This window comes from Scomber scombrus, chromosome 21 (assembly GCF_963691925.1).
Source record: "Scomber scombrus chromosome 21, fScoSco1.1, whole genome shotgun sequence".
NCBI classification, from domain to species: Eukaryota; Metazoa; Chordata; class Actinopteri; order Scombriformes; family Scombridae; genus Scomber; species Scomber scombrus.
The window spans coordinates 22859969-22932057 of record NC_084990.1 but is presented as its reverse complement, the minus strand read 5'-3'; the positions used below and the strand labels follow the sequence as shown (position 1 = coordinate 22932057).

Genomic DNA, 72089 nt, shown 5'->3' with positions numbered 1-72089 from the left:
GTACAGTCTAGAAGTCACCTGTGGTTGTTACCCACCGCAGGTCCTCCACACACTTACACAGAAAAGGGCATCTGATATGAGATGTATATTTGAGATGTCTCGCATGTATTGACAGTTTTGAAGAACTCGTCAAACGGAGCATCTTCTTATTCTTGGTATTAAAGCTCAGTACTTTAGTTTCCTTTTGTTTTAATTCAACATCCGGTCAGCTTTGTTATCGTGTTTACGTTCTCTTTGATCAAATAGCTCCTGATTTAAATCTATAAAAAAGTGCATTTACATACTAGTTTGTAAATGCAGGTAGGCCGTGAAGATTTTTAGTCGTCCAGGTCAAGATTATTGAAGGAGGGCAACTGGACTGGATGTTTTGAGAGGAAGCATACTTGTTGTATTGCAACGTTTTTGTACCGCAGGCAATCTGCAGAGAGGAGGTCACGAAGAATCAGAGTCAGAATCTGGTTTATTGCCAAGCAGGTTTGAACATAAAGGGGTTTTTACCTTGTTGTTGTGGTGCAAAATGATCCAAATGTGCAAGTTTAGAAAGAGTCCTGAACATAACTGCTGCAAGTCAAGTGTGAATAATATATAAAAAAATATAAAATATATTCCAAACTGAAAAAGGTAGAGTCAGAAAAGGGTTAAAGTAAGTGGAAGATGATGGTTTTGGTAAATGTTAAAAAAGTAAAAACATCCTGTCTTATGCCTCAAGTTGACTTTTTCCAAAACTTAACCAACTAAGTGCCGAAGTACCTAAACCTTAAAATATAATCATGCTTTAGTTGGTATGAGAGGATATTGTATTGCATGAGTTGATAAGGTGCAAAGGTCTTTTGTGTTTGTGTTTTTGTGTTTATACAATGTTTATCTCTAATATTATAATTTCAGTACCGAAACTCAGGTGTCTTATCAGCATAAGACTTAAAAGACACAAATGGAAACTAGAACTGAAACAAATTGGGCAATTAATCAAATGTCAATCAACAGATAGTGTATCAGTAACATGTTTTTTCTTTTTGATTCATCATTTATGATTCATGATAAAAATTATTTGGCTTCAGCTGTTTTTTTTCTCTCTGTTTTATATCATTTCATATGGAATATTTTTGGATGTCAGAAAGTTGAAGACGCCACCTTAGTGCTTGGAAAAGATTGGTGGGCTTTTGTTTCATTTCCTGATAACTTACTAGTTAATCAAAACAGACTTGAAAGACAAACTGATAATGAACCTGAATGGAAATACTTTGTATACTATTTTTGTGGAAGTAGTGGGAAGTGACAAATAAAGGTTGGCAAGATGAGCAATTCAAAAATATGTTAAAAATAGTTTTAAAAGCAGCATCAGGTTTGTTAAAATGTGCATTTAGTATTTTTGTTGGTTTTATATCATTTGAAACGACATTTGCACCATTTTTTACCAAAAGTAAGACTGAATGCTCCTGAAAATGTCAAATGGTGTAACCACAAAAGAATGATAAATATTAAATATTGTATCCACCTACAGTGTATTTAAGTGGACTTATACTAATAATTACTACATTTAAAACATGTAAATGGTTCCTGATCTCCATGGTTACCAGATGAAATGTAATATTTAGAACAATTGTATTCCATTACCTTTATTTAATATAAAAGTTATAATGTAAGATCATGCCAAACTAGTTGATATGGTGTTTTATTGTCAATTTACTGTTTTTAAGCAAGTTGAATTATTTGGTACAAAGTTTTTATGGTTACACCACTTAGACATTTTTGCCATAATCCTCTAATATATTCTCTCAAAATGGATTAAAAGCAGAAATTTGATGCTGGGTCCACAAAAAAAGAATGTGTGCAAGTTATTCATACGTTTATTTTCACATTTTAGTAGTACTAGTATAGATTTATCCTTGTGTTAGTTGACTGTACTGATGCGTAAAAAAGACAAACATAATTGGCTACAATTGTCATTTTGATGGCAATCAACAAGGGAGCCTCTAGCAAAGGTAAAGCATCGTTTTCTCAATAATTTCACCCCGAAATGAGCGTTATGCACGTTGTAATTTGCGCTAACAAGGTCGAATGTCAACTTCTTTCTTTCCCCCCCTCCAATCATCTTCTGCCTACCAGCCACGACTTGCCTGCAAAGTTCTCATCTGGGAGCGCAGGGTCTCACATTATGAGATGAACAACAGCAGCAGCAGTAACAACAACTGGGTGGATCTCCCCCTCCAGAGGAACGAGGGTGGTGGTGGGGGAGGTGGGGGGGGTCTGGCTGGTCCAAGCACACCGGCGACCGACCCTCCCTCTGGCTCTTGTTTGTCATGAGCTGACCCTTCCATTTAATTAATTAAAATTAGCATCTGTCCCCGTGGCATTGACTTGTTACGTCAGATAGAATCAGCTTTTGTATCAGTGGGCCCCCGGGGCTGCCGGCCCTAACGAGGCCCAAGATCCTAATTAGACGATGTTAGAGGGAGGTGAGTAGGGGAAGGAGGAGGAGGGGGGGGTGTGGGGTAAGAGGGAGCTGGACAAGGAGCATAGAAGAGAGAGATAGGGGGGTTCTGAGCAGGGGGGCAGAGAGAGGGTCCTGCTGGGCTGAGTTGACCCTCGGGGGAAGTGGGGTATTTATACACCCAGCACCTAAACATGATGAGAGAGAAGGAGGGAGGGAGGGAGGGAGGGGGAAGGGGTGGGTAAGCCCTGAATCTTTCTCTGCTTCCGTTACATCCTCTCTTTTTTCTCTCTCTTCTGGTCACTCTGTTTGTTTATTCCTATCTGCCGTTCACCTGTTCTCACGCTCGGCTTCTTTTACTACCAAGAGGCATTGGATGAACCTATTCCACAGGTTAAAACATCAAATTTGTTCGAGATATAGCATGGTGTTGGGTCTATAAGGGGAAAAAAAGGAGAATTATGTTATATTTTTTATAATTTAAAGGCGATGTTATGCACATATGTAGATCTGTTTCTTTAATCTGGGGTTCTACTGGAATATCTTTGCATGATACAGTTCAAAAACTTGATGATACAGGCTGTTTTAGCTCCTGTCTCTTTAAGGCCCCTCACCTGATGAGCCCACTCTGTTCAGACTGCTGGATGCCTCCCATCAGAAGACCTACAGTATTACGATTTCACTAATTTTCTGCTTCTCAAATACATCTGTACATGTTCAAGTTGGAATCCGTTATGAAATATACGAGCAGACAATGTAAGCAGCCCCTAAGTCCCGTTTCCATTAACCTGTACATTAACCATTTATACATTTGAGAGCTGTAAAAACCAGTGTTGTGCATGAACGCGTTCATTGAACGAAAGTTCATGAACTCGTTCATAATTTTGGTGAACTTGAACGAACGAACGGTATTTCTGCCTGATGAACGATACTATGAACGCGTTCATTCTGGTGTCCGTGAACGTCACGTTCACTCTTTTTAAATTTCGTTCAATAAGTGTTGCCCAACCGTTGCGTGTACTTCTTTGTCTGTGCCAGATTATGCCTAAAAAGTCCGAGAGCGCCACAGTTGAGTAGAGCTATCTGGCAACCATAGGCAAAGGCAGCCAGTGTCGCACTGCTCCATGCGTCATCAAAACAAAACAAAACAAAAAACAGCATGGAAGCAGCATGGAAGCGACAACAGCATGTGGACATAAGGAGGTCTCATATAATTATCTCAGCGATTTTTATGAGAAAATCGACAAGGAAGGGAACAATCTAACGTTTATGTGCAAACTCTGCCCACCGGCTTTTTCAGTGTTAAACTAATGAAATAATTGCTGGCTGTGGCAACAGTTTTAAAAGAGTATAGTTCGCAACGTATTGAAAAAAAGAACTGAACTAGTTCATTTTTTGGAGCTGTGAACTTAGTTCATAATTTGGAATTATGAACTATGAACTGAACTAGTTCATTTTAAAATGTGTGAACTATGAACTGAACTAGTTCATGTAGAAAGTGAACTTTCCCAACACTGGTAAAAACACCCTATACACATTTTTTCTAGCTGGACTTTTCCTAATGTGACCCACAGTATACATAAATGGAAATAAAATGCATCTTTTTTTTCTTGTTACATTTTAATGAATGCAAATGTAAATGTTTGACCTATTAAAAAAAAGTCTTTAATCAATTGTTGTATTCATCATATTCTATAAAATCTTCTGTTCCTGCTATGGAGACACATGCCAATGGTCATGGCCCTGTAAATATACCCCAAAGTTCCTGCAGTGGAAATGCCTCTTTAGTAACAAAGGCTACAGAACAGGCGTGCATGACAGTCTGATGTCAGCTGGTCTGCAAACATCACAAACTAAGTGTTCAGAGCAGACTGAGGCCCTGACTTTTGACTTGCAGGTTTATATGTTTAGCATAGATTATAACAAGATATAAAGTGAATCAGTGAATCACAATAAGCATAACTTTCCCCTTATAAACAAACTACCTCAGGAGAAATTATTAAGAAGTGAAAGGAAAATTCATTATGCAATTGTTCTTGTTATTATTCCTACTCGTAGCCACGTGGCTGTTCAGCAGATGTTGAATCTCTACACTGCTGGTTGATGGTTTTCACACATTGATTTCCGATTAGGTTCACGTTACTGTACTGAAATTACACCAAATCTCAACGGTGGAATAATTACAATACTTTATCACCTCGCCATCTCTAATACTCTTCCTATGCTCCTCCCCATTGCATCGGCACTATATGATATATGATACAATACCAAAACCTACATTTCCCCGCTGATATCTTACTTTAAGTTGTTTCTACAGATTTTTTTTTTTTTAAATTTAACAAAAGAGGCGAAAAGTTGAAGTGTTTTAAATGTTGTTTAAATACAAGCATTAAAAAAGGATGTTAAATGTATGTTTTAAATCAGTACATATCAAAATTAAAGATAAAAAACAAGTAAACAACATTATGAATTTGCAGACATTCAACTTTTGACCCCTGATAGTTTTACTTTGGCTGTTAAGATAAACACAGCCCACTAAATGGAATAATAAGCTTCCCCCATGTTGTATATACCTACACACATAAACCTTTGACTCATTGTCTGTAGGTGCTGCCGATCGCGTGGTCTAGTGCCCATCTCTGTCTTTGCAAAAAAAAAAAAAAAACCCACAAGTGAATCACAGTTACACTTCAGTCTCTGAGGCGTCTGTCAGGGCTGGTGGCTCGTTCTGGGTCCCAGGCTGGTGTCATATCCTGATCCCCCTCACTTGCCGGGGTCGGTGGAGACAGATGCTCGTGTTCGGTGCGTCTAGCTGGTGACGAGGGACCAGCCAACGTGAACAGACAGGATGTGGGCAGCGACTCGTCCCAGACAGACGTGTGTCAGTAAAAACAATGGGTGACATGGAGAGACGCCCATGTGGTGAAAGATGTTAAAGCTTTTTGAAGGTCTTAGAGGGAGAGGGTATGTGTGAGGCAGAGAGAAAGTGAGAGCAAGGCAAGTGGGCGACACTGAAATGTATTTTTTAATCCGAGGCAACTCTACAAGCACGCGAGAGAGACAGCGAGTCTGTTTCTCTTGTAGGTTGATGGATGGTCCATGCATGCAAACCCACACACATACATGTAATCTACATATTCATATACATACATTTGGGTTCCCTCAGTTCACCAGGATGATGATCTGACTCTTATGAAACTCTCCATCTTCCTTTTCCTCCCCTAGTCTGCAACATCACGCTGTAAATAGACATCAGTATTCGTTTAGTTTCACTTGGAGCATGAGAAGTGGGATGTACTGTAGTAAAAAAAAATTACACCATCTTTAACCTGTAAAATTCTGTCATATTAAAGCTGGCAGGTGCCGTGGTATGTGTGATTTGGTTCATATGTGATCTGCATCGTGATGTATTTCACATTATTTTGTCCATTCAAAAGTAATGATGATGACAGGATGGATGAAAACACCTGGAGAATAAAGCATGGTATATCCTACTGGAGAAAAGTGCTGATTTAAGTTTAATGGACTATAATTGAGTTTATAAAAGCAATGGACAATGCAAACACATGGGAAAACCTTAACAACCAAAGTCACGGCTATTTATTGGGAAAATGTTGCAACCGAAGTATTGAGGGCACATTAAAGTTCTGGTTTTTGACTTGCATCTGGAGCATTTCTACACATGTTCACCTCAAGTTTTGGAGCTTTGACCATGTTTAGTGTCGACATCTGACATTTTAACGATATATAAATAACTGACATCACAAAAAGCACGAGTGGTAAATCATTTTTGGCAGGATCTTCTCAGGTAAAGAGCAGATATCCTTTATATGGATGGTGCTTTTTTTAAATGAACTTTGCCTGATGAAGGTTGTTGTGTTACTAAAGTGATGGAGGAAGTGTGACGGAGGATCTTATATGCACCTATCACTAAAACCGTATAGTGTGCAGGAACCTTTTTACAAATGTTTACTCTCTATAATCTCCGAAATGCTGCTTTTTTCCTTTTTTTTAACCATGAAGACTTTAATTTTACATCCAATCAGAAAGCTTAAACTGTCATGAGGTAAAATGATGCATATGTTTGATTCTGCAAGTGTGCAAATTCTACACATGCCTGCACATGTTTACTGTCTGTGTGTGTACAGTAGGTGTATGTGACCTTGTATGTATGTATGTGTGTGTGTGTGTGTGTGTGAGTTGAAGTGATGATGGGGGGGTCAGTCAGTCATCACCCAGTTTGTGAGTGAGAGGACTGGGACCACATGGCCCTGTTTTAACTGTGTCAGATCGAGGCGGCCTCTCCAGATCACGTCCCTGTCACACACCAGCAGCACTTTTTAGGGGGACATCATGCACTTTTAAACAGAACCTTGATTTATTCATATTGTAGTAAAAGAAAAATCTGCTGTTTTTCTTCTTTAATTAATTAATGTATTAGTTTATTATTCCTGACAACCTGAAATAAGGTTAATATTATTAATTCTTCTCTTAGCTTCTCCAAAGAAAATGAATCAACAGAGCATTTTCTAGTTTATATTTGATTTTGTATAACTTTAGGATAATAGATTATTACACAAATATTACAGTATACATGATTTTAGAGTTTTCTTTGTTGTCTTAGAAGATAAATTCAATGATGAAGTGTTTATTATATGACAGATTGTTAATTTAAATCAGTGGAGATAAAACTAAACTGTCAGAGGAAAAGCAGGAGCGCAGAAAAGTGTTGATTGCTGTCAGTTATTCGACGATGAATGCATGTATGTTTGTGTGTGTGTGTGTGTGTGTGTGTGTGGCCCTTTAAGACTTTGTGTGTGTGTGTGTGTGTGTGTGTGTGTGTCCAACGTAGCTGTGAGGAACTCCTTCAGCCAGTCCCCGTGTTTGTCAGCTGGCGAGCATTCTCAATATAAGCACTCTAATTGCTCAGAAAATTACAGCTAACAATGATTGCACTTGACACGGGCTGACATTACGGTGACACCACAACGCCTCGTGCACCCAAGCCCCCACCCCCCCACCCCCCTCGCTCTCCCCACCCACTATCCTCACCTCCCCTCTCCTCCCCTCCCTCTCCCTGCCCGACACCCTCCTCGGGATGTTGTGCCAGCCCCCATTGACCGGAGCCTTGCCCCCGGTGACCGCCGCGTGCCCTCTGTTTGTTGAAGCTGTCCAAAGCAGAGATGTCCCAAAGTTCAATCTGCTTTGGCATCGCTTTCTGCCAACACGCATCTGTCAGCCAAACCATTTGTAAACCCGTAATGTGTTCCTCTGTGCTTCGAGTGTGATCCGTGCTTCATGGGCACTCCCGTGAGAGCGTGACATTTAAAAGAACGTGTGCTTGTAAACATGGCTGTTTCTCTGTTGCGGTGATCTCTGCATATATTGTAAGTATGCTCTGCCTTTAAACGTGTGTTCAGAAACACTACTCTCAGGACCAGTGACCATGTGAAGCACGGTGACGGCAGCAATTCTCTTAGAAGGAACAAAAAGATAAAAGAGGGGAAGCTACCTCGCAATGTGTCTGTGTGTAAAAGCAAAGGTTGCAAACAGTGTCCAGAGTTTTCATGCTCCTGCCGCTGCACCCTGACATATACTGTAAATGAATGTGTGCGCATGTGAATGTGAATAAAAGCCTGCACGTGCATGTGCATGAACGTGTCCATATACACGGGCCCCTGCAGGCCGGGATGTGTCACCTCTTTGTCTTGTCAGTGTTAATGTGAGCATGGCCAGCCAGCCGTGGAGCTGCGACAGATCAGCAGATGAACCCCTGCTACCCAACCTTCCCTCACCCTTATTTCCTCCCATAGTTCACCCCTCGCTTCCCAGCTTCAAGCACAGGGATTAAATATCCTTTACTGTCCAGGCATCACCTCTGGCATATGGAATTTTTATTTAATTTTAGGTCAGAACCTGCCCGTCACTGGTACTGGGGCTATGATGCATCACAGCGCCACATTATGCCTGGTGGGCACCGCTGGGGTGGCATAGAGGATCAGCGGTGATAGCTGTGCACAACAGGCACCTCTCAGGCTTAGCGCTCATTGCTCAGAGCAATAGTGTCACAGCCGCTCTGCAGCTTTAACCTGTGGCATGAACTCTTAAAACAGCGCGTATATGACGGGTATAGATGCTGTCGGTACGTATGGTTGTGACAAGCAGGTAAATTGTGCTGGTTCTGTCACACTATGTAGCCAGCTTCTCAATTAGGCTGACCTTTTCATTACACGTCTGTGTGCAAAGCACCATGTACACAGTAGACCCCGTGGCTTTGTGGCTGAGACTGTGCAGTGCTATTTGTGACGCTGAAATGTGAATGTTTGAAAGCAAGAGCAGATACAAACCTCAGATTTCACCAAGATAACAGATTTTGTAGGTAGAGTTTGCACCGGTCTAAATATATATGCACCATGAATGTCAGCAATCTTGTAGTGTGCAGCATTAAAGGGTTCATAACTCTCACCTCTTGCTCGGGCTGTCACATCATATTTAACATGTTTGATTTTTGTGACTTGAACCTGGAAAAGAAGCTGAATCTGAGCCTGTATTCTGAGTGGATCAATGGGGGGAAATGTGTCTGCTTGTGCTAGTCTACAAGTAAACTCTGCAAGTAAACCGATGTTGTGTCTTTTAAAACAAAACAAAAAAATAAGTATCTTCAAGTGTTTTCTCATCTATTACAAACTCTCTGCATGTGGCATCAAAATGATATATCTGTGTCTATAGGAAGTAATGACGTATATTGGAATATGCTTTTAAAGACATAGTATGAAATAGTAGCTCCAGTTATATTACAGCTTCAACTGAAAAAAAAAAAAAGGATTATAAGCTAAGCGCCAGCATTCAAAATTTAATACGTGCTCACTTCCTCTTACTGTAAATTATCTACTCAAACATTGTGGGTGGACACACACACACACACGCACACACACACTCATATGTTGACTCACAGGGTCGACAGTATCTTTGCCAACTGAGAGGCAAAGACCACTCATCATAAGATTCAGATCGAGGCAGCACAGTCATCCACTCTGCCGCTGTCTTCTGTAATGAATATAAAATGGAAACTATTACTTGTGCATATCATTAATATCTTATGTTTCCTTTTCGCTGGTAGCTAATGTTTCACCCTCTAAATACACAATTTTTTCCACCGTCCCACAAACAAGTCTACCCTGGTGTGACCAGGCATTTCTGTTTAGCTACTAATAAAGTTCAATTAGATGAGAATATATGATAAAAAAATAAAGACTCATGATGGCAGTTGCATGAATCTTACTGTTGTGAAGTGGGAGTCGACCACATTAGTGCTAGTCATGCTAGACACACAGTTTCTATGTGACTATTAACAGATCTGAACATAAACTTCCACCAAACTACTACCTCAGCTTCTCCTCACAATAGAGATAAAGATGCATCAGGAGAGATCAATGGGTAATAAATGAAGGGTAGAGCCACACAGTGATAACAAAACATGATATTAATTGTCTTCCTTCTTGAAGTTGCCCTAAAAGCTGCATTACAAGAACTTTGCCTAAATGAAATTGTCAAAAAAAAATTTGATAAAAGTCATATTTTAATCTGGAAATGAATCTAATCAAACTAAACTTGATTTGAATCCAATCAGGCATTAAACCCCAACTTCGGATACTTGGCTGTGTTCAACACTCGACCTGGTTTTAGACAGACTGACTAGAGAAATCTGTCCAAAGCCTTTAAAGGATATAGTCTATGTGCAGTCAAACCAACAATAAACTGATCCCACTTATACTACTTTAGTATTATGTGTGTATTCAAAACCATATATATCTTACTCCTCTGTGCTGTACTATTAAAAACACATCAATGATTCACGCTGTAGCATCGGGGAAGAGTTTAATCATGTTAGCTTGTTTAGAAACAGCTCGAAAGACCGATAACAGTAATGATGTTTTTAGTCTCTAAAGAGTAGTTCTATGTAAGGTGGACATCACTGAGCATGCACAGAAACTCACAAGCTTGTCATGCTGCATATTACAACCTCTTGACTTCATATTTAAGAACTCTGATGAATCTACAATGTAGGATAAAGTCGAGAGGACAACGGAAATCAACGGCACAGAGCAATAAGATATATCAGGCTTTGAATACACACATTATACTTGTAGTATGATCAGTTCATATAGAAAACTAACATGCATCTTGTACATAAACTGACCTATTCAGCTATACAGTATATGTACTTTAACTGAATCAGATCAAATCTACACCCAAATGTCTCTCTAGTTTGTCTTTAACCTCTTATTTCGTAATGTCTTGCCTACTCTGTGCAGCACAACACAGTCCAACCAGACTTCAGCTTACATCAAAAACCCCAGACATGCTGCTGCTGTCGTCTCTAACGCACATTTGTCTTGCATTAGACGAATTGCGGCATAAAAATAGACATGCTCCAATATCAATAATCTCTGTCTCTCTCCCGCTCTCTCTCATTTCCTGCCAATACAAACAACTGTCTTGGAGCCTATGGGGGTATGGGCTTCCCCTATAATCTTCCATCTTTACCAGACTACAAATGTGAGCCTTAAATTTCCACCAAAAAAAAAAAAATCCTCTTCAGTCTAAGAATAACTGCTGGATACATGCACTGTAACGTATCGTGACAGTCTCTAATCTAAGTTATATTTAAGCAGCGCTCTATCGAATCAAAAACATTCTTAGTAATTAAAAAAATTAGTCGTCACCTTAAAAGTTTTTTGTGTTTAGTGCACCCACAGGACCCCTGGCTCTGGCTGTTTGGCGCTCCTGTCACTCATCAGGCCTCAGTGATGGAGGTGTGGTGGAAGAGGAGGTGGTGGCGGTGGTTGTTGGGGATGTGTGATGTGTTGTGACAGCGGGAGCCAGGGCTGGCGGGCGGTCACCATGCGGCACCATATTGCCGGGCTCCCCGGGGATGAGAGATCAGCATGCCAGCCTTGCCAAGAAGTGCTAATAGGCGCAACACGTCTTGCTTTCACACATTAAGGCAAGCGAAGGGTGACAGATCAGAGCTGTGATACTGCCGCCTGTAAGGAAAGAAAAAAAAAAGGGGCCACACCACCACCACCCGTTTGCCATGCAGCGCCGGCTAATGATGAAACCTCCCCGAGTCGAGCAATATGCCAACCAATCACTTGAGTTGATATGTTTGCAGACAGACATATCTCCAATCTCAGTCTGGCATCACAGAGTACAGACCAGTGCGGCCTCACTCTCCTCCCGAAGTGATGCTCAACTCCATATTGTAACTGACAATAAAGCTGCAAGTGTTGAAACGGGATCAACACTTTTTTTCCAGGAAAGACGTCTCCCCCAGTTCTCACCCAAAGCGGGCAAGGTCAAGTGGGTTGCTCTGGGCTACAACACCTTTGTCACATCTGTTAGCAGAACCCACAGCTTGCAATGCACTCTGTCTGAGCTTGCATGTTTGACTGCAGAGAGGAAACGAGAGCTTCTGTTCACTCACTCTTGTTACTTCCACCTTAGGGGGCCATATGGTTGATTTGGCAGATTCTCAAGCACCTGCCTCCGTTTATTTGCCTCAAAGATTATTTTGAACGGTTTGTATCGAGGATGTCGGAAGAGCAGAATGAGAGATCTGAGTCCAGTGTACTGCTACAGCTATACAGTGAGCAATTTCTGTACTTAATAATCATTAACGGCTGCACAATGTGGAGCAGACTTGAATTGCATGGTCAAAACATACAGTGGTTTAAAAAACACCAAACTTCAGGTCACCTATTTTTGGAGGCTTGGCACATTTAGCTGATGCTGGATGCAAAAACAGTGAAAAGCCTTCATATTGTGTTAATTCAGGCCTTTATTATAACTTTATAAAGCTACGCCAGGTGATTATAATACTGTAAACTATATGACTTAAAGTATGTGGACAAGGGGTCAACTAAGGTTTATTTTGTTTTGCTTTTACTTTTACTTCTGGTCTGTGGCTGGTTTTCATGTTTGAGCTAGACCCCTTTACTTCAAATGAAGGGAAATCTTAAAGGGGACATATGATGCTTTTCTGAGATGTTAAACATAGTAAAAGTTCCGAAAAAGAAATGCTGCATGCTAATGAAAAAAACCCAGGCTGCTCTGATCGGGTTGTTTAAAATATTACCTCCACTTCCTCCTCATGATGACATCAGACTGTTTAAATATGCCCACAAACGGCCGTCTGTTTGTTGTTTTTGTTGCTATGATTGTTGCTTGGGTTGGATTCAGACTCAAACATGTACAGATGTATTCGAGAAGTTTCCATTTCAAGTAAAGAACAAGAAGTATAAGAGAAATCCTGCTTTTGTTTGTTGATGTGGCCAAAAGTGAAGGAGACCTTAAAGAGACAAGAGTGGAAAAGGCCTCAGAGTGGCTTCATAAAGCAGTTTGTTGAGCTGTAAATCATGCAAAGATATTCTAGCAGAGCCCCAGAGTATAAACATAAAGCTGGAAATGTGCATGATACCTCTTTAATGCTGCAGCATGCAATTATATCTGAGACAATGATGCTTTTCAAACTTTGCAGCAACAATTTGGGGGAAGACTTCCTGTTTCTATGTGACAATTCAACACATGCACAAATCCAGCTTCACAAAGACTTACACAGAACTACTGAAACATTGAACAAGGGGCATTGCAGCGGTGTGGCTCACTGACATATTTTTAACTTTTACATACTGTTCAGGGTCAAATTTGACCCATTTTTTAATTTCCGAGAGCTGTAAAAATACGTTTTTTCCTTCCCCTAATGTGACCCAGAACATGCAAAAAAACGGAAATGTAGCGTGTTTGACCCATATTTATCAAAAATGTTCATTCTTCACATTTAATATAATATGAAATTGTTTTGTTTTCCTGTTTTATTTAACATTGGATCATAATATTGTGTTTTTTATATAGCTTTGTCTCAAAAAATAAACTCTCCTGCTCTCTGAAAGCTTCATTAAGGATTAATCATGTTGATCTGTGACTAATTATGTGAGGAAATACTGTAATTGGATAGAATAAGAGCAGTATGTGAGGGTTAAGTAGATCAATTAAATGTTGGTTTGGCTCTACACACAAAAATATATTTAGTGCTGTCCACATCTAGAAACCTTTTTCCAACCTTTAGAATAATTCTCAAATCTCTAAATATGATCTTTTTGGAGCCGGAGTGATCTCAGGTATGATGCAAACCCATCGTCCCCTTTTAAAAGGTCATTTTTTCCATGTCAGTGGGACAGAGCTGAACTCACTGGTACTGTGTCAGGCATCTGAAAGCTGTTTTTTCCCCTCAGTAGATACCCTGGTGAAGACCCCTGCGATACGTCAGCGACTGCTTGTTCTTGATGAATTATTAAAGCAGAAGGCAGTGCTGACAGTAAAAAAGTGGCACCTCTTAAAAGAGCTCCATCCTAATACAGACTGTGGTTACCTTCTAACATTCATAATGGATTATATGTTGTGGATAACAGCTTGCTAACATGAATGACTCCACTGTATGGAGGCAGTGTATGAAGCTTAATGTTTCATACAGGATTGTGGAGGATGTCTGGCTGCACGGTGCGATGCTAATGCAAAAAATTAGACAATTATACATGAAAATGAAATAAATGATTTATGGATATGGTGGCTCACCTCTGTGTCACCCCTAATGCTTGGCAGAGGAACCAATCGGTGAGGTCCTGCAGATGTCACATGACTCGGTTAAAAATAATCAGTCACATTTCTACAACTGGGGACACACATCTAAACATATAGAAACAAAATAGCTTTACTCATGTATGTATTTTACTTGCAAACAGAAACATAAACAAAAGCATGTTTTTTTTTATGCCAGTGCTTTATTATAATACATTACATTATATAGCCTGAAGTATACGTGCAACCCTATATTCATAGTTTGGGCTCAGCTGCTTACACTTAAATAGTTGAAAATGTGAATTATTGTTAATATTATAGCAAACAGTCATATTTTAGATACATGGCTCCTATTTTATTTAATTTGTTTTGGTGTTGTGAGCTTTAAAAATTAAGCAATAGCTGCAAATTGTCATCACAGGTCATAGCAGTAGTGTGAGTCTTCCTTCCCAGATTGCTTTTTAGCCATAATAACCATTCCAATATTAAAAATAACATTTATTTTTAGGCTTATTTGTCCCCATGCAGTATACAGTACATCATTCCCCTTGTCCTCATTTCCCCTTAAATCAATATAATGGAACTGATGAGTGTAAAGTTAGCATGACAGATAAGGCCGCAATGCAAGGTTGAAAAAAACAAACAGATATCTCCTTTAAAATATTCAGTATTTGACAAAGAAAGAGCAAAAATTAAAGAAAAATCAGAGAATATAAACAGACTTTTGTTTAAAGTTCAAGTTCAAGTTTATTTATTTGTCATTGTAACTGCATCTATTTAATATATACAGTGGGAAACATAGCTTAGGAACACATAATAACAATTAAAAGGACAATAAAGCAGCAGTAGCAGTGCTATACTAAAATAAAATCTTAATAAAAAACACCCTTTCGTTTTTAAAGTTTGCACTATATAGTAAACAATGTCACATGATTCCTTAACATGAAGCCCCTCAGGACTAAACACGACATATATTGACACATTTCAGACCTGCTGCATCTGTGTGCATCAACGTTACACCTACTCTCTCCCAAAATATAGTCTTTCATCATCATTTTGTGACCTTAACCCTCCTGTTGTCCTCGAGTCAAGGAAGGAAGGGAGGAAGAAGGAAGGAAGGGAGGGAGGAAGGAAGGATGGAAGAAAGGAGGAAGGAAAGAAGGAAGGGAGGAATAAGGAAGGGAAAGAGGGAGGAAGGAAGGAACGGAGGAAGAAGGAAGGAAAAGAGGGAGGAAGGAAGGGAGGAAGAAGGAAGGAAAGGAGGGAGGAAGGAAAGAAGGAAGGGAGGAAGAAGGAAGGAGAGAGGGAGGAAAGAAAGAGAGAAGGAGGGAGGGAGGGAGAAAGGAAAAGAGGAATGGAGGAAGGAAGGAAGGAAGCTAGGGGGGAGGAAAGAAAGAGAGAAGGAGGGAGGGAGGAAAGAAGGAAGAGAGGAATGGAGGAAGGAAGGAAGGAAGCTAGGGGGGAGGAAAGAAAGAGAGAAGGAGGGAGGGAGGAAAGAAGGAAGAGAGGAAGGAAAGGAAGGAAGGAAGGAAGGAAAGAAGGAGGGAGGGAGGAAGGAAGGACAGAAGGAAGGGAGGGAAGAGAGTGGAAGCAAAGAAAGAGAGAAGGAGGGAGGGAAGAAGGACAGACGGAAGGAAGGGAGGAAAGAGAGAGGAAGGAAAGAAAGAGAGAAGGAGGGAGGGAAGAAGGACAGAGGAAGGGAGGAAGGAAGGAAGCTCGGGGGAGGAAAGAAAGAGAGAAGGAGGGAGGGAGGGAGGAAGGAAAGAAGGAAGGGAGGAAGAAGGAAGGAGAGAGGGAGGAAAGAAAGAGAGAAGGAGGGAGGGAGGGAGAAAGGAAAAGAGGAATGGAGGAGGGAAGGAAGGAAGCTAGGGGGGAGGAAAGAAAGAGAGAAGGAGGGAGGGAGGAAAGAAGGAAGAGAGGAAGGAAAAGAAGGAAGGAAGGAAGGAAAGAAGGAGGGAGGGAGGAAGGAAGGACAAGGAAGGGAGGGAAGAGAGTGGAAGCAAAGAAAGAGAGAAGGAGGGAGGGAAGAAGGACAGACAGAAGGAAAGAAGGAAATAAGGGAGGAAAGAAGGAACAGTCAAAACAGACAGGGTCAATTTGACCCGGGAGGACGACACGAAGGTTAAGAATTATCCTTGGGACTTATTTGTGGTGTTTCTTATCAAAGCAGCATCTACCGCAGTCTACCACCTTAAACCACACCAACGCCAACTGGATGCCGGCTACGAAAAGTCCCTGGCTCCAATCTACTCTTAAGTCCAAACAATATTACTATAACTTCTATATGACATCTATAACCTTTTTTTCAGTGAGTCATTACGGTCTCACTCGCTAAATTCGAGCCCTCTTTATTAGTGGTGGTGGTCACTTTGGTATTAAGCTGTGAAGACTCATAGCAGCTGTGATGTTTGCTGCGTGGGTGCTGACTGACATTCACACTGAGTCACATTATATTGTTGTAATATTACGGGAAGTTAAATGTTACTTGACTATGATACCTGCATGTTTTTTTGCACGATTTAACTAAAGTTCACTTCAGTCTGAGGTAGCCGGCACCTTCCTCTTTATTTAGGAGGTGCTGGCTCCGAATTGGAAAAAATGGCGCTGACCATAAGTAGCAACTCTGGGCTTCAATCTGGCTCCAATGCAAACTGATAGATGAAGACGTCCATCTTTATGTACAGTCTAAGAGCTCTCCTATGTAAAATAAAAAGGGCATATACTTGGTTTTAAATATTTTACGTGCTTTCACAATCAGGTCACATACAATGCTGAATATCTCATGACTGTACAATATTTTATTTAGCTATATGACTGGTTGTTTTCATGCTACTCTTATCCCCCCTAAGTAACACCAGGGGTTACAATCAATCAATGCAAACACAAAACTCGGTGAAAAGAAAGCGTTTTATTGTTGTTTCGCTTCTAATATCAATAAATATTCAACCCTCTGAGTTTAATTGAGTTCCTAAAGTTAGATTTTGGACTTCGTATTATTCGCCTAACCTTCCTAAACTGGATCTTGTGAACATCTGGGCAAAATATTATGATACTGATATTCTTTTTTTTATCTGAAAGTTGACAAAAAAATTCTAATTGGAGCTTTTTAAAGGTCCATTTCATCACTGTTATAGATTGTTATACAGTAGATCCCTCATAGCAAACAGTGAGGCTTTATCAGTGTTGAGTAAACAGCTTAATGAGATTCTCCCAGGTTGGATATTTTAACTGTGACTCATTGAATCTTACACAACTAATTAATAGCTCAACTCGTCCATTATGGATCAGAATTCATCATTGAAATCTCACACTGAAAACTTTGTCTCCAACTTGAAACTTAAATTTAGTTTATTTTTTAGGAATAAATCTAGTTTCTCCCTCCAGGCCAAAAAAAACGACTTGATTTCTTCAACTTCTTTTTTACCTTGGTGATTATTATATTGGTGATTTTCTCTTTATGGATAAACCTGACCACCTCCCAAAGAAGCTGGATAGTGTCCATCACTGTACTTTATGTTTTATTACTGACTGACCTTGCACAACACTGCTGCAGACTTTTGCATTGGTTGGCTTTTATATTTATATATATATAAATCTCTGTGGTTCCTCCTTATCTATATATATATTGACATTTGTAAAAACCCAAAATCAACTTGGCTGCACTCTCATGATACTCTACAGATGTTGGTCTCCAAGAATTATGCCTAAAAGCTTTTAACCCTCCTGTTGTCCTCGAGTCAAGGAAGGAAGGAAGGAAGGAAGGAAGGGGGGAAGGGAGGAAGAAGGGAAGAAGAAGGAAGGGAAGAAAAAAGGAAGGGAGAAGAAGGAAGGAAGGAAAGAAGGAAGGAAAGGAGGGAAGGAGAGAGGGAGAGAGAAAGGAAAAGAGTTAGGGAGGAAGGAAGGAAAGAAGGACAGAGGAAAGAAAGGAGGAAGGAAGGAAGGAGGGAAGGAGGGTTAGGACAGATGGAAGGAAGGAAGGGAGGAGGGAGGGAGGATAGGAAGGAAGGAAGGACGGAGGAAAGAAGGAAGGAGGGAGGGAGAAAGGAAAAGAGGAAGGGGGGAAGGAAGAACAGAAGAAAAAAGGAAGGGAGTAAGGTAAGAAGGAAGGAAGGAAGGAAGGAGGGAAGGAACAAAGAAAGATGAGGAGGAAGGAAGGAAGGACAAATGGAAGGGAGGAAAGAAGGAACAGTCAAAACAGACGGGGTCAATTTGACCCGGGAGGACGACACAAAGGTTAAATTCGTTGCCTCCTCTTCCTGAGTTAAAGTACAGAAGCACTTGAAATTGTCGGAGCTGATTAAGAAAATAGTCCTCTTACTTAATGTGCTTGTTGCTCTTAAATATTGACAGAAATCATTTTTTAGAGAACTTTACCTTGTTAATTCATCATAATTGGATTTTTGTCATTGCATTGCATATTAATTGGATATTGTGTTGACTTGTTTGTAGTGTTTGACTGTTTTATTGTTTGTGTTTATTGCTGCTCTGTTGGCCAAATAAACTCTCCTCCTCCTCCTCTTCCTCATCTTCCTCCTCTCAGATGATGAAGTGTTTATTTCCTCTGCAGCTGCATTTACTAAACTTGTCCACTCTGCAGTTTTTCACCCTCTTCTGTTCTGTCTCTCTGTTATTCCAACGTAATACCTTCACAAATAAACTTCTCTGGTAATATTTTTCACTCATGTGTCAACCCCACTCCATCCCTCCATCTACCCCTCCTCCTCTCCTCCCCCCCCCTCCCCCTCCTCCACCCCCATTGATGCCCTCCTGCCCCCGGGGCTGCTTGCTGAAGCGCTGTGCTGTGAGCGAGTGCCATCAATATGGGTGAGTTACAGAGGTCACAGGTTCAAACGCAGTTCACCGCCTCACGCCGACACTAGTTGTTGTGCCTCTCTCTCTCTCTCTCTCTCTCTCTCTCTCTACCCGAGCAGATTACGTGTGTTGTGAGTGTCGGAGCGTGAACGTGTGTGTTTGCATATGTGTGTGTTTGCATGCATGTGTGTGTGTTGGGATGGATTACATGTGTGGCTTGGTGGCATGTTGTTACGTCTTTGTCTTTGCAGGAGTTGTACTGTGTGTGTTATTATGTGTGTCATCATACTGACTGTGTGTGTGTTTTATTTTGCATGTTTACTCACTCAGCCACACACACCACTGGGGGCTTCGATCTCTGTCCTGGGCCTTCTGCCAGCCGACATAATGAACACGTTGTCGGCTGGGATGTGAGGGACATGAGCTCTGATTCCTGGTGGAGCTGCAGGTGGTGAATCTGTGTCTGATCAGCTGTATCGCTCGGTGTAGTTCAGTCAAGCTGAATGTCATGGAACAATCAATACTATGGTAGTAATGTTAGAAAAAGTCTCATCCTGCAGTTAGTATGTTTATCTAGGAAGCAGCCGGATCCACTTCTGAGTCTCAGCTGGTTAACCCTCCTGTTGTCGAAAGGAAAGAAGGAAGGGAGGAAGAAGGAAGGAAGGGAGGAAGGAAGGGAAGAAGAAGGAACAGAAAGGAGGGAGGGAGGAAGGAAAGGAGGAAGAAGGAAGGAAAGGAGGGAGGGATGGAGGAAGGAAGGAAGGAATGAAGAAGGAAGGAAAGGTGGGGAGGAAGGAAGGAAGGAAAGGAGGGGGGAAGGAAGGGACGAAAGGAAAGAAGGAAGGAAGGGAGGAAGGAAAGGAAAGGAAGGAAAGAAGGACGGAGGAAATAAGGAAGGAAGGTAGGAGGGGGGAGGAAAGAAGGAAGGAGGTAGGGAGAGAGGGAGGGAGGGAGGGTGGGAGGGAGGGATGGAGAAAGGAAAAGAGGAGGGGGGAAGGAAGGAAAGAAGGAAGGAGGGAGGAAGGAGGGAGGAAGTAAAGAAGGAAGGGAGGAAAGAGAGAGAGGAAGGAAAGAAAGAAAGAAGGAGGGATGGAGAAAGGAAAAGAGGAAGGGGGAAGGAAGGAAAGAAGGAAGGGAGGAAGGAAGGAGGGAGGAAGGAGAGAAGGAAGGGAGGAAAGAGAGAGAGGAAGGAAAGAAAGAGAGAAGGAGGGATGAGAAAGGAAAATAGGAAGGGGGAAGGAAGGAAAGAAGGAAGGGAGGAAGGAAGGAAGGAGGGAGGAAGGAAAGAAGGAGGGATGGAGGAAGGACAGACGGAAGGAAGGGAGGAAGGGAGGAAGGAAGGAAGGAAGGAAGGAAGGAACAGTCAAAAAAAACGGGGTCAATTTGACCCAGGAGGACGACAGGAAGGTTAAACTTTTTACTATCACCTATATTGTGTTAAGATACAGTTGATTAAATTCCCAGTTAATTTGTTCTTATTCACATATTTTCTCACGTCTGTTTTCAGGCAGCTTCATAATGACTGACAGTGAATAAGAAAGTGATTTTATCGCACCTCCAACAAAGTGAAAATGCATTTTTTTAAATTGAGAAAGTTGAGTCTCAGAGAAGGTGAAGAACTCAGCTGTTGTTTACATTATAGTTAAGTGGGGACTTTTTTTTTCCAAAGTGAGGACATTTATGGGAAATGAGCATCTTTCTGGGACAGTGAGGACACCTTCAATTATAAGAACACTTAGAGATTGATAACATCTGAGCACATTTAGGATATTATTGCCAATATTTGCTTTGGTGGTTAGAAGGTTAGGACACTTTTTTTTCGAAAGTGATGACATCATTTGGACAAAGACATTGAGTGAAGACATTTTAAACAGTGAGAACATCTAACATATAAGTTCACTTAGATGTTGACAACATTTTTGGACTTTGAGGACATTATTGCCAGGTGTTTGGAGATCAGGTCATTTTGTGATCTTTTGAAAACCGAGGACTTTTTTGGACACTAGAGACATTTTTAGGACAGCGAGAACAAACCTGAGAAAGTGAGAACAATGTTGGACGTCGAGGTCATTATTGGTGAGGAACATCATTTCAAGAATAGAGACATGTTTTCAAGAGTAAGGACACTTTTGGAATATGAGAACATTTTTTAGACAGTGAGGACAAAGACACTGAATGAGGATATTTTGGACTTTCAGGACATCTTTCAAATCTAGGAACACTTGGAAAATAAGGGCATATTTGACATTAAGGACATTATGTTGATGATTGCTAAGTTTTTTAAAGTGAGAACTTTTCTCTGACCATATTGGACATTATTGCTTATTAAGGACATTTTTGGACATTAGGGAACTTTTGGAAAACTGTGATGATTTCAGAACAGTGAGAAAACTTGTGGACAATGTGGGTATTATGACCAATTCAGGACATTTTGGTAATCAGGGCACTTTTTTGTTACTTAGGACATCTTCTCAGAGGTGAGGACACTTTAGGAAAATGAGGACATTGTTGGACATTGAGGACATATTTGGGAAGTGGGAGTATGTTTTGGAAAAGGACATTGAGTGAGTCCATTTTGATCAGAATGATGAATTTCTGAATTGAGAAAGAAATCTTTGTCAGTGAGGACTTCTTTTAGAAAGTGAGGACATGTTTGGACATAGAGAAAATCTCTTTTGGACATTATTTCTTATTAACAACCTTTTTAGGAGGTCAGGGTACTTTTTGAAAGTGAAAGCACTTGGACAATGATGTCTTCATTGCCTATTAAAGAAATGTTTTTTAGGCAGCAAGGACTTTTTCTTGTTGCCGAAACTGAGAACATTTCACCAGAAGTATAGAAACTGCTATAAAATGAGGTCATCTTTAGACAATGAGGACTTTTGTGTAGGTCAGGTCACTTTTAGAAAGTAAGGGGTATATACTTGACGTTCATATTGGAGTCAAATGAAATCACATATAAGTAATTAAAGTTAATTTTCTTGCATTTCATCAAAACAACAAAGCAGCAGTTCACTTCCACATGGCCTCTGCTTTTCTTCCCTTCTGTTAAATCAATTGATATTTGCTTGTTTTCTGTCTTTTGACACCGAAAAAAAAGAGCTTTAATATAAAGTTAATGGGGGTAGACCCTGCTCTTTACTTTGTTTTTCATTAAAATGTCAAGACTACCAGCATGCAGCGATGACTCGACCACTCTGCTGTGGGCGTAAGCTGGTGTGTTGACTGTGTTCTGTGGTTTTGTGGTTTATGTGGCCATCTAGTGGGCTGACGATACACATGGAAACAAAAACAACTGAGTGGAAAATGTTCTTTACCTGAAAAAGGAAAAAATTCAAATGCTTTCTTACACGGCGTTTGTACTGCTGATATATTGTCACTTCATTTATAAGAAGAGATATTTTCTCTCATAAAAAGCTGCAGAGGCTCAAAAAAAGATTGTTTTTCAGTTTCTGTCCAAATTAAAACATTTAAAATATATCTCTCCCTATACACACACATATATATATAGATATACACAGTTTTACAAGCCACCACAGTATGTATGCTCTATATAACTAAAATAAACATAGGCAGTTGTAGTTCGACTGTGCATGTATTTCCTGGAAGGCTATGGACTTATGAATAAAGCCTCTTGTGTGCAATATGCAAAAAAAAGAGGCAGAGGGAAACTTCCTCAATAGCTGTCATTTGAGTCCTACATGAGTCACGAAATTACACGAAGTTTTGCTTTGTAATGTAACTGAGAAACACTAACCCCCCCACAACCCCAAAATGAGCATACCTAGTTCCTTTAAACTCTCTAATAATTATCAGTCAAAGGAGCTTTCTCGAAATTTCTTTATAAAGTCAAACTTAAACGCGTTTTCGATGCTAAAAATTCCACCTAATTCATTTAATCGATAACTTTTTCCTTAAATTTGGTTATTTTTCTATTATTTGTGTTGCTGATATGTGAAAATGCTTCATTCATATGTGGCTGATCGGTTCTGCAGCTGTTAGTGTTGCTTGCTGAGGCTCGAAACGACACCTTCATGTTCACTTTTTTGATTTTTCGCCATTTCTCTGGACTATGTGAACCCAGCACCTTCACCACCATCATCATCTTTATTATTATCATTATCCATAACTGTCTCTAAAACATGGTTTGTGTTAATAAAAAACTGTCTCTGTAAAAGAAAAAATGGTCGATATATAGTGACTGCTGTCAACGTGGCACACGCCGAGTTCAAAGAAAAAACTATCAAAGAGCCACGAGAAGCATCCTGTAGCTTATTATCAGTGTCAACAGTAATACTGAATGACCACAATTCACCAGCGTTCACTTCCTGTGTCTTTTTTGACCCACATAGACAAACAAAGTGTTGCATTTTGCCTCATTTTTAACTTCACGTATGTTGGGTTCTTTAAATAAAAAATGATCATTTCATTGTATGTTGGTATATTGATGAGTAGCTGCAACAGAAACAAGCCTTAACCTCAATAACAAGGAAGCTATATTGATATATCACAGTAATAATCATTTATTTTTAATGGATACATGTGTTAAAAGTGCTGTTTAAAGGGATTAATATCAGTCTTTTAAACTGTGCCCTCACAGGCAAAAGCAAACAGCTAAGAAGTGACGTGCTGATGATTATTGGAAATGTAGAAATGAAAAGAAAAAAAAGCTCTAACCTGTAACTTCTAAGAATTTAGTGGATGTACATATAGTACGTCTTTGCGTGTATGCATGTGTGCGCTGGTGTGTATTTACAGTATCAGAGTGTGTATGTGTATGTGTGTGTTTGTGTAAGTACAGACGAGTTGTTTTTGATCAATAGCAGAAACTGCAGCTTTTTCATTGCTTATTGACTGAGTTCCTGTGGTTTTTCTCTGTTAGTTTTCACTGCAAACTGCCTGTAGCTTTCTCATCATACGCACATAAGAACTACCAGGGTTTGTGGTTTATGTGGCCCCGGATGGGCGGGTGCATTTTTCTTTTTCCTGAGGTAGGCTATGTATTGAGGTTAGCGGCACAGAGCTAAAGATGTAGGAAACAAGCTTATAGTGAGAAAGCCTGGTAGCTGAAGGAAGGAGGCCATGATTTGAGGTAAACAAGCCTTGACCTCACATAAAACGGGTCAGGGGATTTATTTTACGTTGGTGTACGTTGTGCATCAATGCTTCACATCCAAAAAAATGTAAAAATGTTCTACGTATTCAAGTCTGAAGCACTTTGCCTCTTGTGATTCTTGTGCAGATCAAACAAAAAACTGTCACAAATGTAGAAATGCAGGATGATGACTGACAGAAAAAAGAAAAAAGTGGCACAACTGTACTAAAAGATCCACTTCCACAGATTAAAAAAAGGCATATTAAAACAATTAATACATATTTATTAATGTTTTAGACATCACTGATATGTTACACAGCCTAATAAAACCAATTCTTTTGTTTTTTTATGATTTAAAAACACATTTCAGTTTCATTTATCAGAGTTAAGTTTGACTCATTAGTGACAGTAAGTCAAAAAATAGTCACGGGGCTTTCAGCGTGACAGATAGTCATCACGCCTGCTATTAGAAATGTGATCATTCATTAATATAAGCTCTGAAACAGCTCATTAGATGACGGCTTTCATTATTCAAATTGTAATTTGGTACTAATTTAAAAAAGTGGTGTGTGTAATGTATTAAAAACCTGAATGAATCCAAACTATTATACACATTTTATCAACTAAACAAACTTAAACCTGTCATCTTTGCTTTGCACACACACACACACACACACACACACACACACACACACACGCACGCACGCACACACACACACACACACACACACACACATAAACAGGTACACACACACACCCACTCACACACACACACACACACACACACACACACACACACGCACGCACGCACGCACACACACACACACACACACACACACATAAACAGGTACACACACACACCCACTCACACACACACACGTAAACAGGTACACACGCACACACACACACACACATAAACAGGTACACACACACACACACACTCACACACACATACACACACGTAAACAGGTACACACACACACACACACTCACACACACACACACACATAAACAGGTACACACACACACCCACTCACACACACACACACACACACACACACACACACGCACGCACGCACGCACGCACACACACACACACACACACACACATAAACAGGTACACACACACACCCACTCACACACACACACGTAAACAGGTACACACGCACACACACACACACACACATAAACAGGTACACACACACACACCCACTCACACACACATACACACACGTAAACAGGTACACACACACACCCACCCACGCACACACACACACACACACACTCACACACACACACACACACGCACGCACGCACACACACACACACACACACACATAAACAGGTACACACACACACACATACACACACACACACACACACACATACACACACACACACACACACACACACACACACACACACACACACACTCATCACAGCCCGTATGTATTGAATCTTACTGTCGTTGAACGTCTTCCTCCATCACACATATCAACATTGTGATATTTACTTTATTACATAATATCACAACATCATTAACTATTAATGTCAACATAACTTATTTTTATATGATGTCACTGTTTCTACTTCTTGAATCTTGAATCTTAAAACACTGAATTATCTAAAGCTGGTTGAACATATTGTGCTGCAAAGAAAGTCAACGTTTTAATATGAAGTCTCCCAAATGTTGCATGTTCTATTCACGAGTTTAAAAGCATGTTAAGACGTGCAATAATCAATTAAAATATGTAACAATATTAAAGATATAGTTGTGTGTGTACTTGTGTGAAATCAGTTCTTTATTGAGTTTGAAGTGCAGCGTCTCTGAGCTCGTATCGTAGCGACACTACACTTCCTTTACCCTCAGTTGTTTACACTGATTTCTGCAGAACTGCGAGGATGCACGCTGGCACATTGTTATTGACGTGTTGTTGATTATTCGATTGTAGTTATATTTTCTAAGCCTAAAAAAGCAGCACTAAAATTCAACAACACTGCTCTAGTAGTTGAAAATACCTCCACATTTTCACCCAAACCACAGTTTCATGCAAAACTATATGACTCAAAATGTAAGTATTTCAAGTTACATGTGCTCTAAAGCTGTGGTTCTCTAACTCTTTCATGTCAAAGACCCCTAAACTGACCCAAATTACACCACAGAGCCCCATTTGATAACTTTTTTTTTACTCACACATTTTATTAACGTATTAAAGGATAAAAATCAGATGGCAAAAAGAAGAAGTCATTCCCCCTTTTTTTTGTCGGTGGCCCCACTTTGAGAACCACCACTGCTCTAAAGAAAAGGGAAGTGCCATCATCACCACTTGTTGTGCGTAAAGAAGCCAGTCCATGCGTTGTTGTTTCAGTGCAAGTTCCAGTTTTTATTTATTAGAATATTTACAGAGACAGAGAGAGAGAGAAAAAAAGAAAAAAGTGACTCTTTATATACCTCTGTTGTAGTTTAGTTTATCACATCGTAAAGTCCCTTGAATTGCCAGCAGTGTTATTTTAACCACCACAAACGCTGCAGACGTTACTTCTCATAAGTGTTGTGGAGAGTTTATTAGTGCTGAGGTCTCTGTGTGCGCTTAATGTTACCCAGGAGAGCAACCTGACTCACTCTTACTGTACTTATAGGAAGAGAGGAAAAAATTCAATTCAAATTTTGGACCTATAGCCGTTTGTCTCCTGAGTAAATCTGAGGGAAATTTTTTTGTCTTCACCAGGTGGAGAAAAAAAAAAAAAAAAGGAAGATGGAATCGGAGTGAAATTTTCATTCATGGTAAAGAAATATTACATTTTAATCTGACAAATTTTTCACTGCTGGATTGTGGAAATCTCCTGAGTAAAAAAAAAAACTAAAGGAGTGACACAAACACACACACACACACACACACACACACACACACACACACACACACACACACACACACACACACACACACACACACACAAAGAAAAACAGATGATTTCAGATTTTAAACAACAACAAAAAACCAAAAACATGATAAACCTGAACTATAGAGTCTAATCTGTATGTGATGGACCTCAGCACAGCGTTTGTATGTGGATGTGTTGCAGTAGAAACATGTGTGTGCGTCACATTGTGTGCTCGTATGGGGGTGGGGAGGTGTGATCACTCTGCATTGCTGCTGCTGGACCAACAGGTTGTGGTTTGTGTTTTTTTTTTTTACATCCCAGCACCGGTAACCACAACGCAGCGCCCTCCAAAAACTCACTGACACAAACAAGCATCAACCAGAAGTCCTTTTTGTTTGGTTTGGCTTTTTTTTTTGTATCAAAATACAGGAAATAATTTGTTGTCTTTGGTTATGAATTGACACAGATCCTCTGACCTGGAACGGGGGGGGGGGGGGGGGGGCACTTTTAAACAAATAAAAGTAACATCAGTAGCATCAGTCGGACTTTGAATCTAATCAAATTATCAAGTTAAAACGTTATAATTTGTGTAAAAATACAGTTTAACTTCTTTCTTTTGTTAACCCTTAAACAGGCAGGGGTGGAGAATGTTACTAGTTATCTCATTTGCACCTAAAGTAGAACATTTTAATATATTTTGGATTTTATGAGTTGACCCTATTAAGGTATAAAAATGGTCCTAATGGTAAAAAAAACTATTGTATGTTTGATTTAATAAAGACAAGTGATACATTCTTGCTTTCTTGTGTCATTAATATCACACATACTAGTTTCTAAACTGATTTTTACCATTTCTATAAAAGTATAGACCCATCCCAAAGCTTCATTTCTACCAATTCAACCACCTTAACCAATCATGCTCCTAACACAATGTTAAAGAGTCTGTATCTCCTGGTGCACGCTGCCTGTTTAAGGGTTTGATTGACAGGTTGATGATGCAACATTACATCATTAACCTGCTGTGCTTCTTTTCTTTTTCTTTTGCTTTGCTGCATCATAAATCCCAACAGGAGGAAGATGCATCAGATACATATATTTCCTTATGATGACCGAAACCTTCCACACACACACACACACACACAAAACACTTAACGGCCTATTTTAGATCTTTAAACCCAGTGCACTTGTGGTTGTAGAGTACAGTGCAGTATCAAATCATGACATGGCCTAAAGAGTGCTGCTCAGACTGCTCTTAATCTGTCTTGAATGATGTCACACACCCGGCAGCTTGAAACAGACTTGATTTTTATCCGCAGGCTGTGACTTGTAATTGGATATTAGTTGACTTGAAGGACGTACCACTATATATAGTGAGTAAGAGAGGAAACGTGTAGGGTAGTACTTGTATATAACTCGTGTATAATTCATATTTAGTGTGGTGGTGGCAAGGATTATATACTGATTTACAGACACTCCAATTTGAAGTTGTTGAGTAATAGAGTACATGTTGCATTAGCCTTACACACTTGCAAAATATCTGTCTGTACACAGCTTTAAATATTTTTTTTTTTTTTTACACAGAGTGATATAGGAACATACATACAGTATAGAATAAGTGGGAGTCATTAAAGCCCTCTTTGATTCACTGGTAAAGTATCTCCGTCCGTACCGCCTTAAAGTTCTTATTGTACATTTCAGGATGTTAAAGGACTATTTTGGGTTTATTTTCATAGGTTGTGTCCGTCGGTTTTTATCACCTCTAACATTGTGCTCACCAAGTGGATTACTGAAGATGTGAAAGACAAGTCAGAAAGGGCAAGAAGATAGAAGATGACACACAGGTCAAACCCAGGTCCCCACAAGGGGTCGCGAGATGTATCGACCGGGTTGCAAAATGATTATAAAGATAATAAAAATATATTTTTTATATATGTGTGTTTTTCAGACTTGTTTCATGTTTGCTTTTTTTTCTTGTGAAGTACTGATTCGTCCTCAGGGTTTCCCCCAGGAAATTGGTTAGCAGAGGTGGTAAGAGGTGCTTACCCACCCAAAGAAAGAAAAGGAAAAAAAAAAATACAGAAAAAGAAAAAGCTACGTGCATATCAACAGGTTTCAGCCGAGGCTTACATCTAAAATAAAACCGACTTCATCCTGCTGCTGACTTTTTTTGGGGTAAAACATGTGTCGAGCTGTTGATTGAAGTAACTTGAGCCTGGTGTCTGACTGGCTGAGCGGTGGGTGGATTCTTCTTCACTGTGTCTGACTAAGATAAAAAAAAAAAAGGTTTCTTTATCTCCAACATTTCTATATCCTGTTTGTTGCTGCAAAGGAAATGCACAATGTGTTCCTGATGCATCTTGTTATTATTCAGCTCCCTTAAATAATTTGGCCCTTGAAACACAACATATTTCATAAAAATGCTGCAATTTCTTCTGATTTTTACCGTGGGCGCTTTTTATTTCAGGCAAAACGCCTTCACTGTAATTTACTGCGAAAAAAATCTGGTTTCACTTTGTTTTTTTCTTAAAGGCTTAAAGTATTATTTAAATGAAACCATGCAATGAAGAAAAAAATCCCTCTTCAGTTTAACTGCTCACATCTCAAAGATATACCAACTCTATTATGAGGTCACAAATAACGGTCGAAAAAACACTTTATTAGGATGAAAAAGTCAGTAATAATCTTTTACTGCACAAGAAATACTGTGGATTTTCTCTTATAAAATAAATTTGGATAACCTGGATGGTTTGTTTCTATTTCTTGCCCAATCTGACTTATTTTTAAAAGCGCAATTGTTTCTTGAGTACAATGTTATTACTAATATCAACAAAAGCTAAACCTATGAAAAAGCTCCAAGTGCCAATAAACCAGAATGATCCTTTAAACTTTCCTTGACCCCTATTGGAAAACTCTCTTTTCTTTAAACCTTCACAGTAAAGTCAGAGCATGGAGTAAAGTCTCCAGAGCTTGTAGGGATTCAGCATGTTGATGTGAGCCAACACAAGGAATATAATTAATACATGTCCTACATCATCATCGTCCTGCAGCCCAGTGTGCTCTAATCTACCATATTTCATCTCTTCAGTAACTAAAAACCAGTTGAAATGTGTATGGGTGGCTATGCAGGGACATCCCCTACATTAGAAACTGCACATGTAACTGAAAGCCTCAGATTAGCTGACATCAGTGTAACTTTGTTGTTTTTTCTTCTTTTTTTTTTTCCAAAAAAAAAAAAAAAAAAAAAAGTTCCACAAGCTTATATCAAGTTAAGATTCCACTTGTGATAAAAATTAAACCCATGTATCAAAAAAAAAAGAAAAAAGAAGAGTATCGTCTTTTGCTTAAACCCTGCAGAGATAACTTTGCTGATTGGAGATGATGTTTCTGCTTTCAGATCTCCGAGATAGAAATACAGTACACTAAAAAAGCAGGTCAGAAGTCTTGATCTCATGCAGCCAGCAGTGTGTGTGTGTGTGTGTGTGTGTGTGTGTGTGTGTGTGTGTGTGTGTGTGTGTGTATGTGTGTGTGTGTGCGCATGTGTCATTTTTGTCGTTGTTGTTTTTTGTTGGGTGGTCTGGGCAGTCGTGACATCAAACTGTTTTGTAGGTCAGATCTTTAGGAAGACCGAGGAGAATCCCAGTTGATAATTGTAAAGTCTTTGTACAGAAAAGTGTATATCCCATGCAGCGGGACCCTTCGACTCCTCTACGGTATTTACAGCAGGTGTGCGGCGAGCACAGAAGAGAAACACCAGCATGATGAGACATGTTGGTGCGGTAACATCTGCAAAAATATATCTTCATATTTTTTTGCCTTACAGATTGACAATATAAATAGTAAATTAAACATGGAAAATATATATGGGGACTGAAAACAGATACATTGTATAGGCTATGCTAACTTAAAGTGCTAAGATACTTAGATTTTTTCCTTTTTTGAACAGGCCGCAAGCATAAAAGTATATTCTGACTAAAAATCCACTTGTAGAGAAGATGCATCAACATCCGTGCCCCGCCCTGCAGGGCACCATCAACGCTCTGTTAGGGTAAAACCACCTTCAGGCTAATCCAAACACACTTTCACATTCATATTCTCCGATTGATTTATCAGTAAATGAAATGTTAAACTGGAATGTTTTATACTTTCTTAACTGCAGTGGAAAACATTGTTCCTTGATTAAGAAGAAGTGAAAAGTGAACTGGCATCCTTCACACTGACATTCTCTCTCCTCACCACAACCGTAAAAAAAAAAATCTTTACTCATATGACTAATCACGCTCCCGTATGCCTTTGTTTTTCTGCCCAGTTGGATCATTTCCATGAGCCGGCTTCTACCAGATCACTGTCCTTGGCATTTACTGCACAGGCTCTTCTGCAAAATATACTGTAGTACATGTGTGAGATAGAAAAATTTCAAAGCAGGTGTGTGTACAGTGTTTAAAGCTAAGTGGTGAGAATAGTCTGTCAAAATAGAGCTATTCAACGATGCCTCAGGGCTCCCCAATCGTTTACCCATCAACACTGAAACTAACCCTTTTGACATGCAGAGCCCCTGAACCTCCCGGCTTCTTCTCTCGCTCTCTCTCACACACATCATCTTCGGCATTCTTTGCTAAATCAAAGTGAACTACACTGTGAAGCGTAAAACAACACGATACCTGAAACTGTCTGAAACCACACAACAAGACTCATAACAAAACAGCAGCAACCAGAGCCAGAGTGATTATACAGGCAGAGCTGTCTCAAGGGAGATCAATAAAGGACTCTGCATGTATAGACTCACAAATCCAAGACGGACCCGTGTATTAATACTTTTGTTCAAGCAGGCTCCAAAATAAAGCAGGCCCCCTGCGCCATTTTGCATCCCCGATCTATACCGTATAGAGATGATAGTGAACACTGTAAATGGATCGCCTGTGTGAGTCTACGTTTCTGACTTTCCATTTGGCCAGGTCCGCCAATCTCTTACGTAATCTATAAGAGGAGAGGGCGCTTTATATGTGTGCAGGCCGGTTGCCATGGCGATCAGATCTTGCTGTTCTCCAGGTGGGAGTCAATGTGCTTGATGAGGGCATCGTCAGGGTAACCGACGGGGAATATCAGCTGGCAGAGAGGGCAGCTCCGCATGTCGCTCTCCTCGGTCTCCATCCAGAGCTGCAGATCGACCACGCACACACACACACGCACACACACACACACACACACACACACACACACGATTACATGACAACAGGATAAATCGCATGTGGTCCTAAACTTACCCACTATACTGGGTTGTATTAGTCATTGTGTGGGAGGCAATGGAATTACATCAATTGGCGAGTGATCACTTCATGCTTACACAACAGGGACCACTTAGTCTTGCCATGAAATAGACTGACTAGTAGTAAATCCAGGTGGAAACTCTCATCCAATTACTGAACCGTTGTTTTATGCAGTTCAGTTTAAAGAGAAGAAGACCAATTAGAGAAGAGGACTAGTTCAGCAACTTGGGAAATGTATTTATTCACTTTTTTTCCAAGAGTGAGATAAGATGAGAGAAGCTCTGTTTTAACATTTGTGCATTAAAGAATAGGCAAGTCTGTCAGGAGCCCAAATCAACATTAGAATTTAGCTCGCTGTAATCGTTCCTCCTGTTCATACCGAGCATTAGAAGATCTGCTATAAATGTGCTCTCAGTGTAAGTGAGGACAAAATTCAAAATCCTCATTTTTGAGAAAAAACTTTCTGAAGTTTAAATGATACTTCAGATGTTTGAGTTAGTCAGTCTAAGTGGATATCTTCCACAGTTACTGCCTTTATAGTAAAGAATGTCCTCTTTATGGCTCGACTGACAGTGTGTTTCTGTTCAGCTGCAGTGGAAGAATAGTATCAAAAAGAAGAAATTTGGCACTAAAAAGATTGTAATTTTAAAAGATATTGACTTGATTTGACTAATTTGGATGGCTGAAGCTTCATACAGATTTTATTTAACTTCAACTCACATTGATTGAAGGCCAGGACTGCGCATGCTCCGCTGACATGTACCCTGGCTGCGGGTGGCAGCTGAGGGTGTTAGGCCGCTGAGGGATGGGGAAGGCTGAGCAGGACGCCGGGCCTCTCATGACACTACTGGGCACGGCATTAGAGAGCACGCCCAGCGTCCGTGGCGGGCTGATGGGATGTGGGCAGGTCCACTCCTCCTCATCTTCAGAGGACTGTGGGGGCTGGGGGGCCGGTGTGGGAGGTGGAGGCGGCTCAAAGCGAAGGTGGGCCACCTCAGACAGCGGGAATGGCATCTCTCTTGAGTGGCGCATGGAGCTCTCCCCGTGACCCCCGTCTCCTCCGCCACCTTGATGAGGAGAGGGCGATCCCCTGTGTTGCAGTCCACCATGAGGAGAGCCCCCATGTTGCGGCTGCTGTTTTACATAGCCCTCGACGTAGGGCCGTGGTTTAGGCAGGGTGGCGACAGGGTCCAGGGAGAAGCGGGGCGGGCACTGGTAAGCCGAGGGGTCTGCAACCTCGGAGTAACTGCGGCGGCCCTGGAAGCTGGCCCGCAGGTGCTGGGTGGGCGGCCGGCAGGAGTAAGAAGCCGGTCCGTTATTAATGTCCAGCAGGGGTGAGCGGCGGTGCATGTCAGGGGAGAGGCGCTGCAGCACCACCGGGGAGCGTCTCTGTTGGATCGGGGAGTGGTGCGACGGAGGCGGGACCGGAGAATGGCGCTGTGAGATGGGTGAATGGCGCTGAGGTACTGGAGAGTGGCGCTGGTGGTGGATGGGAGAGTGACGCTGGACTGAGAGAGAGAACACAGGAAAAACTAACATGTAAAAACACATTTGAAAAAGCAACAAAAAAGAAAATACAGACCCTTTTACAACCTGGTACTGCATCATATGACTATAAGCACACAGACCACATACCTTTGGTCTGGGCTCTGCCTCCATTTACAGGAAATCTTTACGCTACAACATACAATGCGATTTGTGGAAAAACTGTGCTTTGGGGAAGGCCCTTTCCTGTTTCAAGTACAGTTTCATGACAGTGCACAAAGCTAAGCACATATAGAAAGGGGGTTGCCAATTTACTGTGAAAGAATCTGACTGGCGTGCACAGAGCCGTGATCTCAACCTTGAAGTTTTAATAAACTTGAATGTGAGCCGGACCTTCCTCACTAATGCTGTTGTAGCCGAATGGGAGCAAATCCCTGCAGCCGGGCTCCAAGAGTGGAGGCTGTTATAGCAGCAGATTAATGCCCATGGTTTTGGAATGAGTTCGGTCATATATATAATGTGTTTTGGCATGCACACATTTTTTGGTCATGAGATATCTGCAACATTTTTGTGCCAAAATAATCTGTTGCATGACTTTTGTGGACATTTCAAACAAGCAGCAACTTTTATTATTCTTTAATTCAATTTAAATTTAAATTATTTATTTATTATTCTTGGTTTGCCCCTAAAATAGCACAGAAACAGCCTTGATTAAGACCATCAATGACCTCCTCTGTGCAGATTCTAGTCTATTCTCTGTTCTCATCCTCCTTGACCTCACTGCCACCTTTGATACTATATCCCATTAACTCCTCATGCATCGTCTCTGTAACACTGTGTATCAGTGGTTTGCCTTCTACCTTTCAGACAGGACACACTTTGTACAGATTCAGAATTACCAATCAAAAAGCTCTATAGTCTATTTCCACTGCTATGCAGATGATACGCAGCTTTATTTTTCTACTAAGCCCACTTTCACTCTAACCTCAAGAAGGCCTCACTGATTGTCTCCATGGTGATCTACAGATATGGATGACATACTACCTGCAACCTAAAATCCAACAGTAGTAAAACCAAGCTACTCTTCATTTCCACTGGATATACTTTACATTTGCTATAACTCATATTTGTTTACTCTGCATTGCTGAAGCCGTCATACTGGCCTGCACAGAGGTTAAAAGCCTTGCTGTTATTTTGGATGGTTCCCCTTTTCTTTTTCCATTCAATCATAACTTTTTTTTCATCTGTGAAACATTTCCAGACTAAACCCTTCATTAATAAAACACTTCACAGATATCTTCATCAATGCCTTGGTCATGCATCGACTACTGCAATACTCTCCTAGCAGGCATCTCCAACAACCGCACTCACCGACTTCAACTCATGCAGAACAACAACAATATCACCCCCCCCCCTCCCCCCTGCTGATTCAATTACACTGGGTCCCCGTGTCATGATGGATTAACTTTAAAATCGTATTATTAATATTTAAAGCTCTTCATAATCTATCCCCTGCTTATCTCGCACATAGACCTCCTTTATACTTGCACTCCCTCTCCCTCCCTGTGGTCTTCATCAGCAGATCTACAAGCACTACCACTCATTAACCGCAGCGCAATAGGTGTCAGGGCTTTCCCCTTTACTGCACACAAAGTTTAAAACTCCCTTCCCTTACAGCCGAGTGCCGGACTGCATTACAGAATACAAAACTGCTCTTAAGCTCTTCTAAACCCCCCCCCCCTGTTGTCTTCCTGCTGAAACTATCAACTTATTCTGTGTTGGACCTTTTTAGTCAACTTCATTCTAGCTTATTACCACAGGTTTTACATATATTGTTTTTATAAATCATGGTCAATACGCTTCATTTAAATGAAATTATGCCTCATTATTTAGTTAATGCATGTCAAAATTGACCTGAGGACAACAGGAGGGTTAAACCAGCTTATTGTCTTTAACTGCATCAAATACCTCTTATTTTTAATGCCAATCTTAGCTCATTATTTAGGCTATGATCTGTTGTTTATTAAATGTTTTATTGATTGTTCTAACGTTTATTATTACTGCTTGTTGATGAATATATTATTGATTTTAAATAATGTACTGTAAGGTGGCATTCAGATCAGATCTCTGCTGCAGCCCTTGTTTCATCAGTTGTTCAACTGGTATTTAAAATGTTAATATGCTTGCTGTCAGGAGACATTAGTAGCAGTTTTTGCAAAAATAAACCCTCCTACAGACACTGCAGCAGCATATTCAGTCAATAGAAGAGCACATTATGTTCCTCTATGTTTTCATAAAAAGATTTATATCTGCACAAGTACAGTTGTAGTGTTTCCTGTAAATTGCAGGATATGTTGATGAGTCAGTCACCTCTGTAGTCACCACTTCAGCGCTACTTCCCATATCAAAGAGGAAACATCATTTATGGCCGGTGGGTTGAGGTGTTAAAAGGGAGGAGGTGTTGATGCTATGAAGTGCTCTCTGAGCCTTCAAATAAGGACGAAATGGGACTACTCAGTTCACACTTACTTTTATAGTAAAACACCCAGAATAATTTTTGTATGGTTGCGCACAAATTCACATGAAACTATTTCAAAAAGTGTTGGTTTTAGTTGTTAATAAAAGCAAAGAGTCCTGTGTTTAATTAAACATTAAAGTGCAAAGTTCAAGTCACGTTTTCTTGATTAACGTGACGAAACATGACATTAGGGAAAAGTCAAGTGCAGTTCGGGGTTTCCAGTGTTTTCTCCTGTGCAGAAACGCAGTTATTTGTTCATTTAAACAACATTATTTTCCGGTTTGCACTCCTCACTGCTCAGTGAAGGCCCTGCATGCGCTGCTTCTTGGTTTGTGGTAGATGGATGATGCACAGTTGATAGACATTAGCTATGTGTGTGAATTTGCGAGCAGGAAGAGAAAGGTGTTGGTACTTTTAAGCAGTTGTAAGTTGTACTATACAACGTGTTAGCATAGTTTCTGTCTGTAGTGTCGGTAGGTTTCAGCGAGAAGACGTGTGACAACGCTGTCATCGAAACAGCGAGGGTAGAAATGCTGGAACGTTAAAACAAGTACCAGTATCTAACAAAAATAAATAAATAAAATGTTTTATCTTGAATTTAGAAAATGCCACATGCAAATTTAGATTTAGTTAACAGGGGTTATCCTCAAGCACTGTGGTTAAGTACATATTTGAGGTACATATAAATGAATTGGGTATTTCCTCTCCATGCTGCCTACTCAACAACATTTTATTCCTCCTCTGCATTTATTTGAAAGCTATAGCTACTTTACAAATTAGAATTTTTAAACACAAAACATATGATGAGCTTTTAAAATAGGATGCAATGTTATAATGACACATACTCACAGGTTAAAAGTGCGCTAACGCGACTAACTTCAAAAGCAAAACTGTACGTCAGCAACCTAATACTGATCCAATGATATGACTGTACACTTACAGGTGTCATTTACTTTTACTTTTCATATTTCACATACTTTTTTTTTTTTAATGTTCCTTACTTACTTGTACTGAGGTATGCATTTTGAACCCCAGACATTTTTACACACTACTTTTACTCCTTTACAAGAGCTGAATACTTCCCCTTTACCACTGCAGCACTGAGAGCATAGTGACCCAGGTTTTTTTCCACAGTGTTTCACATGGCTGGATGCTAACCTGGACTAGCCTGCTCCTGCGAGGCTTTCCTCAGGATCTCCGTCTGCTTGGAGCTCAGCGCTTGGAGGCGACCCAGCTCCTCAGTTAACTCTGTGTAAGCCAGAGCCAAATTCACCCTGGAGGAATGAAGAGGAGAGGCAATTATGTAATTACCATAATCATCGTCATTACAGAATATTATAATGTTAGTGAAATGTTTAATGCATTTAAAAGCATATTGCGCAAACACTTCAATCTGTTTAATCAGTAAAACGTACACTGTAGACAAATATGTAAGATGTGGGGAACTACAGCTGATCTTCCCCTCTTTAAAGTGAATGACTCTTGACTCTACTGACACAGCCTCACGTATCAGGCTGGCTAATTGAGAGGCTTAGAAGCTCATATTTTTAGAGCGAAAGTCACAGCGCGTGATTGAAGTGCATAAAATCACACCATTGCATGCAAGATGTGTCATGACTCTCTCAGGGGCCGCACTGACAGAGCAACTCTATTTCAAGCACCGTAAACAAGGACGGTTGGCTTACAGGCTTCTGTGTCTTTTAACCATGGCAACAAGCTGACTTTGTCTCAACTCATTAGCTCACGGATTGAAACCGATTTGAATCTTGCAAATATAAATTACTGCGAGGCAAGCATTACCCGAGTAGCCTCGATATGAGTAATAATCAGTCGGCACGTTGCTCATCTCGAAGCATTTATTCCATAAAGACGGCATGAAATGTGCGGTATGTGTTTAAAAGCAGAGAGACAGAGGCAAGGCTGCATTATGGTGGAGGATCACGTTCAGATAGAGAGTAGAAACTTCAGTAGTTAGTCACTGCCTGTGCCCCCAAATCTGATATCGATCAGCTTATCTCACCAATTTTTATAAACTCCCCAGTTTTGACCTGAAACAGACTCATTCCAGCAAAGATTAGTGGTAGATTACAGGGTTTAGGTGAGGCAAACACACTTAAAATCAGTAAAGATAATCAGTTTATCCTGCTACTTTGAGTAATTTCTTGTATCAAGAGCAGCTTTATAAAAAAAAAACCTTTTGATTAGTTTCATAAATGTCGTAGCACATGTGAAGCAAAGTGGCACCTTTTTTTTTTTAAATGATCACCTACACGCAAATCTGACCTCATGTTTGAAAGTTCAAAGACAAAATAAAAAAGCTCTTTAGCGTTAGAACAGAGATCTGCGAGCATCTGTCACCGATGATGAACGGAAAGATGCACATCACCGCAGTGAGTTCTCAGTCGCATATCTGATGAAGCACCTCGGATAACCAATTTAACCTCTTTGTTGATGAGAATTTGACTCAGTTCATAACTCCATGGAGATTGTGGTGGATAATAAAATTAAAAAACAGTGCTTATGAAAAATAATGGGGATTTCTACTGCGAGAGAAATAGGAATACATATGAACTTCCACTGCATCACGAGCGAAAAGAAGAAGAAAAAAAACAACACATGTATTCGGCCTACGTAGAAAATAAAACACGCTGTCAAATTAAAAATATCTTCTCCGGCAAAGTAGCGCTCTAACCTAATTGAGTCCTCCCACTAGTGTTTGTAAGCCTGATACTTGGGTACATATCAGAGGAACTTCTATATCTATCTATCTTTTTCTTTTTTTGTACAAATAACAGTTTTTTTTTTTTGTTTTTTTTTTACCTCTGCACTATTTTACATTTTCAGATATCTGCAAAAAACATACACTGTGAGGTATGTTTGTCATTCCAGTGTGTGTGTGTGTGTGTGTGTGTGTGTGTGTGTGTGTATGTGTGTGTGTGTGTTATTAGCAGTAATTGGACATTTTTTTTCATAACTTCTTAAACACCAACACTTCAAATTAAATAAAAAACAAATTCTGAGACGTTGTTTCAGGGAAGCTCACAATAAGTCATAACTTCCAGTGGTTAGTTGGCTTTTTCTGCCAGGCCCACCTAGTTTTCCACCAACCTGCTATGACTCAGACAGAGTGGGGTATGGAACCCCCTTTCATCCCCCACCCTACAACAAACAACATCTACACAACGTCTCTGTGGAGTCAGTCCGAGCTAAAAAAGCCTTCTCTCCCTGCACTGGGCTATACATAGCTTTGGATAGAAACCTCCTGCAAACATTAAAACACATTCGATGCATCGGTAGGAAACTTACAATCATTCAAATTACTTACTGGCATGGTGGGTGGAGCATAGAGTATAATATTGACATCACAAGAGCACCCAAAAGAAAAAAAAAAGGTCTAAAATATGTATAATTTGTCCTTTTCCTTCACTCACTATCCTCAAGTGCTTCTCAGCCACAGCTCAGCTTTACAAAGTGTTCTTTCTTTTCTAAATGTGCTTAGATTCATGCCCCTTCTCTTCCTTTTTCACACTTCACCTGTCTCACTTTTGAATATTGCAGCTTTGCTCTGATAATATGTGTGAAAGAACCCGGTCACAAAGCAACACCTCTCAGTCATGGTAGCTTCACCGTGTAGTAAAAAAGTCAACGTGTGAACACCTGCACGATCTCACATGCACCGAACAAGACTTCTCAATCGTTGCTTGGTTTCAGTAATTCTGTGAAATAAGGGGCCCTAAAAATTTGTTTGCATCTCTGTGCATCTAAAAATAGTTACGCACACGGTTTGCATCTATTCTTTTGCACTTTTTTTTAATTTTAGTTTGCTTCCTTTATGCTTTGCTGGTAAGTGTGCGCAGATACTGTAGAACGTACAGTGCAAGTGCGTAGGAGGGGTGTGATGATGTTGTTGATGCAGCATCGATGAAAGACTTGTGCCAGTGAATCGATCAGGCTCAACAGCGTGAGTGTGTATGTGTGTGTATGTGTGTGTGTGTGTGTGTGTGTGTGGGTGAAGTAGAGTGAAGTGAACGTGGGCTGAAATCTGACCTTTGACCCGATCAGACGTTTCAAAGAAGGGGCCAGTCACCGAAGCTGCCTGTGTGAGATCTGAGCTTCTCTTTTGTTGGCTAACACTCAGAGAGATAATCAATGTTCTTTTTCAAATCTGCTGGAGTTCATTCAGTCATACTCGGGACATGGCCTTGGGGAGGCGGGCGGGGGGGCGGGGGAGATGGGGGGGCACTTAAATACATGGCGGTCAGCATGACGTGGCGGTGATAAATATTTGGTTTAGCTGTGCGGTTGATGCGTGGTTGTAGTTTCTGGAAAAAGCAATAAATGTATGTCACTTATAAGAAATGCAGAAACTAACATTTAGTCCCCCACTGCTACTGCCTCTGGCCTCATGATTGGGGGGGCAGGTGTTAAACGGCCATGAGATCACGATGGGGGCTTTTTTCACACTCTGCAGTCCGTATTCTGTCACACTCTACTTCTGCAATCTGTATGAGGCACTTTCAGCTAAACACCAAAAAAAGGTGTCAAACAGTACTCAAGAAAAGCCACACTGCACCAAAGATTCACTCATGAGCTTTTTTGCACTTGTACTTTGTACTCGTAGGAAATGAAAGTGTCTCTTACAATGTTAAGGGATGTTTTTGGGTGCAAATCATCAAGTTAAATATACGAAAAAAAAAGTGGATTTCCAAAATGATGCTCTTTGTGGTTCGATTGTTTGAATTTTACAAGCATCTCATTTTTTTCAGTGGTAAATATCTTGAATTTCCAACAAGAAAAAGGGAATTCCACTTCGACTAAAAATCATCATGTCGTGATTTATTGGAAACAGGTCTTGCTTTCTGAAAGCCGAGGAGGAGTTAGTCAGTCGGTTTGTATACTGATGTATAGAGAGGGGGGGGGGGGGTGGGGGGGGGGCATGGGGGTGCTCTGCCAGGTGGCTGCCAGCGTCAACAGTAGTGTGGCTTGTGGTTGATGAGGGAAGCTCATTCAGGCAGATTATGATTAGTTATGAGTTATAGGCAGACGAAAGGTGAGCAAATGTCGTCACGAAAAATATGAGTGGTTGTAGTATTTGCCACAAACTTAAAAAACAAGTAGAGAAGTAGTAATAAAGGGAAAACTGAACAGAAATACGAGTGTTTTCTGACTAATTTGAAACAGAATGAAATTAGTCGTGTTATTAGAAATTAAAATGGTAAATGTTAACATTCACGTACTGGTTTCAACTATTTTAAAGGACGATTTTCTGTATTTTTGTTATTGCAAAGCCAAACCAACAATGTATTGATCTACTTGCAAGTATTGTGTGTGTATCCATATATATATATATATATATATCTTATTCCTTTGTACTGTAGACTTTCATTATTGTCCAAAAATGATTAAAAACCTGTCATTGAGTCACATCGCTGCACTGGGTGACATGATCCTTCATCATCGTCATGTTAGTTTACTTAGAAACAGATGATTTTATACTTAAGTTGTTTATAATGTACAGTATAGTACAAAGTCAAGAGTCAAGCCAGCTTTTTTGACGACAACGGATGTCTATATGACAGAGAAATAAGATATATCAGGCTTTGGATGAACACACAATACCTAGAGAATTAGATTTGTGAAAGATATAGAACATTTCCAGCCATATCTTTATAGAGATAGTAATATATACATCATAGAGAAGCTTTAAAAACATCAAAGTAAGACTCATTTATTGAGAAACCCCAGCAAAAGTGCTAAAGGTTATTAGGGCAAAGGTAGTTTATGAATATAATCCACAACACACGTATAAATACTCAATCTGTGCAGTTTACACTAAATGAACCCAATTACAAGAAAAAGCACCAGGAAATAAAGTGTAGGCATTGTGGGGTTTCAGTGGGAGAGATATTGTTGAGTAAAACCAAAAGGTGACCAAGGTCTGGAAAAAAGGAGTAGGCTTCCACCACACACATTCACTCAAACTCTGCCTCTCTCTGCTGCATGCACTCCCCATCGAAACACTTCTGGGGTTTCAATGTGTGGGAGTCTGAGCTGCCCAAACCTGCTGTGGTTTCTACTCCGTTTTCTTGATACCTGTGACACCTTGTAAACAGTCATGCAATACTTGGGGCAATTTGACAAGGTTGTGAAAGTAAGCTACTTTCATTCTTCTCAATACAAAGTAGAAGCCATTTCTCTCACTGACTGTAGATGATTAAGACATGAGAAGACAAAGACAACAGCTTGAATACTCACTGTTGCTCTTATTCTATGAGGTACTGGTATGAAGGAATGAGTGAAATCCCGTATAGATAGAAGTGCCCTGGACATCATGGCTCATAAAGATGGCAAATAAGTACACACATGAGGAAATAGACAGGAAGGAGTCTTACTCTGTGCTCACACTGCCCCCTACTGTTTATCTCAATCTCTTACCAAACCTCCTCACACAACAGAAAGTGTGGTGTTGCAGCTCCGTGCACATAGAGTAGAGTATATAGTACAAACTGCTTTTGTGCCACTGCCCAAACAAAAATACTCATTTATTAACGCTGTGTTTGAACCCAGTTAGCCTGCGTTGGGAAGAGCTTGTCTAGTTTCTAATGAGGCCCCTGGAGGTCGGCCTGAGCACATCACAGCAGGAAAGTAAAGATACAGATCAGCAGGGGCAGCTGGAGAAGCTTTTCTCCTTTAGCTCTCATCCCCTTCGGTCTTTCTGTTCTCCGCTGTTGCCTCATTGATGCTCCTCAACCAGCATCTCTACACACCTTCTTCCATATTTACCCCTTCCATGTGTTTATTCCTGCATGTCTCATTGTTTTATTCCTCTCCCCCCCTCCTCCTCCTCCTCTGCCGTGGTCACTTACTGCTCATCTCCCACCTTCTTTATCCACTCCACATCACACTGCTTGCACGGAGAAGTCATTTCCTGCCGAAGTAGAGCGTGAAATTAGATTAGTATGCAGGTGCTGTAAGAATATTGGACAAAATCTGACAGCGAGAGACTATCGAGGCAACATGTTAGAAGGAAACATCATGGAGAAAATAAAAATCTGTTATGGATAAAAACAGGTCTGCAATTGATTATTATTATTCAAGGCCTGTCTGTTTATGTGTGTACACCTGTGGAGCTGTTATGGCTTTATGTGTGTAAGTGTGGTCAGCAACAAATAGAGGAGTTGCTCTATTTTGGAAAGTTTTTAAGTGATGAATACGATGCTGTGATGTGGCACTGACAGGCAGCCAATCAGCTCTGAGAAGAACTTAAGTGGACTATTCAGAGCAGCACTAATGGAAAATACTGTAGCCGCAGATTAGACGCAGTCCAGTGTAACTTCCTGGGTAGAGTCTCACTCTGACACTGCTGTGTTGGGAGTTTTTTTTTTTTTTTTTGTCCCTGTGAAGCTCATTGCCTAAAGCTTGACACTAAACTGGCAAGGTCAGGGATTTGTTTCCCACTCGAGACACCCATGCCAGAAATATATGTTGCACCTGAGGCTGTAAAGCTGTCTGAATAACACTGTCTATCATCTGGATATGGTGTGTTAAGGGATGACCTATTGGGGAGGGGTTGGATGGGCAAAATGGTATCATGATGTTTCTCTAATCTTAAGTGTTTTATATGCCTACTGCTCATAAGAAGACTTTGACTTGTAGCATTCAAGCCGACATCCAAGTCGCAATCATGACTTGAAAACTATGTGATATATATTCGATTTGGCTGGAAACCAAACAAACATGTTGTCCCAAGTTTTATTTAAGGTCATTCAAACCCAAATTTAAAAGATATAGTGAATCAGTGTCAATGTGCATAATATTTGCAGCCTTCACATGACCAACTTCCCTCTCTCTGCCATCCATCTTATGAGACGTTAATGTGAACTTGACCATATTTGAGCCACTGTTAAGTTGAAAGTCATCTGGAGTTTTTTGCAGATTTGTCCGATATCAACTTTCAGGCCACTGGGTTTGACATTGAATACTTACTACCCAAATCAATCACACAATTTAGGGAGTGCATCATGAGGAAGTATTGGGGTGAGCTGTTTCTCTTGACATCGTCCTTGACATATTTTAAATAGTCCCAATGCGGCCAACTCCTCCCATCTGACAGCTCAAGCAGACTAAAACAAACTAACACTGACCCTCTCCCTCTGGCTGTTCTGCAGCTGTCTCATCTCCTCCTTCAGTCTCTCGCACTCGGCCTTCAGCTCCTCTTCCCGCTGACACGCCCCCTGGGCCTCGTGCCGCGCCCCTTCTAGCTCCGCCTCCAACTGCTGCAGCTTTAAATCCGACAGGGCGTCCAGGCTGCGGGAGCTCTGAAGGGTCAGGCCTGGACAGTCCAGCCCTGTAGGGGGAAGACAATGAGAGAGAAAGAGGGAAAGAGAGAGAAAATGTAGAGATGAAACATTTTCATTGCTTTTTCCCTTGACTGTTGCAGCCTTCTTCCATCCACGGCTGCTGTTGTACAATAGATGAGTATGAAAGAGCAGAAAAGAGCTGACTTCTTCCAAGGGCAGATGTCTTTCAGTGTGCACCTGGGTGATGTGATGAGCGTGGGCATGTTAGTGATTCAGCTCCGCTCACACAGACTCAGTCCTTGAGCCAGAAGACACAGTAACAGCACATAACTCTCATCTCATATTGCAGGATCCTGTACGCTGCCTCCTCGTATGCAGTCACAGGTGCACACATACTGTACTGTACACAATCTGCACTGCAAGGCTTTTTTCCCTCACATCACACTCACCCTCGTTCATACCTAAACAGTCATTAATCAACACTTTTTTACATCTCTAACTTGGAAACTCTCGACTCTGCACACAAATTAAGGAGCCAAAAAAAAAAAAAAAAAAGCTTATGCATGAGTTTTTTAAATGAGATGGTTTTTATGCAAAATTATACATCCTCTTCATCAAAGTGTGGTCTAAGTAGAGGCATCCGTTGAGGTGGCAGTGACACATTTCTGCCTCTTTTTTTTCTTTCTTTTTTTCCATCAGCCACCCACATCGTTTAAGAGGGCAGAGTTGAGCAACTACAGCTAAAGTTGAACTCGTGAGCTTCGTATTTTATCTTAAATTAAGGCTTAAAGAGTCAAAATGAGGGAATCTGCTGATTTGGCTTCACAGTTGGGAATTTATTCACTTATAAATGTTGTGAAATAAGTGGAGTGACGAGCCTTGTTTTAAGCTTTGAAACATTTCATTTGTGATGCAGGAGGTAATTTGCATTTTGACAAGTTAAATTATACCACAGGTTTTTATAACATTTGGTAATACAGACTACTCACAATACAGATCACTCAGCAGGACAGATGGAAGCAACAGGCTGAATAATACAGAGAAATTCTCAAATTTACAATCTCAGCCGCTCCACTCGAAACTGTTTTTTCGATTGAATTTCAATCACAAGGACCCGCATACTGTAGATAGCAGGTTTTTCTTTTTCTGCAAATGTGACTGAAGAGTTGGAACAAAATGTCCACGCTGAGTCTTTCCAACAGGAACCTGACCTCCGTTAAAATGCTTTCCAGGTCCAGATTTTTGGATTTGATTAAAGACTGAGGATGAGTAGTGATTAACAGAGATAACTGGGGTCCCGGCTTTTTTAGCAATGCATCTGTGGCTAATGCAGATCAGTTTTTTTTATACCAAATGTTGGACTGGCTCGTTATACAGTAATTATCGTTATTATACAATTGACAAATTACTTAAAATACAGTATTTAGGCTGGTGATTTTTCTATATTTTTATCATGTGCAGAGCCAAACCAAGAATAAATGAATCTACTTACAGGTATTTTGCGTGCACATTCTTATTGACGATAAGAAAAATAAAGAAAATTGCCAGTTTTATCCTTTTAAAGTGAGATTATATAAGAGTTTCAGGTGCCAGCTAAAGGAAGTTGTTGTGAGATCTGACAGTCACTCACTGTGGGTGTCTGGGCCGGCGTGGAGTTGCAGGTACTGCATGTCTTTGCTGTGCAGCTGCATGTTGATTTTCTGCAGAGAGCTGTCCCTCTGCCTCAGAGCGGACTCCAGGCCCAGGATACGCTCCACGTGCTTCTCCACCAGACTGGTCTGAAATCACACACACACACACACACACACACACACACACACACACACACACACACACACACACACACACACACACACACACACACACACACACATTTTCAGTGTTTTATTTGAAGTCTTACGCAATCAAAGCAAAGGATGCTAAATATCAAACATATAATCTATATTCACATCCTTGCATACCTTTTTCCGTACACAAATCTAAACACAGGCTTCATCTACTTGATCTTCATCTACTAAAAACAACAGTTGGGGACATTACAGAGTAGATGGTGAGAGATATAAACCCATCCTGACATCAGATAGGAATGTTTTTTAACTAAACATTTTTCTCGGTAACGCTCACGCAAACACATTGTTGTTTGCACGCTGGTTTAAGAAAGACAGAGATGATTCATTTTACTGTTGTTGTTCGTCTACTGCGCTGATGCTTATTGATTAAGACAGATCAATATTGGTGTTCTTGCATTTTGTATTGATTTCAGCAGGTTGATGAAGGGAGAGAAGGGTGGAGAAGTGTTTTTAGTTTTATATTGCTTTAAAAAAAGTCTTTAAGTCGTTGGATATGAATCCATAAAAGAGAGCAGAAAGAGACACACACACACACACACACACACACACACACACACACACACACACACACACACACACACACACACACACACACACACACACACACACACACACACACACACACACACACACACACACACAATTATATTTACATTCTATAAAAACATTTAGCTGATTAATGAGTGAGTGCAATGCCGGAAGGGTAAAGGTCAATGAGGCACAGTAGGCAGATGGAGCCGTATTAATGATGGCAGCCACAACTTCAGGTGACATTGATACTGTGTCAGTCCTTGGCAGGTGGCAGTTCTTACATCTTTGGCGCACCTCGTCACTTAATCACTCCGACCGCATTAAAACTGCTGAGGCTGCTCGGCATAAGCTGCTCAATGGACTTCACTCTCATATGAGATGGTTTATTATCACAGAGGGGATCTGGGAAAGACCAGCCAGCCAATCTGTTCAGTTGGAAGCCTCTACGTGGTCTGGATTGGCTTTGATTTGTAAGTAGTTACAGAAACTTGTCCAAAAATGTGATTCTAAGTGTTGGAAAAATGCAAAGATATCTGCCAAAGATTTTTGTTACAGGATGAAGTTACAGTAAGAGCTAGTTTTAGTATGTAAGTAGTATCAAAATAATAGAAATTTGCAGAATAATGAACAAAAACAATCCAAAAAAAATAGCAAATTGAAATCTTTAACCATTTTTGGCAATAATCTCTGTATTTTTCCTGTGTAACACTATAAAAAAACCTCAATCTAGTGTGTATTTTTGTCAGAGGAGAGAATTCACTCCATGACTCTGAAAGGACTCTTATCTACGAAGGGCTGTTCAGTCAGGATAAGAAGTAATGAAACAAGTTTTTCTCAGAATGAAATTACTCTGCAATGAGCAGCCTAGTCTTAAGTGCACAATCAAAGTTATCCAAAGCATTATGTGATGCATTGTGAGGAGAAACAAACACAGTCAAATATGGACTTGTCTTTAAAGAGGAACTCCAGTGATTTAGTATTCACTGCTATAAAAAGTTAAGGGACTTTGATGTAAAAAGAAAAAATTGAAGCAGTCGGTTAGAAGAGACTTTCTTAGCTATCACTGACTAACTGAAGAAATGAAACAAAGTGGATTTCATGCTGGGACACAGGTCTGAATCCCTTTATTTTTTAATTAAAGCGCCTTGGAGTCGACCAGCAACAGGATGATGTCATCACTCAAACTGCTAATTTAATAGAAATTATCCACGGGATTAACATGGGATGGTTTTTGTAGAAAAAATGGCTAACAGCATACAATTTTATTTTATTTTACATTACATTACATTTTATTTACTATTTTGCTATTTTATTATGTATAGTTTGTTTTTTTATATTCGTATTCTTTATATCCTTATACTATATGTTGTTATCGTCACTGTATCGTCACTATGTGTCTGTGTAATGCTGCTGCTACACTGTCATTTCCCAGCTTGGGATCAAAGTATATCTATCTATCTAAAGGACGAGTTATAAAGATTTGAGACATCTTTCTGAGAGGATTGACAAAAACATGAGCACAGCAGGAGTCATCTGGAAAATGATGCTTACTTTGAGGGGTAAACATCTCCGCCCCAAACTGTGTCAAAAGTGTGAAAAAGCACTGCAGGGTTCAATCATAATCATAGCAACTCCTATGATGTCATCTGAGTGAGACAGTAACTTTTTCACCTTACAGTAACATGCTGTGACTCAACTTATCTGCCCTACTGTCTATGTGGAAAGCCGGCTGATTCAGCAGCTGCATGATCAACGTTTGCCCACAGGGAAAAAAAAAACACTGTGCCACCTTTTTTCTTCTAATGAGTCGTAAGTGAAAGCATATTTTATCACCCTGCCATTGTGGTGCTTTGTGTTGCTTGGGTCGTATTGTTTTGCTGGATCCATTTGACATAGATGGTGATGAGTATCTGTGTGTTCATGCTTATCTATTAAGGTTGTTGTCACAGGTTGGATTGCCGCTGGCTTACGGCCCTGAGGGCTGATGAAGAGGGAATATTGCTTTGTTAATTTAATTTAGGCTTGTGACAATGGTAATGTGACTTGTGCAAATAGCTCTCCTCTTTCTCTTTCTCACACACACACACACACACACACACACACACACACACACACACACACACACACACACACACACACACACACACACACACACACACACACACACACACACACACACAATCACATACACACGTTTCTCTTCCTGTGTATCAGACCTGCTAGCAGAAAGCCACTGTGTCATTAAAGTGTTGTTAAAGTGGAGCAATTAATTGATACATGATGTTTTTAAAGTAAACATATGAGTAGCAAGAGAGAGTACTGTAGGTTTCTTGGTATGAAGCCTACCTACCAGTGTTTTACATTAAAAAACAGCACTGTTACACAGCGAGCACGCCAAATCCCTAGTTTAAAAGTGATAGAGTGTTTCTGGGATTAGTAACTGAAATGCAATTACTGAATTTTCGATCACTTGTCACTGATAAATGTAATTAAAGAACATATTGCAAAGTAATCCAATACTGCAAAACATTGTTTCATTCTTGGTTTGCTGCACAGATTTGTTGACAATACGTAAATTGCCAGACTTATCCTTTAACCTTTGTGTCGTCTTCCCGGGTCAAATTGACCCCGTCTGTTTTGACAGTTCCTTCCTTCCTTCCTCCTTCTCTCTTTCCTTCCTTCCTTCCTTCCTTCCTCCTTCTCTCTTTCCTTCCTTTCTTCCTTTCCTCCCTCCCTCCTTCTCTCTTTCTTTCCTTCCTCTCTTTCCTCCCTTCCTTCTTTCCTTCCTCCCTCCTTCCCTCTTTCCTTCCTTCCTTCCTTTCCTCCCTCCCTCTCTCTTTCTTTCCTTCCTCCATCCCCCTTTCTTCCTCCCTTCTATTCTTCCTTCCTCCCTCCCTCCTTCCCTCCTTCCTTCCTTTCCTTCCTCCCTCCCTCCCTCCTTATTTCCTTCCTTCATTCATTCTTCCTCCCTTCCTTCCTTGACTCGAGGACAACAGGAGGGTTAAATAGTAAAAACTGCAGTCCAGCCTGTTTGTGACACGACGTTTTCCTTTTTTTTTTTGGTCCTGCATCCTCACCGTCTGTCTGGTTTCTGACCCTGACATTTGACCTCCTTGGGGAGCGGAGGCTCATTAGAAGTATTACTCATTCAGAGGACAAATACAATGTCAGAAAAACAGGCAACAGATGCAATTAACATTCTCCCCCCATCACACCGGCCCCCCCAGCGTGTAGTGTGGTGTGTGAGAAGCATACTGTATTTAACCCTCCTGTTGTCCTCGAGTCAAGGAAGGAAGGAAGGGAGGAAGAAGGAAGGAAGGAGGAAAAGAGGAAGGAAAGGAGGAAGAAGAGAAGGAAGGGAGGAAGTAAAGGAGGAAGGAAGGAAGGAAGGAAGGAAGGAAGGAAAGGAGTAAGGAGGGAGGGAGGGATGAAGGAGAGGAAGGAAGGAAGGAAGGAAGGAAGGAAGGAAGGAAAGGAGTAAGGAGGGAGGGAGGGAGGGAGGAAGGGAGGGAGGAAGGAAGGAAGGAAGGAAGGAAAGGAGTAAGGAGGGAGGGAGGGAGGGAGGAAGGAAGGAAAGAAGGAAGGAAGGAAGGAAGAAAGGAAGGAACGAAAGGAGTAAGGAGGGAGGGAGGGAGGAAGGAAAGGAAAAAGGAAAGAAGGAAGGCAGGAAAGAAGTATGGAAGGAGGAGGGAGCAAAGAAAGAGGGAAGGAGGGGAAGAACGAAGGAAAAATTAAAGAAAGAGGAAGGAAGGGAGGAAAGAAGGAACAGTCAAAACAGACGGGGTCCATTTGACCCGGGAGGACGACAGGAAGGTTAACATGAAAGCAGGTTATAAACACGTTGAATAGAGAGTCATGTAGAAATATTAGAGTTGATGAGTGTTTGAAAAGATGCTACATGGCCAAAAGTATGTGGACACAGATTCACTCATGACACACACAGAAAATATAGATTCATATACTGTATCTTTGGCCATATAGTGTATTTGGTTTCATATTCAACCGTTTGAAACTGGCCTTATGGCTCACGTGTAAAGCTGTAAAATAGCGAACACACAGTGCATCGACTGACTGAATAACATCTCTAACCATCTTGTCGAGATCCCTCTGGAGGTTGCTCTTCTCCATGTGAATCTTCTCGTAGGCCTGGATCACATCCTCCAGCTGCTCCTCTCTCTCCTTCCTCTTCTGGAGCTAAAAGCGAAAGGGGGTACACAGAGAAAAAGAGAGAAGCTGAGACAGAGAAGAAAGGGGCGGAGGAAAAAAAAAAGGCTTGACATACATTTCTCTCAATTTTTTATTTATTTTTTGTCAGTTTTCAAACTTCCTCACAAAGAGAGAGAGGCGGACGGGAGGGAGAGAAAAACACACACACACACGAAAAACTTCCATTGTGAGAGTCATCAAATGTGTCTCTTCAGAAAGTGTTGTGTAACCAAGCAAATTTAGGACACTTAAAATCTGACATCTCAGCACGTACATAGAAACGCCTCCCTCATCTCCACAAAGGGATAAAATCATAATGTTCAACACAAAATTAAAAAAAAGAATTTCTTGATGTCTTGCTGAGCTATTCTCCTCCTCACAGAGTGGCAATAATGAGAGGGTGAATGTCACTGGATGCCACTCCCTTCCTTCTATCCTTCCTCCATCCCCCTTTCTTCCTTCCTTCTGTCCTTCCTTCCTACCTCCCTCCTTCTTTCCTTCCCTCTTTCCTCCCTTCCTTCCTTTCCTCCCTCTCTCCTTCTCTCTTTCTTTCCTTCCTCTCTCTTTCCTCCCTTCCTTCTTTCCTTCCTCCCTCCCTCCTTCTTTCCTTCCCTCTTTCCTTCCTTCCTTCCTTTCCTCCCTCCCTCCTTCTTTCTTTCTTTCCTTCCTCTCTCTCTCTTTCCTCCCTTCCTTCTATCCTCCCTTCCTCCCTCCCTCCTTCTTTCCTTCCCTCCTTCCTTCCTTCTTTCCTTCCCTCCTTCCTTCCTTCCTTCCTTCCTTCCTCCCTTCCTTCTTTCCTTCCTCCCTCCCTCCTTCTTTCCTTCCTTCATTCATTCTTACTCCCTTCTTTCCTTGACTCGAGGACAACAGGAGGGCACAAAGGGATAAAATCATAATGTTCAACACAAAATTAAAAAAAATAATTTCTTGAAGTCTTGCTGAGCTATTCTCCTCCTCACAGAGTGGCAATAATGAGAGGGTGAATGTCACTGGATGCCATAATCATACAGTGTTTGACAGATCTGAGGAACGTGACATGCAGGAAGTTGAGTGCATGACTGAGAAATAAAGCAATGTTTCCCAAAAAGAGAACGTGGATGCAGAAAATACAGAAGAGTATGCTCACTGTGGACAACAACAGCATAGAGGAATAAGAGCGATGTACTGTACTATGCACAGCGAGGTCTATTCAGCCGCAGCGTGTCTATGGTAACATATGCTGGAGAACACTGGCTCTAAAGGTGGAGACGACTTGTCAGCAGCATCGTGACTGTGGAGAGCGTGATTACTCCTGCGCTGCGTTTGTTGTGTAAACCGATGCACACACAAGTAGATTTAAAAGAAAAACCCACATCGAAAATTATAAAGATTTTTCTCATTATCACCTTTTAAATTTCCACTCCAGTCTATATTCAGTAGGATTGGTTTATTGGCCTCTAAGGTTCAAAGCTGTCTGGGTTTTGTTCTAGTTTGTTAGAGAGTCATTTTTAATCCAATTAGTCGTTTTTTTTGTTCTTTTTCAGAAACAGAAACAGATGATTTCATTGCAGTGAATTCGAGGCATGACTTTTGTGATGATTGCATCATTTTAAATACATTAAAGAAAAGGGAAAGAGAAGGAGAAGATCGCTAAACCTTCGTATCGTCCTCCCGGGTCAAATTGACCCCGTCTGTTTTGACTGTTCCTTCTTTCCTTCCTTCCTTCCTTCCTTCCATCTGTCCTTCCTCCCTCTGTCCTCCCTTCCTTCTTTCCTTCTTCCATCCCCCTTTCTTCCTTCCTTCCTTCCTTTCCGTCCTCCCTCCCTCCTTCTCTCTTTCTTTCCTCCCCCCTACCTTCCTCCCTTCCTCTTTTCCTTTCTCCATCCCTCCTACCTTCCTTCCTTCCTTCTTTCCTTCGTCCTTCCTTCCTTCCTCCCTTCCTTCTTTCCTTTCCTCCCTTCCTTCTTTCCTTTCCTCCCTTCCTTATTTCCTTCCTTCCTTCCTCCCTCCCTCCCTCCCTCCCTACTCCCTTCCTTCCTTCTCCTCCATTCCTTCCTACTTTCCTTCCTTCTTCACTCCTTTCCTCCCTTCCTTCTTTCCTTTCCTCCCTTCCTTATTTCTTTCCTTCCTTCCTTCCTTCTTCCTCCCTTCCTTCCTCCTTTCCTTCCTTCCTTCTTTCCTTCCTTCCTTCCTTCTTTCCTTCCTTCTTCCTCCCTTCCTTCCTTGACTTGACTCCTTAAAGGATAATTGCACAAAAATGTAACTGCTGAGCTGTTGGAACAGAAAAATCACATGAGTGAAATGTGAAGGGGCAAACAGTCTGTCACTTTAGTCAAATTAGGTTTATCTAAACTGTATCATTTGTATTTGAAGATCAAATCAGAAAAATAATACCACAACTCGACAATATATATATGAGTCAAAGTTGTGTTTATTTACCGCAGATACAGATACAATCATTATTCCTGCAAATAACTCTGACTAATCCCTGGGGGTTGTTTAAATTGAGATTATGTAAATTTGAAAAGAGGAAATGATGCACTCTTCCTGTGAGAAATGAAAAGTTGAATTTAATACACACATTCAAATGATTTACTGCTACAGGCTTATATATTCGGTCTGATATGACCTGTAACTGATGCTGACTAATGATGCAAAGTTCAGATAGATATTTGCTGTAAACGTGACTTTTCGGTGTCAGTTTTGATGACATTATAATTTATAAGATAAGATAAAATAATATATTCCTTTATTAGTCCCATAATGGGGAAATTTGCATGATTACAGCAGCAAGTGGACAGTAAAATATGATATAAGAGCAACAATAAAAAAAGAATTAGTAATATAAATAAGTATGTAAAAACAATAACAATAATAGTAGAAATATATAATAAAAAAAGGATGGAAAGGAGGAAGAAGGAAGGAAAGGAGGAAGGAAGGAAAGGAGGGAGGAAGGACGGAGGAAAGAAGGAAGGAAGGAAAGATGGAAGGGAGGCAGAAGGAAGGAAGGGAGGAAGAAGGAATGAAGGAAGGACGGAGGAAAGAAGGAAGGAAGGAAAGATGGAAGGGAAGAAGGAATGAAGGGAGGGAAGAAGGAAGGAAAGGAGGAAGGAAGGAAAGGAGGGAGGAAGGAAGGGAGGAAAGGAAAGAAGGACGAGAGGAAGGAGAGAAAACAGGAAGGCAGGACGGAAGGAAGGAAGGTAGGGGGAGTAAAGAAAGAGAGAAGGAGGGAGGGAGGGAGGAAGGACAGATGGAAGGAAGGAAGGAAGGAAGGAAAGAAAGAAGGAAAGAAGGAACAGTTAAAACAGACGGGGTCAATTTGACTCGGGAGGACGACACGAAGGTTAATGGGAAAGTGTCCAAACTTTTGACTGGTACTGTATATTTTGCACAGTTGAATTGAAATTAGTCGTATAAATTAAACACTAATATTGCACAGCAATTGGACATTGTCAGATTGTCCAGGGTTTTTTTTTTTTTGGGGGGGGGGGGGGGGGGGTTGAGGTTTACTGGGAGCAGTGCTGGTTGTACAGTCTGACAGCTGCAGGGAGGAAGGAGCTGTGATATCGCTCTTCACACACTTTGGATGAAGGAGTCTATCGCTGAAGGAGCTCTGCAGTGCAGTCAGTGTGTCTTTCATGGGGTGGGAGTCATTGTTCATTAGAGAAGACAGTTTAGCCATCATTCTCCTGTCTCCCACCACCTCCACCGGGTCGAGGGGGGGGGCGTCCCTTATCTACTATTATTAATCTTCATGTTAGCATTTACTAGTTTGGGGTCTCTCTTTAGTATCTGGTTTGGAACCACAGATAAAAACTCCCTATTAAGCCCACAAAATCCACCTTTCAGACATTTTAAATATATAATACCCCAGTTTACGAGAGAATATTTATGTTAAAATGAAAGTCTAATCTCTCATTTGGAGTGTCAATAATTCATTTATACCATTTACTAATGTTTTTTTATTGTTTAGTTAACTTTCTTCTGGGATTCAGTCATTTAATACTGATAAATCTGAATGGCTTGCAATAAAAAGTGCAATTTATGTAGCAAGCAGATTCATATGAAGAAACTAATAATGATGTAGTTGGGACACTTATCCTACAGTTTGTCTTGTTTTTGCTCTTTCTTCATTATCTCCTGTTTTATTTTTGTAAATCACCTTTGTCTCTCATTTCAGAGATCTTCACTTCCTGTCCTCCCGTGTTTCCCGCCTTGTGTGTGATTACCTGCCCCTCCCTGATTACTGTCACCTGTGTCTAATTATCCCTCCTTTCTCTTGTGTATTTAGTCTGTGTGCTCCTCTTCATCTCTGCCAGTTCATCTCTCCAGTTTCCTGTAAGTGTCCCAGCCTTTTCTCTAGTGTGTACTCCTTGTGTATTTGACCCAGTTTAGTTTCTGACCCTATACCTTTTCCTAACCAGGCGGGGAGTTCGGGTCCTCTGAAATGAGGCGAACGCGGAAGTAATTTAAAACTGCATTCTATCAAAAGGCCACCAGGGGGCGACCGTTTTGGTGTCAAAAGGACTTCCGTCTCTATACAAGTCAATGGAGAATTCACCAACTTCTCACTTGATTTCTAACCTCAGTAAACGTTTCCAAAATGTGTTTATGGTCTCAATCGCTAGTTTAAAGCCTTCTTCAATGCAGTATGATGTTCATTTGGGACATTTTTGCCTCCCTGATTTTATATGTGACGATAAAGCAGGGTATGCATTAGGGCGTGGCTACGTCGTGATTGACAGGTTGATTGGTTCACAGGTTCAGGAGGGCGCCTCATGCTCCTCCTGATGCCCATATAAGTAGAATCCCTGTTTTTATTTTACCCAGCATGCACCTGAAATTTTCAAGATGGCGCTGCTCAGATCCGATACTATTGGCTTCCGAGCAGCAGTCCACAAACCAATGGGTGACGTCACGGATGTTACGTCCATTTTATATACAGTCTATGTTCCTAACCTGACTGCCTGCTCGTGTACCAAACTATAATTATCATTAAACTCTTTGGATTGAAACCTGTTTTTTTAATTTGAATCATGCTCTCGAGTCCACTTCTATTGCCAGTCATTACAGATAATAACATCATCCCTGAAACAAACAAGCAAATAAAACCAAACTAACTAAATCATTATCCTCTCACTCTCACTCGTGGCCTCCAGCAAACACCTGCAAGTATCATTTCAGTATAATTACAGTGATTTTGCTTCATTTTGCTCCTCGTAAGTCCTAAAAAGGCCCGTTTGGTTATTAGTAAAGCGTTTGGGCCTCTGCTGAGATTACATTCAATCAGTCAGAGTCTCGTTCTGTGGCTGTTGATCTTGATCTCAGGCCTGTGTGTGTAAACATGTATAAAACCCGAGTGGATTCTCTTTCAGCTCCGATCGCTTTAGTGCGTCATGATCGTCGCAGGAGGAAAAAGTGTTTTTAGAGGCGAGACGAGGAGTGTGAACTGTGAAGTGCAGGAAACATGACGTGTGTGTGTGTCGGATGCTCGTTTCTTCTGCGGCTGCTGCTGCTCGTTAGCCGATGCCAGCGTCCGTGCTTTCTCTCTCTCTGTTTAGGTTTTGATTATTTAGGCTTAATCAACCCTTTAGACCAGATCCTGTGAAAACCCTAAAGTTCCAATATCTATAAGCTCCTATAACAAATATTACAAATATAACAAAAGCACCATAAGATTCAAGCTTTAACACCCCTAAATAATCCTTTTAATGTATTTCCATAACCTTTACATATTAATCAGGGTAAAATTTGACCCATTTGTACATCTGAGAGCAATAAAAATACTTTTTTTTGGCCTGAAATTGGTCATCTTCCCCTAATGTGACTGAGAATATACAAAAAGGGGAATTTATTTGACCCATATTCATCCAGAATTCACATTTAATATAATTTGTTGAAATAGTTCTCATGTTTAATGTAACATTAGACCCTATAAAGTGTCTTTTATATAGTTGTTTTTATCATAAATAAACTAAAGAATAAACTCTCTGCTCTCTGAAAGCTTCATTAAGGATAAATCATGTTTATCTGTGAGTGATGACGTCTTTATGAATGATTTGTGCTTCAGAAGTTTGTAATAGAGACTAATTATGTGACGGCAGTATGTGAATATCTTAAAAAAAATGTTAAAGTCACCCTTTATTATTCCTTCAGTTAAATGCTCGAGCTTTCACTGCTGTGCAATGATGTAATGATGAATGATGTATGTGTACACTACAAGGCTGTTATTTCCTTCTGTTGCCTTTAATTAAACAGACAGCACGAATTAAAGCACATTAAAAAAGAGGAGAGAGGGAAGAGTGCAGCGCTGTTCATCACAGCCTTCTGTTTATTCCTCTCTCTCTCTCTCGCTCTCTCTCTCTATCTCTCTCTCTCTCCTCTCTCTCTCCCTCTCTCTCCCTCTCTCTCTCCCTCTCACTCTCCCTCTCTCACCACACTCTCTCTCTCCCTCTCTCACTCTCTCTCTCTCTCTGTCTCTCTTTCTGTATTTTCTATGCTAAAATACTCTCCCTTTCTCTCCCTCTCTCTCTTACTCTCCCTCTCTCCCTCTCTCTCTCTCTCTCCACACTCCCTCTCTCTCCCTCTTTCTCTCCCTCTCTCTCTCCCCCTCTCTCTCCCTCTCTCTCTTACTCTCCCTCTCTCCCTCCCTCTCTCTCTCCAAACTCCCTCTCTCTCCCTCTTTCTCTCCCTCTCTCCCTCTCTCACTCTCTCTCTCTCTCTCTCTCTCTTTCTGTGTTCTCTATGCTAAAATACTCTCTCTCTCTCTCCCTCTCTCCCTCTCTCTCTCTGTGTGTTTTCTATGCTTTAATTTAAGATAATTCAACACGTAAGCACAAAACAGAAAAGTAATAACACTCTTAAAGACGTGGCTTGAAGATCAACTACTGTAATAAAAGCCAGACTCTCTTTAGAGGCCTTATCATATTGTACATTTTTTAAAATGGTGCTTATTCAGAAATGTTATGGCGTGACTTCTAGGGTTCCTGTTTGTCATTCGAGCCTCGGCTGAATCAGATAAGACGTGGAGGAACAGCACTGACAGCGATTTAAATTTCACATGCATTTTGACCTTTCTCTGATTCCTCTCATACCTTTCTTTGACAGAAAATGATGTCACTCCTCTCACAGGCACGGTTTCATATGAGGCAGAAGGTAAGGTGTGTGTGTGTGTGTGTGTGTGTGGTGGTGTGACGATGAGGGTGATGAAGGTGAGTCCTGTCTTAATAGAGCATGCTCAGTGAGAGAGAGAGAGAGAGAGAGAGAGATCATGTGACCTATTGTGTCCCACGTTAATCATTTCTGCTGCTCCCATAAACAATTTCCTTCCTCTTGTTTTGCTCTCTAGCTCTGTCTTTCTTTCTTTTTTTTTTTAAACCACTACCGCTACCAGTTTTACCGCTGCCTTCCTGTGTCAGTCGTTTCTCATTTCTATTTCCCCACACGCTCGTTCTCTCGTTCTCACACAGTCGTAGAAATTTTGTAGTTTGAGTTACAAACAAAGGGGAATGAGTAGTCCGAACCAGGGTTATTATAGTTAACTTAGACTAAGACTACAACTAAAACTAGCAGTGAAAAGAATAATTTAGTTAACTGAAATATAAAAAAAGAGAGAAAACTAAATAAAAACTACAATAAACAATGCAAAACTAACTGAAACTAAACTGAATTGAAGATAAAATCAGCTTAGTTTTAGCTTTCTTTTCCTTTTTTCCCTCCATTTTTACTGTTTTCTGTTCAGTTTGACTTCTTGAACTTACAGGTTATTACCACTAGGTGGCAGCATAGTGGCTGCTGCATAACGAACACGAAGAAAATGCTTAACGGGCATTTTATGATTTTATAGAAAGAAGAATAAGAAGTTACAATAACGTCACAACCCAATATGGGAATATTTAGACTACGACGACTCCAGCAGTAGATAAAAGTAAAAGTGTGATGATGAAGAGTGATGGGAACAGCTAGAAGGGAAAAATCCCACTAATATGAAAGCAAACTTTACCTCAGTGTCAACATCATTTCATCATTTTCAGCTTCTACTAATCAACGTTTTCCACCTAATACCGGGAAAACTAAAATAAAACTACTTCATCACTTTTTAAACTAACTCAAACTAAACTGAAATTAAAAAAAGCAAATTATAATAACCCTGGTCCAAGCACATTACGGGCACTCACCATTCCCCCTTTCTCTGTTTAATGTTTGATTATTTTATGTAAAGCACAATGAGTTGCCTCTGGGTATGAAATGTGCTATATAAATAAAGCTGCCTTGCCTTTCTCATCTGTGGATGGGAGTAAAGTAGTAGTAGTAGTAGTAGTGGTAGTAGTAGTAGTAGTATTAATAGTATTAATAGTAGTAGTAGTAGTAGTAGTACTAGTAGTAGTAAAGGAAAACTTAAAGTGTTGTTTATTCCTTATTAAATACAGCATGTGTGAAGCATGAAAACTAATGTATAAATGTGTTAAAACCACTAATTTAAAGATGTGCTACCTAAGAAATACTCCACAGTCCACACTGCAAAAACCACACACACACACACACACAGTTTTATTTTAAGTCGAACACATTCAGCAGAATCTTGGCCAGGTTCGGTACCAATTACACTGCGTCTCAAAAATAGCACACCAGCATGAAAATCCCATGTCACAGAGCTCCTTGGACAGTTTCTTTAAAAAAAAAAAAAAAAAAAAAGGAAAAAACAACCCAATCTTAGTAATTTTTGCTTGGGCGGCAGCTTTAGTGCTTAATTAGTTCTGGACATCTTTCAGCGTACGTCCACCAGGGTTGGCCTAAATTCACTTCTGATTCAATTAACTCACATTCAGGGAGGGATTTCTGCAAGAATTCAAGCACTGAGAAATAAAACCTTTTAGCGTAATAAGGGTTTTTTTTTTTTTATTCTATCCAGTTTATTAAAAAAAATGAATATAAGTGAATTTACTTTCCCTTCCTCGTCTATCCAAATTCCTCGTATACTCGTGTCTCCGCTCTTACCTCGTGGGTCAGGATGTTGACTCTCTGCTGCAAGTTGCCATTTTCCGAGTGCAGCAGTGCCGTCTCTTTGCTCTCAAAGGAGCAGTAGGAGTTGGTGTCCTCCCCAAATTCGCTGATCATAGGGAACTGCACAGAAAACAACGATAATGGACATTAAAGCAACATAATGTATGTGAGATAAAGTAAAATCAGTGCACCTCTTTGCTTATTCATACTTCTTGTTTGTTTGTTTGTTTGTTTGTGTGCTCTTCTTTTTTCTTCTTCTCTTGCTGTATTCTGCGATTTGTGATGATTTCACACTGGGATCATTAAAAATTCATCAGGCATCGTCTGCAACTTCTGTTTGGCCCAGATATCACTCAGAGGATCGTGGTGTTTTTTCCACTAATGTCATGTTGTTGTTTTTTTTATATTTTTTCCTTGAACTAGATTTTATTCCTCTAGTGAATTTACATAGCGCGAGTGAGTGGTTTTTTAATCATAGTTTCTCTCATTTTCTTCCCACATGATTCAGCTGCTGTTTGTCAGTGCATCTTTCAGTTGTTCTGTTCGTCCATCTGTCCGTATTTGTTGACGTGAGAGTGGTACTTACATGCTGTTTCAGCGTCGTATTGGTCTGGTGGAAGCCGCTGCTATGTTAAAGTTATTTTATATCTATCCAGTAAGGGTGGGGGGATATATTGCATCGATGCACAGATGCCAAGTATCGATCTTTTATTGTATGAATTGCAGTGAAAATGTAAGTTTTTGGTACCAGAATAATAAAATCAATTGCTTTGTCAGTCCACTAGAGGGCGCTAGCTTGTTTTCTGGTGAGGTCAGCAGAGGTGACGGTCAGCGTGCAACAGGAAGTTTTCATTTGGAGACATAATTTGCAGTTGAAAAAAGGTAATGAATTGCAATGTATCGCAGCATATCGCAATATATTTAAAATCGCAATAATATCGTATCGTAATAATATCGTATCGTGGAGCCTCCTACTATCCAGATATCTCAGACACTGCTCATCAGGAAATTTTAAACTCCTTAATCCCTAAGCTGTGAAGTCCATGATTTTAAGTATTAAAATCACAATGATCGGTCGAAAGGGGGCGCTATGTTTTTAAAATCAACTGTACAACCTGCAACTTACTTTAAATGTTGCAGATTGGATTTTTATGGAGGATAATGTCTTAAAGTCACATTAAGTAGGTTGCACTGATTACAAATGGCTTCCTTGCTTTACACATTGGCCAAATGTTCCCCATATCTCTCACTCTTTACATAAGGATGTTGATACATTTTTGTTTTTGTCAATAAATCCCATTAAAAAAAGACTAAATCCAAGAATGTATTGGTCCATGTCTCAGTACTTTATGATTTTCTAGCCCTGTCTGTGGCACTCAGCGACTACTGAGGACATACATCTTAAAAGAGGGTCAAAAATATGTTGTTTCTTTACTTAGTTAGTTAAATAATGTTCTAAAACTGCTGGGCTTTGTAGTTTTTTAGCAAATGTTACTCAAACAGGAGTAAATAGTGCATTAACGTGCTTGCTCGTGTTTCAGGCAGCAGGACGGTGTTTAATAACAGAGTGTGTGTTCATGGTAATAAACGAACATGTCACTCAGTACAAAGTGTTTTATTAATCAATCAGCCAATGGAAAGAAAATTAATCAACAGCTACTCTGGATAATCTATTAGTTGTGTCAGACATTCATTAAATAAGAAATGCATAATATTTTCTAGTTTCAGTTTCTTAATAAGGATTTGCTACTTGTTTTGTTTTTTTTATCAAACATGATAGTAAATAAAATAGTTTTGGTTTTGGATGGTCAGATTTTAAAAAAAGCAACTTTGATAAGTTAAAATAAATACTTTATTGATCCCGAAGGAAATTAAGAACATCACTCTGAGCTCTGTGTGTCTATTTTTCCACTTTTTGACAGTCATGGTAACTAAGTAATTAATTAATTAATCAAGAAAAAAATCAGCAGATTAATCAATAATGAAAATAAATTAGTTCTAGCCTATGTGATTTGTTGACAATAAGACAAATAATCCATTTTATTGCCCCTACTAGACCTCAGGACTCATGAGGGAAATATTCACTGTGTACTATGCAGGAAACAGAGATTTACAAATGACGTGAGAACGTGTAAAATGTGCAGAAATAATGTCATTATATGCAGCTACAGTTATACAGATACAACAGATTACGTAATCCTGTAGAAAGCGCGTTAATGAGCTGAACCACAATGTTGTTTCACTTATGAAGCAGCAATTTGTCTGGTTGCAGAAGAATTAAAAGGTTACGCTGCTAAACTGTTGTTAATTAGCAGATTCCTGTGATAAAAGCAAATGAGACAAGTTATATAACTGGATGTGTTTCAACCTAAATGAACACTCTTACATTTATAAGTGCTTGCCATAAGAGCGGAGGGCTTCCCGTTTTTTCAAGTCATTGCCGCTGATGCAATGTCTATTTGAGGAGCAAACAACCCTTTTCCATTTAGCAGAACACCTCTCTCTCTCTCTCTGCTCAGTTTAACAGTAAATGTTCACAACATGGGCAAAGCGCCTCGAGGGACCCGAGACTTCTCACTCTAAGCTGGAGAAACAACCTCGCTTCAGCCCGTGTTCAAAGCAACCGGAAGCACTTCTATCTGCATCATTACAGCAGCTGTGTGCATCTTAGTATTTAGAGAAAAAAGCCTGCAGCAACATTTATTCTTGCTCTAAAAAAAAAAAGACTTAATAGGCTTAATAATCCTGAATTTTTCCAATTGCGAAATAGGCCGATCTACATTACAAGTTACATTATAACTTTTATATTATAGGGACGAAGGAAGGGAGGAAAGGAGGGAGGGAGGGAGGGAGGGAGGGAGGAAGGGAGGAAGGGAGGAAGGGAGGAAGAAGGAAGGAAAGGATGAAGGAAGGAAGGAAAGGAGGGAGGAAGGACGGAGGAAAGAAGGAAGGAAGGAAAGATGGAAGGGAGGCAGAAGGAAGGAAGGGAGGAAGAAGGAATGAAGGAAGGACGGAGGAAAGAAGGAAGGAAGGAAAGATGGAAGGGAAGAAGGAATGAAGGGACGGAAGAAGTAAGGAAAGGAGGAAGGAAGGAAAGGAGGGAGGAAGGAAGGAAGGGAGGAAAGGAAAGAAGGACGAGAGGAAGGAGAGAAAACAGGAAGACAGGACGGAAGGAAGGAAGGTAGGGGGAGTAAAGAAAGAGAGAAGGAGGGAGGGAGGGAGGAAGGACAGATGGAAGGATGGAAGGAAGGAAGGGAGAAAAGAAGGAAGGGAGGAAAGAAAGGAAGGGAGGAAGTACGGAGGAAATAAGGAAGGAAGGAGGTAGGGAGGAAGGAGAAAGTTTTGCTTGTTCCAGGAGTCAATATTGTGATGGCTGCATTGTTGTGATTGATTATCTGAATCTAAAGAAAAGGCACATGCTGTATTTATAAAAAGCGCAGGTGTGACAACTCCTACTCCAAACAGCCAACATCTGCACCTGCTCTCTGAAAATCAACACCTGCCTCTCTGGGAATGGGTGCCGAGCAAACCGCCGTTTGTGTGAGTAAGTCAACAGCGACGTGGCAGCCTGGAGCCTTCAGGAACAGCTGCTCGCTAAAACGATGGAGGATTTCTGTAGTACTGTATATATCCAGAGGAAGGATGAAGTCACGCAGCAACCTGGAATCATTTCTATTCAGCGGTCTTAAAACGCTGCTTTAACCCTTGTGTTGTCCTCGAGTCAAGGAAGGAAGGGAGGAAGAAGGAAGGGATGAAGGAAGGATGGAAGGGAGGAAGAAGCAAAGAAAGGAGGAAGAAGGAAGGAAAGGAGGGAGGAAGGAAGCAGGAAGGAAAGGAGGGAGGAAGGAAGGAAGGGAGGAAAGGAAAGAAGGAAGGGAGGAAGGAAGGAAAGAAGGACAGAGGAAAGAACGAAGGGAGGAAGGTAGGGTGGATGAAAGAAAGAGAAAAGGAGGGAGGGAGGAAAGAAGGAAGGAAGGGAAGGAAAAAAGGAAGGAGGGAAGGAAAGAAGAAGGAGGGAGGGAGGAAGGAAGGGGGATGGAGGAAGGAAAGAAGGAAGGGAGGAAAGAGAGAGGAAGGAAAGAAAGAGAGAAGGAGGGAGGAAGGAAGGACAGAGGGAAGGAAAGAAGGAACAGTCAAAACAGACGGGGTCTGTGACCCGGGAGGACGACACAAAGGTTAATTCTACCAAATACCTGGGTCAGTGATGGGTTATTGTGTTCATGTGGGTTAGTTTAAATTTAAAGGGGTTAAAAAGTGAAAATAAACGTATGAATAACTTGCACACATTCTTTTTTTGTGGACCCAGCATCAAATTTCTGCTTTTAATCCATTTAGAGAGAATATATTAGAGGATTATGGCAAAAATGTCTAAGTGGTGTAACCATAAAAACTTTGTACCAAATAATTCAACTTGCTTAAAAACAGTAAATTGTCAATAAAACACCAAATCAACTAGTTTGGCATGATCTTACATTATAACTTTATATTAAATAAAGGTAATGGAATACAATTGTTCTAAATATTACATTTACTCTGGTAACCATGGAGATCAGGAAACATGCTTTCTCCTCTTCCTCTTTTTTCTTTCTTTCTTTCTTTCTCTTCTTCCTCCGCTTTCTTTCTTTTTCTTTCTTTCTTTCTTTCTTTCTTTCTTTCTTTCTTTCTTTCTTTCTTTCTTTCTCTTCTTCCACTTTCTTTCTTTCTTTCTTTCTTTCTCTTCTTCTTCCGCTTTCTTTTTTTCTTTCTCTTCTTCCACTTTCTTTCTGTCTTTCTCTTCTTCCTCTGCTTTTTTCTTTCTTTCTTTCTTTCTTTCTTTCTTTCTTTCTTTCTCTCTCCTCCAACTTCTTATTCTTTCTCTTTTTCCTCCTCTTTCTTTCTTTCTTTCTTTCTTTTTTTCTTTCTTTCTCTTCTTCTTCCTTTGCTTTCTTTCTGTCTTTCTCTTCTTCCTCTGCTTTCTCTTCTTCCTCTGCTTTCTTTCTTTCTTTCTTTCTTTCTTTCTTTCTTTCTTTCTTTCTTTCTTTCTTTCTTTCTTTCTTTCTTTCTCTCTCCTCCAACTTCTTGTTCTTTCTCTTTTTCCTCCTCTGTCTTTCTTTCTCTCTTTGTTTGATTATTTCTTTCTTTCTTTCTCTTATTCTTTCTTTCTTTCTTTCTTTCTCTCTTTCTTTCTTGTTGGATAAAATATGTAATATGTATCATTCTTTTGTGGTTACACCATTTGACATTTTCAGGAGCATTCAGTCTTACTTTCGGTTAAAAAAAAATGTGCAAATGTCATTTCAAATGATATAAAACCAACAAAAATACAAATTAAAGTACAATTTAACAAACCTGATGCTGCTTTTAAAACTATTATTTAACATATTTTTGAATTGCTCATCTTGCCAACCCTTATTTATCACTGACCTACATAGAAAGCATAGAGATTTGACGTTCAGCTCCAACATCACATCCCAACCAACAGCATCCCTAAGAGACCATACTGTGGCAGCAGCTCTCTCTAAACTCTTGATACTACTCTCTCCATTGTTGTAAACAGTGCAGCTTGTTGAAAATCCTGAAGTACCTGCAATAAAAGTATGCAACACAAAGCTGAGGGGGGAAAAGTGGGCACATTACATTCAATTCCTAGAATAAGCAGAACACCACAGGCTGATGATACTAAGATGAATATCCAGGAGTGGATTTATTTTTTAAAAGAAAATCCTCCTTTTGTTCTTAATTTCGGCACTTTATCTCCCCCGTACTCTCCACATCATTAAATCCTCTTTCCTTCCTTCATTTCTCTTCCTTTTCCGTGTCCTTCCAATGCATCTTTCCGCTCGTTTAACTCCCCACATTTCTTCACTTTCTCTCCTCCCACGCTTTACCTCCCCCCCCCCCAGTAAATCTGAACATTGGCCCAGCTGCTACAGGAGGAAGGTGGATTTCTGCCTCACCAGCTCTCTCTCTCTCATCCAACTGCAAATCTGTCTTGATTCCCACCACCAACAAATTTACAGGAGCTCAGCTGATATTCTGTCTTCATATTAAACAACGCAGAGTAAGCATCCAAGTACAAAGTCGTTTTATTTGGGGAGGGGTGGAGGAGGGGGGGGGGGTGGGCCTCAGGGTGGACTCAGACTTTATTGGGCATTCAAAGAGCGGCAGAAGAACAAATAAACATGCAGAGCCAATTTCCCCGACGCCTGAACTCTCGCGACCCAACGGACGAGCCCTCGTGAACTCTCCGCTCGGCCTTTTGACACGACCATTCTTCATGCTCTGCAGATATTCTCCCCTGCTGACTCCCCAATCAATTTCACCAATAATCTTAATGCATATCGACGCAATTAATTAGAACAATATCGTCAGCGGTAAGATCAATGGAGACGCTGGATTAAAGATGATTTATCACCTCCAGTTCAGCTTTGTGAGTCTTTGAATTAACTTTAATCTCGCTACCGAATCAACACCACAAATCTTAGAATAAATCAGTAATATATGAGACTACATGGCTTGAATTTACACCTTCTACTAACATGTGATCTCCAGATATCCTAGAAACTGCACATCTCCTGATTTGCATTTGCTCCCAATGCAGGAAGTAGCGTGTGACCTATTGTAAATGTAAAGATCATAGCTATAAAACATTCTAGTTTCACAAAAACAACCTCAATATTTGTAAGATGGTCACATTTGTCCTGGTCTACTCTTTTCTAAAGGCTGCCTTTCTTTTTATTCTCAGTGTAAAATGCAGTGTTTTAAGATAGTTTCGGCATTAAAATGCATCTTGATGACATTTCAAGTAGGAAATATGCATTTTATTTTCATAATCTCTGTTCAGTGAATGCATATGATGTCTAGTTTATCCGTTATTATATAGATTTTTTCAGGTGTCGCCACAAAATTGTGGGAATGCAACATTTTGTATTGTTGCTATAATGGTTGCTTTTTGATGTACTATGAATAAGTTTGCATTCAATGTAATTTTACTTTACTACAATGAGCTATTAGTAATTCAAGCAATCTTTTTCTAATCTTTATTATGTTTCTGTGAATATTCTGAGATGAGAAGTGATTCAGAGTATTAGGTCTATGCTATTATGTTTGCCAAGTGATAGTTAACAATATTTAATTGGTCTTTTCTCCACAGGATATGCTCATTTTAATTAATGGATAAAAGGAATAGCAGCCATTTGTTAGTTTTTGTAGACACAAGCTTGAAAGTCATGTGACTAGAATAGGGCAGGACTAATGTGACCATCTCACACATTTTGAGACGTTTTTGTGAGACTAGTACGCTTTGCGCTGTGAACCAACGTAGATATGATACATTTTTGGCGCTTTTCCACTATATAGTTCTAGCACTACTCGATTCGACTCCGTATGGTACCAGGAACCTTTTCCATTACAAAAAAGTACCTACTCAACGTGGGCGGGGTCGTCATAGCACGGCTCCGCGAAACTGCTGTGACTTCGTTTTATACGCGACACAAAACACATAAACAATGGAGGACATGGAGGCAGTGGTGTACTTGCTGCTGTATGAGGCTTTCCGTCTCACACAAAGCAACTAAATTGAGCCGAATGGCTGTAACTATGGTAAGGCTGTTACTATGGTAACGGCGTATAGCTGTAACTATGGTTGTAACGCTGCTGCCGGTATTTAAAAATGCCGGGTTTGATTCTTGTGTGGGACGGCTCATGACTCTTCCAGTGACAACTCTTCTGACCAATCAGAGGCCGGCACTCTGTTGACGTCACCAGAGCAGGTACTAAAAAAGAACCAGGTACCAGGTACTTTCCCTAGTGGAAACGCAAAAAGAACCGAGGTGAGCCGAGTCGAGGCGAGTCGTGCTGGAACTGTGTAGTGGAAAAGCGCCATTTGATTTGAGACCGGGTTGGAAAGGTCGGGATGGTGGTGATACGTCCGACATTCATGCAGGACATCACAGCCCTGCAATGCTGTAATTGTCTGTAATTGCCATGTGTAGATATTATAGAGAGTCATTGCATCCGATGCTGACTTTGTCGTCTGGGTAAATGAACACAGAACGCACTGCGATAGAAATGCTGGCAGATCGGCTGCTGCATAGAAACATAGAGTCTGAGCCAGCTGTAAATGCTATCTGTCAAACTTGGCCACTTTCTAAAGAAAATAGTCCACTCAACAAGCTAAAAGGTGACCCAACTCAACATCTGCCAAGCAAAAAAAAAAAGAAAAAACTACAGCCTAGGCATCATTGGCAAAAATTAAAGTAGGTTGATCCCATATACTGTAGCAGCATCTCTTCCCTGCAAAGCAAATGTTCATAATCTCTAATCTGATGTCATTAACTACATACAAAGCAAGATTCATGGGTGCTTAAAAATCTATAAATAGCAACACTAGCTCCTGTGAGTAATTAATTCTGCTTTAGTAAAGGGGCTGTGTGTGTAAAACCTTCCTTTTAAAGCCCCTTTTTACATCAGGCTTTATGCTTGTTAAAGATGTAGCTCCTTATTATTTTTTACTTAAACATGAGTTAAAACCTAAGTAGGGTTCTGCCTGGATAAAGCAGAAGAGCTATACCCACTTATGGGATGTTTATCCTACTCCCTCTGGTCCAGGATCAAAGCCCACCAAAGCTTTCACTCCTTTTCATCTTTGTGTACAACCTTCGCTGCCACAGTGAAAAAAAATGGAAAATGCTAAGGGTGAGAGGACAGGCAGCGTACTCCACTTTTCCAATAAATCAACACTAGCCTTTCCCTTGTTAGTGCTGCTGCTCTCCTGTGTGAAACCAACAGAGACAGAGACACTGATTTCTAAAGAAAAACAGGTATTATTTGTGTGTTTGTGATCCGGCTATGAAGTGAAAATCCTTCACCTTGATCTCATAGATCTTGAGCTTCCTCTTGATGCTGCTGTTCTCTCGCTCCAGGCAGGCCAGCCTCGTCTTGATGTCCTGATAAGCGGTGATAAGGGCAATGTGGGAGGCTGAGTAGACATCATCGGGGGGCATGTGCGAGGAACGCCACGCCACGCTGCCACAGCCATCCTCCTTCAGACCCCCTGCGTCGCCGCCTCCTCCCAGCAGCCCCAGCTCCCCTCCGCCAAACAGAGACTGCATCACTCAGAGCCTCGACCTGCAGGACAGACACAGACGGTTATTTGCTCGTTAATTATTAAAACCGACCAGATTTGCTTCCATTCGATTAAACGTACAGACCCAAAAATAACAGCATTTCATAATTCTACAGTAGCAGGGGGGTTGACTAACTATCTGTACTAAGAGCCACAAATGCTAAAAAACATCAAGCAGGGCAGCGACTCGCAACAAACACAAAAACAACAAAGCAGGATTTGGACCGAGAGCGGTCGGACTGCTGGCACAGACAATGTAAAATATTTAAAAGCAAAGTCGGTTCAGAGAGACACACAGGAGGAAGGACTGTCGCTCCATGTTGAAATTTAACGATGACTCAGTGTTTTAGTTTTAGTCGACAGCTGTCAGATGAAGTCCAGTCAGTCACATTATCATGTCAAGTTTGTTTAAGGTTTGCTGTTGTATCCTAGTTTTGGTCATTTTTGGGATACAGTTATAATAAAAAAGTGGTTTAGTCAAATTTAAAGGGGTTAAAATGTGAAAATCAATGTATGAATAACTATTTTTGTGATACATTTCTGCTTTAAAATCCATTTTGAGAGAATATATTAGAGGATTATGGCGAAAATGTCTAAGTGGTGTAACCATAAAAACTTTGTACCAAATAATTCAACTTGCTTAAAAACAGTAAATTCTCAATAAAACACCATATCAACTAGTTTGGCATGATCTTACATTATAACTTTTATATTAAATAAAGGAAATGGAATACAATTGTTCTAAATATTACATTTCATCTGGTAACCATGGAGATCAGGAAACATTTACATTGTTTAAATGAAGTCATTATTAGTATAAATCCACTTAAATACACTGTAGGTGGATAAAACATGTAATATGTATCATTCTTTTGTGGTTACACCATTTGACATTTTCAGGAACATTCAGTCTTACTTTTGGTAAAAAATGGTGCAAATGTCATTTCAAATGATATAAAACCAACAAAAATACTAAATGTACATTTTAACAAACCTGATCCTGCTTTTTTAAAGATATTTCTGAATTGCTCATCTTGACACAGTTTTGTTCAGAGACTTTATTCTGTGCACGGATGCATGCAGTGGATGCAAATATATGTAAATTCCCACTATGTAGCCGTAAGTGTGACGCAATGGTGCGACTCCAAAACAATTTTAACTGGAGCAAAGAATTAACCCTTAACCTGAGACTTTATGACTTTATGACTTTATGACTTAATGACTCCAGTTCATGAACGTACAGAAAAGAACAAAAGAAACTGAGAGACCTTTGGAGGTAAATAACAGATAAAACTGGATTGGTAAGTTTTGATGGACACATATTCAGTATATACGTTTCCAGCCAGCTAAAGGTACATTTTTCCAAATAAACACAGATCACACAACAGTCTAGCACTGTGCTTCCCAAATATTTTTTAAACCAAGACACTCCTCCATACAGACTTTTTTTTAGGGCACTTAGCTTTCAGTGCACACTCAGATTTTAGGTCTCTCGAGGCCTCAGATGCAGAAGTTTTCTTTGAGCCTGATTTACAGAGGCATATTTTTCCATCACTTCCATCTGACTATTGCTATTTCTTACTGTCCTGCACCTGAAACACTTGAAAATGAGCAGGAACATTTGTGTTACTATGACAACCTGCAACAGTGATCTATTACTAAATGAGTCTAAAGAAGAAATTTAAAAGCTGACACTGACTTTCTCCAAGCAGGAAGTTTCCCAAAAAGCGAAGGCTCTGTCCCCTCTAGTAACGTGTTGAGATATAGGAACCATCAGTCGGGCCCTGCTGGAGGATCTCAGGCAGCAGTCAGCCTCATAAAGAGTTAGCAATTCACAAATATAAGCAGGAGTCATTCAAAGCTTTTAAAAACCAGCAGCAGTTAAAATCAATAGTAAAACTCCAGGAAAGGAAACCAGTGAAGGATTGGAGTACCGTGGTCACTTCTCTTAAAAGCCTGTCTGCAGCATTTTTGTAGCACCTGCCATGTATGATTTAATGTTTATTGCACGTGCATGTTGTTTTTCTTGTATGTTGTGAAGCATTAGTAAAATACACAATGAAAAAAGCTGCAGCACACCCTTAGCCTGTCCTTCAGGCAACTTTGCAAACCACCGGTCCAGCAGTCTAATCTTCACAAATAACAAAAGGGGCAAATTTGAGTTTCATATTCACACAAATTTAAGCTTATCCTGATCGTCTGCAGCAGCGTAGGCCGGTCTTTAACTTCTTTACTTCAGTTTATCCTTTGCATCATCAGTGTCAGACTTTTACTTTCAGTCCAACAAATGCTGAAGATTATTTATCATCATGTTTTTTTAGGATGCAACTGCACACACGCCATGATATGATGCTCAAATGTGCAAACACCAAGATACCCCATAACCCTGATCACATCCTTAAACCTTGAGAAGTTCAAACCCTGTATACTCCTTTTGCACCTCTCTCTCTTTACACTAGTTTACACTTTGAGATCTCCTTCAGCCTCATGAGTAACCACAGCATGTGCTGCAGCTGATATGTTAATCATAAACCGATTTACATGAGTCTGATTCGTGCTCTTGTTCCATTTCACAGTACTTAAAGAAACATGAGCTAGCCTACGCTGCTTGAGTGGCATGATGAATGAGCTGCGTAGTTAGCTGACCGCATCACGGCCGAGCGGCCTCGGGCTCCCTCCCCCTGCACCCATGACTCTGGGCAACGCTGTCAAAAAGTGATAAATGGCACCTGCTATGTCGCCGCCCTCTTTTCATGCAGCCACGGAGGAAGAGGAGGAGGGGGAAGGGGGGGCATGTGGACAAAAGTCATACTAGACATGGCTAGGCACACTAAGAACAGTTTGATTTACGGGTGCTGCTGAGGGAGTTACACAACAGCTAGTTGATTTGATGTGTACTGGAATGGATGCCTTCCTGACTCCCAGCATTGCCTTGTGAGTCAGCTATTGCCTACTGAGCTATTTTCATCTGCTCCCTTCCTCCACGGTG

General features: G+C 40.5%; 1 protein-coding gene across 1 annotated transcript; it reads right to left on the bottom strand.

The window, feature by feature from the left end:
• Window positions 1-31883: 31883 nt before the first annotated feature.
• Window positions 31884-69086, bottom strand: tbkbp1 (TBK1 binding protein 1). The gene is made up of 9 exons (XM_062442956.1): window positions 68844-69086; window positions 59989-60114; window positions 50896-51000; window positions 46056-46203; window positions 44270-44472; window positions 42992-43053; window positions 37284-37399; window positions 32843-33630; window positions 31884-32012 (listed from the first exon to the last, which is right to left on the bottom strand). The coding sequence occupies exons 1-9, from the start codon at window positions 69084-69086 to the stop codon at window positions 31884-31886; spliced, it is 1920 nt and encodes a 639-aa protein (XP_062298940.1).
• Window positions 69087-72089: the final 3003 nt, after the last annotated feature.

What these genes read in the sequence shown, in the direction of transcription:
- tbkbp1 (XM_062442956.1), bottom strand. Translation starts at nt 69,086, where the DNA reads ATGCAGTCTCTGTTTGGCGGAGGGGAGCTGGGGCTGCTGGGAGGAGGC. An exon ending in TCAAGATCTATGAGATCAAG is followed by an intron (nt 60,115 to 68,843) that starts GTGAAGGATTTT and finishes TTTTCTGTGCAG; the next exon opens with TTCCCTATGATCAGCGAATT. An exon ending in AGAACAGCCAGAGGGAGAGG is followed by an intron (nt 43,054 to 44,269) that starts GTCAGTGTTAGT and finishes CTACTTCGGCAG; the next exon opens with GAAATGACTTCTCCGTGCAA.